At 37.4% G+C, this 72,089-nt stretch overlaps 1 protein-coding gene across 1 annotated transcript; it reads left to right on the forward strand.

Annotated features, from left to right (window-relative positions):
* The first annotated feature begins 13,843 nt into the window (after nucleotides 1-13,843).
* Nucleotides 13,844-42,916, forward strand: LOC113759819 (40S ribosomal protein S4-like). Its single transcript, XM_027302394.1, has 3 exons — nucleotides 13,844-14,060; nucleotides 41,590-41,927; nucleotides 42,725-42,916. Exons 1-3 carry the CDS (start codon nucleotides 13,844-13,846, stop codon nucleotides 42,884-42,886), a joined length of 717 nt encoding a protein of 238 aa, XP_027158195.1. The 3' UTR covers nucleotides 42,887-42,916.
* The last annotated feature ends 29,173 nt before the right edge of the window (nucleotides 42,917-72,089 follow it).

The following is a 72,089-nucleotide window of genomic DNA, read 5'->3' on the forward strand; positions in this document are numbered from 1 at the left end:
GGTCGCAATCTTAGAAAAATTTTTGATAAACCTCCGGTAATACTCTGCTAACCCTAAGAAACTTTAAACTTTAGTAGGGTTTTTCGGTTGTTTCCACTTAGAAATTGCTTCAACTTTGGCCGGATCCACCTTAATTCCTTCCTTGGAGATTATATGACCTAAGAAAGTCACTTTCTTCAACCAAAATTCACATTTACTAAACTTAGCATACAATTGATGTTCTCTCAAGATTTGCAAGATAATCCTCAAATGTTTCTCATGATCCTCCAGAGTTTTAGAATACACTAGTATATCGTCAATGAACACCACCACAAACTGATCCAGATAAGGTTTAAAAATTCGGTGCATTAAATCCATAAAAGCTACAAGAGCATTAGTCAATCCGAAAGGAATCATTGCGAACTTGAAGTGCCCGTACCTCAGATTAAAGGCAGTTTTAGGTATATCTTTTTCCAAAATTCTCAACTGATAATAACCCTGCCTGAGATCCAACTTTGAGAATACTATCGCCCCTTGTAATTGGCTGAACAATTCATCAATGTGGGGTAAATGGTACTTATTCTTAATGGTAACGTCATTCAGGCCTCGGTAATCTATACACAATCTTAAGCTTCCATCCTTCTTTTTAACAAATAATACCGGAGCTCCCCACAGAGAATCACTTTCTTTTATAAAGCCTCGCTCTAGTAAATCTTGCAATTGCAACTTTAATTCTTTCAATTCTGCTAGAGCCATTGTATAGGGTGTCTTAGAGATAGGTGCTACTCTTGGAGTCACATCAATTTTAAAAGCTATCTCTCTTTCCGGCGGCAAAGACTCTAGTTCCTCGAAAAAAATATCTGGATACTCCTTAACTACTAGCATGTCTTCCAATCTCACCTTATCACTAGGAGTATTTATAAGAAAAGCCAAATACCCTTGAGCTCCCTTACTCAACATCTTTCTAACTCGAATTCTTGAAATAAGGGTGGATGAGACTAGTCTACCCCTTATGTCCAATTTTAGGGTTGCCTCTCCCGGAATACACAGGTCTACCATTTTCGTCTTACAATTCAACTGAGTATGGTAGCGTGTTAACCAATCCATACCTAAGATGGCATCATACCCCTTAATAGTTAAGCTTATCAAATCGGCTATTAATTTTCGCTCTCCAACCCATATCTCGCAGTTTCTATACACCAAGTTAGCAATTAAGCTTTGATCCCCAGTAGGCATTCTAACCTGCAAGTCATAAGGTAACTTAATTGGCTTCACATTTATCCCACTCATGAATTTAGGGTTTACAAAAGAATGTGTCGCACTAGAATCAATTAAAACCTTAGCTAAGCGGTGAAAAATAGGAATCGTACCTTCAACCACCTTAGTGGAATCAGGAATCTGTTGATGGTCCAATACGTAAACCCTAGCCGGCACCTTAGGTCGACTCCCTCCAGCACTAGATTGCTTAGAAATCGACTTCTCTGGCGGTTGAGTACTATCTCCCTCTTTCGGCACACTTGGACAACTTGAGATTGGTGCTCGGCACTGCCACAGTACAAGCACTTTCCCGATTTCCTCCAACATTCATTCTCTGTGTGGTTGGGCTTACCACAGTAGCCACAAACAACTTGAGGAGCCACGGCCTGTCTACTAGGAGGTGTTCTTCTAGCTTGGCCTTGCCCATTGCGGTCTCCTCTTGATAAAGCCCCTCTTGGTATTCCAGCAGTCCTTACTCCTCCCGCTCCTCTTCCCATTTTAGGAGGTGGGGTACACTTACTTGCTTGTCTAGGAGAGTGACTAGGAGCGTCTCTTTTCTTGACGTGAAAATCTTTAACTTACAGCCTTGTACTTTCGACTCTCTGCACTTTCTCTAGGGTTTCAGTGAACGTAGAGATTTAGGCTGCTGCCAACCCCTCTTGAATTTCCACATTAAGTCCTTATAAAAATCGCCTTATCCTTCTCCTTTCAGTGGCCACCAATTCTGGAGCGTACTTAGAAATTTTAGTGAATCTCCCCTTATAGTCAGCCACGCTAGAAGCCCCCTGTCTCAATTTTATGAATTCGTCCTCCCGTTTCTCTTGAATCAAGGGCGGGAGAAACTTCTCATTAAACTCTCTTGTAAAGTTTTCCCAGGTCCAAGGGGTCTGCGTACTTTCCCATTTTCCCCTTATCACATCCCACCAAGCATGTGCTGCACCCTCAAATTGAAAGGCAGCAAAGTTCACACGCCTCTCCTCGGTACAATCTAACGCGGTGAATATATTGGTCATTCTCTGCAGCCAGTTTTTCGTTAACTCGGGATCAGGTCTCCCAGTGAATTTAGGCGGAGTAAATTTTAAAAATTGTTCCAAAGCTCTATCCTCCCCTCTCTCCTGAGCCCCGGGTTGGTGAACAAGTCCTGGAGCTTGTCGCTCTGCTAACTGTTCTAAGATATCTGTCATATGGTTAATGGCAGTAGCCACTTGGTTACCTTCTACATTTCCTTGTCCTTGACTTGGCCCAGTTGCCGATCCTTGATCATCCAGCCCCTTCCACTTCTACGGCCGTCCATAGTCTTAGTAGTTCTAAAGGCATAGACGCAAAATAAATATACATAAGTAACGTAAAAATAACACTTTAATCATACAAGATGAAAATAAATAAGGAAGAGACCAAAATGGTCGCATATAACACAATCCATGGCATAGATTAGAAGTCATAGTACAATAAAGTCGGGCACATCAAAAGTAAATTATAGTGTTTCAAAAGATAGGCCACATAGTTAAGCAAAATACAATGGCCTTTGAACTAGCACCACCCCGACTAATCCCAATTACAAAAGTGTCAAAAGCTTCAACAGTCCTAGTCTAGTTCGCAGCAGAATCGCTAGTCTGGACCTCCTCCTTTGGTTCCTCCTCAGAAGCACCCTCATGAGCTGAGCTCTCGACTCCATCCAACACCTCATCTATCAGCATGATGGTGTCAGCTAATATCCCAGCGGCCCGCTCCTTGACCTCCTCGACTACCCTAACTAGTCGAGCCCTAGTCCTTTGAACTTGGTCACGGGCGGCCACAGCTCTAGCCCGTTCATCGATCACTGTCCCCTTAAGCTCCAAGAGCCTAGCACCCTGGGCCTCCACTATAGCCCTTAGCTCCTCAACCTACTCAAGTAGTGATTTATTAGAAATCAATAGCTGTCGATGCTCATCATCAATAAACAGCACCAGATCATTAAGGTAGGCATGCGTCTCCCTACAGGGACACCGAGGGAACCTAGAGGAAGGTGAGTATCGGACACGGGGTCCTCCACCAAGTACTCGATAGCGGATAGGCCTAAGACGTTCCACATGACTGTTATCATCTCCGTTACCATTAGCCGCCTGACCTCCATTACCGTTCTCCATTCCTATAAAACAACCACAAAACTCAAGATTAGAATTTAAAGTCACTACATTACTCAAATATCAACTTAAGGTATAACTAAGTTATCACATTCTTATTCTCAAGAGTAAAGCCTCTAAAACATCTCCCAAATAGATCTCTAAACCTAAACTCTGATACCAACTGTGACGACCACACTTCTTCTTAGGGCAAACCCTATGGTATCAGCGGACCGCCTGCCTAGCTCTCGTCAGGGCTCAATACGAGTCAAATTTAAACTTAACGGTACATAACCAATAATAAAAGCCAATATAAAAAAAAGTTGTTTCCTTATACAATCATTCAAGTCTTACATCACAAAGTTTTCAAAAGGTACCTCAACTTTTTCCAAAAATACAACCATCCAAAAACTGACTAAACTATATACATCCAAATTCTAATCAAAAGGAAGTAAAGTCAGCTTCTCCAAAAAATCTTTCCATCCAAATTCCTGTTAAAGAAAACAAACTACGGGGGTGAGCTAACGCTCAGTGAGGCCAAGAAAAGCATGCAAACAAATAAGTTCAAGTAGCAATAACACTTGTACAAGAAATATAGCTAGCAAGTTCATGTAATTCCCAAATAATAGTAAAACATAATCAATAAGGATACGAGAACTCTCAGGAGCTAAATTCTACATAGCTTGGCCAAGACCTTGATCCAAATATCCCTCGTTGACTCTCAGTCAACCTCGCATGTACCAAATCCATAGACTCCATTTTCACTAAATTCCGTCCACCGTTATACCTACCAACTGTGACGACCCCACTTCTCCTTAGGACGAACCCTATGGTATCAACGGGCCGCCTGCCTAGCTCTCACCAGGGTTCAATACGAGTCAAATTTAAACTTAACGGTACATAACCAAAAATAAAAGCCAATATAAAGAAAAGTCGTTTCCTTATACAATCATTCAAGTCTTACATCACAAAGTTTCCAAAAGGTACCTCAACTTTCTCCAAAAATACAACCATCCAAAAACTGACTAAACTATATACATCCAAATTCTAATCAAAAGGTAGTAAAGTCAGCTTCTCCAAAAAATCTTTCCATCCGAGCTCCTGTTAAGAAAAATAAACTACGGGGGTGAGCTAACACTCAGTGAGGACAAGAAAAGCATGCAAACAAATAAGTTCAAATAGCAATAACACTTGTACAAGAAATATAGCTAGCAAGTTCATGTAATTTACAAATAACAATAAAACGCAATCAATAGGGATACGGAGCTCTCAGGAGCTAAATTCCACAAAACTTGGCCAAGACCTTGATCCAAATATCCCTCGTTGACTCTCCGTCAACCGAGCAAGTACCAAATCCGTAGACTCCACTTTCACCAAATTTCGTCCACCGTTACACCTCCTACCAGGCCCGCACGTCAAATAGAAAAGGCAATACTACTCGAGTATGCCAAGCAAGATCTCAAAATATCAAGCTTTACAAGTTTCTCATGGTTCACCAAGTTTCTCGACCAAGTCTATGCCGGCTCGAGTCACAAGATTGGCCAATGAGTTTGGGCGTCCCCCACGAGTACATATATAATTTGTCGACGAGATTCACTCCAATCGACATTCAAGTTCAAGTTCAAAACAAGTCAAGTTCAAGTAAGTCAAGTAAAAAGTCAAGTAAAGGAGAACGAGTGTGATAAAGTACACACTCGCCTCATCAAGTCATGTTCACGTATGCAAGTAAGATCAATCAAGTAGATATAACAATTCATGCACTTGACACTCACCAAGTCAAAAGTAAGTGAGCAAATAAGGTCTTTCAATTGTCCGTACCGGGATCCCCTTCGAAACTCCATTGAGCACCTAAAGAAATAGTGACCAACCATTATTCACATATTTCTCCCTAGACCACTTAACATTCAAGAAGAAAAATGCATTTTGCTTAAACTTGGGACAACGCCTCAAAAGAACTTCAATCCATCAAAAATCGAGATTCAAAATGAAGATTTAAAGTCACAAGGAAAACTTATATTATCCATGAAATCGAGTTTAAAATGAACTGTCGATCTCAAAAGGAAGTTGGAAGTTCATAAAAGTGCATTTCTCAAGAAATCGGAAATTTTTAGCTTTGCGCGACCGTACTTGGAAAATCGTATCTTGAGTTCGGTGCTCCAAAAATTAGAAACTTTATACTGTTGGAAACTAGATTCAAAGTACTAAGACTTTCAAAAGATACTTTTCCCAGATTCTAACTATAAACCATTCAAATCTCAGCTCAAAGTTGCTATTTCATGAAGACAGGGCAGAACCAGTTCTTGTTTTTCAGCCAAGTTTGGAAATTTGGAAAAATTCACAAAAATTGAATCAGCCTCTGGAATTTATAACACAGCAAGAGTTTCAAGTAAAGTTTTGAACACAACAAGCAAAATGAAATTCAGATTTTTGAACAACAAGATAAAATAGTTTGAAGATGGCTGGATTTCACAGCCTGTTCAACACTTTTCTAGTTTCCAACTTTGATGCAGTTTTGAAATCAAACCATATCTAACTCTACACAAGTTCAAATTGAGAATGGCTTATGGATTTGGAAACTAGATTCAAAATTCTACATTTCATCAGAAGACATCATTTTCAAACTCCTATCACAAGTTAGACGAAATTGAGCCACAAGATACAGCTTCCCAGTTTCTCTAAGATAGACAGATAAAACAGGTCAGTCCATTTTGTCGATTCACTATGGCTCACTCAAAACGAACTATCTGGGGAATTTTATAGCGTTTGAAAGCCCTTGGTGTCTAGTTTTAAATGCCATAAACAGCACTCAATTTTGACTTTTGTACAAAGAGTTATGCTTAGACAAAGTACTAGTGGTCGGCTGGCCTAATAGCAAATTTCCAGATTTCTTCCTTTTCAAAAACCCTAGTTTTATGCAATGAATTGAAATGATTTTTGAAAGGAAATTTTCACACACATAACACAACATATATCACTCAGTTTAGCAGCCAAATAACCAACAAAAGTTCAAACTCCAAGCAAGGCAACCAAACAGAAATTTTGGCCAGCACCTCTCATGGTTTCCTCCAAAATTTCTCTCCACTACCAAGCTAATATCAAGCCATAATTCACATAAACAACAACAATCAAGAAAAATAACCTCAAGTTAGCTACCTCAAGGCCACTTCAAGACCACTAGCTTAGGGTATAAAGCAAGAAATACAAGTTACTCAAGTCCTCTAGCCTAATATCTTGATAATGGTTTCAAACCCATGAAATGTAACCTCTATTCTTGCAAAAATTTGAAAGATTAAGGGAGGATGAAGTGAAATACCTTTCAAGCTCCTAAACCCTAGCTCAATGCAAGACTTTCCACCAATTTTCAACCAAGAAACATCACAAGCTTGAACCTTTCTTCTAGTGAGAGCAAAATCCAAAAGATTTGTGGGTTGGATGAAGTGAATCAAGCAAGTTTGGAGCAAAGAGTGATGCTTTTCCTTTCCCCCTTTTCCTTTCCTTGTTCGGCCGAGAGAATGAGAGAGTGAGGGAGTGTTTGCTGTTTGATTTTATGGAGGTTAAATGACGAAAGGTTAGCCATAAGTTTTGTGCAAAAGTCAACTCATAATAGTGGCTCAATAGTGTTTCGTACTACCATTTTTTTTCTCTTGTTTGATACACTTAACTACTAATCCTCCAAGGTAATTTCTCTAACACTATAATTGCTCATATTTACTAGTCTAATACTAATTCCTCAAATCTCCAATTAGTCGTGTCGGCGCGACTTTCGAGAAACTTTAGACGCGTGCGCGATAAAAGCTTAATTTGAGAAAATTCATGCAAAATAGCAAAATTAAATAACACTAAGGCAAAATAAATATAAAATAGACTATAGTAAGAATAAAATATGGGTCCTCACAATATATATATAATTTTCCTGTTATGGTTTCTTCCCTCCTTTTAATCCAACTGTTTTCTTTTCAGACTAATAACTTACTTGAATCATAGCCCTAGAATGCACTTGGACATTCTTCGTTTGGCTTTCAAGTTTGTCTTTGAGTTTTGTGTTTTGAGAGGCCGAATTTAGAGAGGCGTATGGCTCATGATTATGGTTAAAGTGAGTACCTTATTAACCTAAGTTTTGAATAATCGGACCATGACATCTTATCTTGGTTACTTTTAGGGTTTAACGGTTGGAACGATCACGACTCGGAGTTGAACGTTTAGCATTGCTCTACTTTAAAAGGTGAGTGTTCCTTGCATGTTGGGCTTCCAATGACTACGTGGATTGTTGTGAATATTTGGTTAAATGCTAAAAGCTTTTCAATGGTCGTTAAATATATTTTCAATAGGCGAGTGTGTACTTTATCGCACTCGATCTAAGTGAACGTGAAATTTTTAATGATCAAATGATTAAATGTTACTTGTTCATGAATGTAAGCCTTTGGTTGAACTGGGCTCTTGCCCTTCATTGCCAGTCGACTCGAGCCAGAAGCGGACTCGGTCGGGCGACTGGTGACCCTGAGACAGTGTTTTGGTATACTCGAGTGTTACCACAAAGACTGGTGGAGAACTGGCTAGTGAATAAAATGCAATGAATGAAATGACTGACTGAATGAAATGAACACTGACGAAGTTTTCACTGCTAAATGTTTTCAAATGTCGGAGGAATAAGAGAAATGGTGGGCAATGAATGACTGAATGAATGGCTCCAAGTGAGCACGTATCCTTCCAATGATTGAATGTTTATTTCTTGAATGACTGTTTATTACTGTGCAAAGTGTTCAAACTGTTAAATGCAATACTTCCATGGATTCTCTACCCGATTACTTGTTTAGGAATCTCACTAGGCTTTTAACTCATTTCTTTAGTTTTGTTTTCCTTACAGGAGTGGAGGACAGAGCAAGTAAGCATGAAATAGTGTATATAGTCTTCATGTACTTGTACATTTGTAGATGAAATGTATTTGGAGATTTTTGGCAATGTACTCTTATGTTATGCTTTTGGATTGTAATTAAGTGTGAATTATTGGTTGAATGGAAATTTTATGTCAATCTATAGGCGCGACAGACTATTCCCAAGATTGTTAGTGAGTGAGTCCTGGCAAGAACTGGGCAGGCGGTCCGTCAAACCCTTGGGTACGCCCTAGGGGGAGGTGGGGTTGTCATAGGTGGTATCAGAGCCGCTTTGCATGGTCTCTGCGTGGGGTGAGCTTTGGCCAAGTGGTGTTATGATCCTGATTAAGTGAATGAGTGTAAAGGACTAAGTACTCTTCTTGAGCATAAGCTGTGAATCATGAATGTTATAGGCATAAAACCTTTGTCATGATACTTGGAGAAGATTGATATGTACGCTAGGTAGGAATCTCTAATATATGTGATTTACTCTTGGAATCGGCTGGCTCGAGTTGTGAAATATCTTATTTCGGATTTTTGTACCTAAGTACTCAAGAGTTGAGGTCAATGCTAAGGATGCAAGGTGATACAATTCGAGAACTTAAGACCTCCATTCGTGAGGGACAAGAACGGACTAATGTTTTGCGAGAGCAAATGCAAGAGGTCAATGGACGTCTAGCTCGGGTGGCAAGAGAAGTGAGAGATCGGACGGAGAATATTTTTGACCGAATGTGGGATGCTTGTAGAGGAGGTAGTACAAGTGAATATAGTAGAGGGAAGTTAAGGGAATGCAAGGCCTAATGAATTTGATCTTACGCCTGAGGAAGGGCAACCTGCGCCGAGGGAGAAGTAGAATTATTTGGTTCGATAATGATCTAGGTTAGAAACTCAAGAATGTAGGACGTGGGTGTAGGTAGTTGGGATGACAAGCCATTTCTTGTTCTACCACTGTATGTATGTTGCTAGTGACGTGTCAATGCCGATGTGTATCGTATCTGCTTTTGTCTTATGCAATTGGTTTTGACCAGCTTGATATGTACAATATCTTTGTCACTTGATGTATGAACCTGGTGTGCTATAAATATGTTAAGCATGTTTCCTTATCTTTGGTTTTGTAACTTGAAAATGTCTTTATCTTTAAGCATGTTTCCTTATCTTTGGTTTTGTGACTTGAAAATGTCTTTATCTTGCCGCTTTAGCAAATTTATTTTGTTTATGTACTATATAGCTTATTTTGAAAAAAAAAAAAGAGAGAGAGAGAGAAGGGTATAGAGGGAAGACATAGTCGTGGCCGTGGGGTTAGGCAATCGTAAGAACCAAGGAATGAAAGAGAAACAGCAGCTGCGCAAGATCGTAGACCGAGGGTCGAAGCAGGGGCCCAAGTGGCGACGGCGATACAACAAATGACCAATATCTTAGCGCGATTGGTGGAGCAACAAGGCCAAACTCCAGTGAATGAACCTAGGAACCCTAAGATAGGAGAGGATAGGGCCCTAGAGCTGTTTCAAAAGTTTTCTCCACCAAAGTTCCTTGGAGGGCCTGATCCAGAGACAGCTAAGCAGTGGTTGGAGGCGATGATTAATATTTTTGCGGCTTTGAATTGCACGGAGCAAAAACAGGTGAATTTTGCTGTATTTCAATTCGAAAGATCGGCCCGGACATGGTGGAATGTTATTAGGGAAAAGTGGGAGAGAGAATGTACTGCACGGACTTGGGTAAACTTTATAAGGGAGTTTAATAAGAAATACCTCCCACCTTTGGTCCAAGAGAAAAGAGAAGACGAATTTATTAGATTACGTCAGGGAACCTTGAGTGTGGCCGAATATGAAACGCAATTCACTAAACTATCTAAATTTGCTCCTGAATTGGTGGTTATGGAGCGAAGGAGAGTGAGACAGTTTATACAAGGATTGAATCTGGAGATTCAAGAAACTTTAGTGGCGGTTCAAGTTAATACCTTTACGGAGCAAGTTCAAAGGATTAAGAATGCGAAGGCACAGGTAAAATCTTTCCAAGCACGAAAAAGGAGTGTACCTAGTAGTACACATGAGGAATCTAGAGAAAAGGTAATGCCTCCCAAAGTGTAAAAAGTGAACCATTCACCTTATCCACCATGGACACTAGGAACACTAGAAGAAGGTTCTACAAGAGGAAGTCAAGTGGAAAAGGGCAACGAGAGAAAATTTTTCGAAAAGGCCAAAAAGTGGCTCCTCACTTGGGTTGTGGATACTGTGGGAAGACAAATCACAATGAGGATGATTTTTGAAGGAAATGGCGAAAGTACTTAGTTTATGGGAGTACTGACCATCAAATTAGCAATTGTCCGAAGAAGCAGCAACAAGAGAATAATACCCAACAAGGGGATAAAACTATCCTTAGACAAGCTAATGAAAGACGGGACAGATCAACAGTGCCAGCACAGGTATACGCCATAGACAAGCAATAGGCTCCAGAGTCGTCTGAGGCAATGGAAAGTAAAAATTTCGAGAGCGAAATTTTCTTAAAGGGGAGAGAGTGTGAGAACCTGAAAATTATTTTAAATTTTCTCCTATTTTTGAAAAATTAATTTTTATTTCCTTTTAATTTTACTTTACTTGCTTATTTGCTAGCGTTAATTTGATAGTGGTTTTAAAGGTTAAGTTAAGATTTTTATTATTTCCTTTTTTATATTTTAGTGCATATTAAGTTTTATAGAGTATTAAGGTAGTTTGACTGACTAGTGAGATGTGTGCGTTAAATTTGGTGGTCGAGAACGATTGTGGTATTAGAAGAATTATGTGATTAGAAGTGTTAAGAGTGTATTAAAGAAACCCTATATATTTTGGAGATTAGATATAAATCAAGAGAGAGAAAGAGATAGGCTTGAACCATTGGTCACCATTTGTCACTCATGCCTCAAAGTTTGACTAGGACTTTTGACCAAAGACTAGACCTTGCTCTTATCTTGGAAAATTGAAGAAAAATCCCTTCATCTTCTCCTCCATTTGGCCGACTCCCTTAAGCAAGAAAAGAGAGGAAACTTCTTCAAGTTTCATCTTGATTCCTAGCTAGATTTTGTGGGAAAATCAACCTCAAACACTAAATCCATCCATAGAAGATTGCAACAAGGAAGGAAGGAACTTGGTGTGGTGTGATTTTTGGGCAAGAAAGCTGTGATTTGCTGCTCTTCTTAGGGATTGAAGGCACTCTTGGCAAGGAACCACTATTTCCCTTTAATCTTGCATTTTAGTGGATATATTACTTGAAAATGGAAGATTTATGGAAGAATTCATGGTTTTGCTAGGGTTTGGTGAAGTTGTTGATAGGGTTTGGTTAATTTTTAGCTTTGAGATGAATTTCCAACTTTGATAAGAGATGTTTTTGCTTTGATATGAAATTTTAAACTTTGATATGTGAATTTTGGTCTTGGTGTGCAATTTCCAGCTTTGAGAGGCAAAATTTCTAGCCTTGATGTAGTTACTAGAAATTTTGTATATATGTGGAGTTGTGATGGATTTTCTCGTCAAGAACATATGTTATAAGCCTCATGACATGTTAGTTATAAGATATAGTGCATTTTCCATGGAATTTAAATAAGAAAGTTGGAAGTTTTGTTGGAGATTTTGCTGGAAAATTTCTGTTATGGTTGGCTGAGAGGAAGAGAAGGAATTTCAGCTTTCTTTTCACAAATTTTGTGGTCATTTTGATATATTCTTGTTCAATACATTTGTTAAAACCTTGTTCTTCATATGTATGTTGATTTTGAGCCAAAACAAAGAGGTTTAAGAAGGGAAAAACCTAGTTTTCCAAACTAATAGATTGTTGGAAAATTTTCGCAGGGAGCCCTGCGAAGCTTTGGGAAGTTGGCTATAATTTAGTATAGGAAAGTCAGAATTGAGTTCCGTTTATTGCGTTTGAAACTAGACTCATAGGGCTTTCAACGGTATAAAATTTAGGGCTTGGTTCAACTCCTATAAATACCAGTAAATTTGTAAAGTTTCTTAAAAACCATGACAGTTCTGTTTTTGCACATGAGACAGCAGTGAGTTTGAACTGAAAATTTGACTAACCTGTGAGCTAAATTTCACGAAGATGTCTTCTAAAGCCTGTTAGTTCTTCAAGTATATTTTTTAATGGTGTAAGTTTTGTGATTTTTAAACCTACGGAACTCAAGTTATAATTTTCCAAATAATGTCACCAAAGCTGGAAATTTTATCAAATGGATTGAATAGAACTTGGAAAACTTTGAGAAAAGTTTTCTAGGTCTTAAACTTTAATTGGTGTGATTTTGGATGGTTTTGTGGCTTTAAACAAGTGTACTTTATAGCCTATAACTTGTGGTTGATTGAGTCCACCTTGGTAGTGACTTATGAGCTGGAATTTTGGCAAAAAAATCATGTGTGAAGCAAAGGGAAAAGTAATGGTTTCTTCTATCCTGCTCTCTAGTTTCATTTGCCCAACTTTAGACTTGAGGTTGGTTGTTTTGTTCTAATGGCGATGCATATATCTTACGTATGTCTTGCTAAGTTTCATGAGTTATATATATATATAATTTTCCTCTTATGGTTTCTTGCACTTTTTAATCGAAGTGTTTTCTTTTCATACTAATAACTTACTTGAACCACAACCCTAGAATGCACTTGGACATTCCTCGATTGGCTTTCAAGTTTGTCTTTGAGTTTTGTGTTTTGAGAGGCCGAATTTAGATAGGCGTATGGCTCATAATTAAGGCTAAAGTGAGCACCTTATTAACCTAAGTTTTGAATGATCGGGCCATGACATCTTATCTTGGTTACTTTTAGGGTTTAACGGTGGGAACGAGCATGACCCGGAGTGTGAGGACCCGTAAATTTCCCTTATTGTTATATTATTTTATTTTATTTTCTCGTATGCATTTTCTTTATTATACCTTATTATATTGATTTTTTCAGACATTTTATAAGTGAATAGAGTTTTTAAAACATTTTTCTGATATAAGTTAGTTCATATTAAGTTTGGAGTGTATAGTGGATGTGGGACCCGCTAGTGCGTTAAGTGAGAGAAATTCGGCCAATTAGATTAAGTTTTGTATATAGGGATTAATTTACTAGGTGTTAAGAGATAATTAGAGGTTAGTTAGTGTATAGAAAAAGAATAACAATTTTTGCATTATCAAGTTCCTGTGTTTTTCAATGGAGTGTATAGTTACATCTTTTCATACCATTTTGTTGATTGCTTATTTCCTTCTAAATTCTTTCAGATGGCCAAAAATAAAACTATTTGACCCTTTGGATATCACTGTTCTGGAATCCGATGATGGCAATCTCGATATCACTCACGACTTTGGGACTATGGAATCCGAAATTCAAAACGAGAGTGATAGTAAGGAAGTATCTGATTCTTTTTCAAAAGGTCTCGAGCAATATGAAGAGAAATCCAAATTGAACCTAGAAGAGACAGAGATTATTAACATTGGCACTGAGACTGAGGTCAAAGAAATAAGGATAAGTATACATCTGAATGAAAAGCAGAAAAAGAAATCCCCTTCATTGCGTATTCTAATGGAAGCCAAGTTAGAAGAAGCTGATTGGTTAAAGCAGAGATTTTTAACAATTGGCTCTGATTGATGACAAGCGTCTGAATGCTATATGTCGCGGCCAATGGTACCAAAAACGCATGGCCCGTGCTTACAACAAAAAGGTCCACCGGCGATCCTTCGAAGAAGAAGACAAAGTGCTAAAGCAAATTTTGCCAATGCAAGATGAAGCCAAAGGCAAATTTGCTCCAAACTGGCAAGGCCCATTTGTCATTCAAAAGGTGCTACCGGGCGGAGCACTTGTTTTAGCAGAGATGGATGGACAGACATTCCCTCAACCTATCGACTCAGACATATGTAAGAAGTTCTTTATTTGATTGTACAAATTTCTTTTAGAAGTACGTAAGGGACGAGACAAAAAGTCAGGCCATCTTCCTTTCCAATTAAAACATTTCATCCCTAGTCATCCCATTTGAGCTATCAGAATAATAATTTTCGTTTGGCAGCCCCTGAGAATTGCAAACCCCACACTGGGGCAAATGTATTTTGAAAGAGAGATAAAAGAAAAATGAAATGAAAAAAGAGAGAAAGGAAGAAAAACCCCACACTGGGGCAAATTTATTTTGAAAGAGAGATGATCAAGAAGAAAAACCGCACACTGGGGCAAATTTAGTTTTTAAAGGAAAATGCAAAAGTGAGGAAATGCAATGAAAAATGCAATGAGAGAAAAATCCAATCAAACTGGGGCAAATTTTCCTCGGTTTCGTTCAAAAATTGGAGATAATTTCAGAATGATGCAATCTCAGGTTATTTCACACCTCTCATCAAAAAATTTGCTTTCAAGCCCCAACTTTTCTTGAAAAACACCCCACCTGACCTCATTACAAAAGCCCAAAGTACTGGCTTTCGTCACTTGCTGTATTTCTATTAGGCAGTTCGCTAATCAACTGGCAGGTGATGTCCATAATGCCTTCGCCTAAGCTTATAAGGGAAGCGCATTTTACTGATGCCAGCAATCTTCAACGCACATTCCTGAGTCGATCATGGTCGAGATTTTCCATTGTTCTTTAGGTGAAAACCCGAAAGAGCACCTCAAAAAAAGAAAAGAAAAAAAGGAAAAGAAAAAAAGAAAAGAAAAGAAAAAGAAAGAAAAGCAAAACAAAAACAAAAGGGTGGGGTCAACCTTAGCGAAAACCCGAAAGGGCATTAAGGTAGGATTTTTTCAAGAGCAAGCGAGCACAAGGAGGAATATCTGGTGACTTGGTTCATTTGGATTTCTCTTCGTTTTGTAATACTTCTGCCAATGTTGAATTCCGGAACAAAGATATCTAGAGATTCGAATATGACATCCGTTAGCCAAAAGCTGGGTCACTTTGTAAAAATATTTTTTTTTGCAAATACATTCTTATGAAACTCATTTTTTCTCAATTGCCTGTATTCATGGCATTTTGTAGGATTAAGCACAGTTGGTTGTGCTTGCATTCTTTTGCATATTCGGTTCTACATGACATGTGAAATTACCTTACATTCATCATTTTTAGTCATTGAATTTTGGTGAATAACAACCCCCGTGGTTTATTCGAAGCATACTTGGATTCAGTCATCTGTTGAAAATGGTTAAGATTCAGCAAAGCCGGCTACGCAGGTTTCACAATATGGCAAATGCATATCTAGTCAGTCTGAAAAAATCAGAAAGTGTTGAAGTGACAAATCCAACTAAGTCAGATGTCGCAGCAAAAGTGGACGAAGGCATCAAAAGACTTATGTTTACACGATTCTCGAAGGGAACCGGATCAAATGATGGTGGCAATTTCTTTGTTCTTTCTCTTTTGCAGAAAAATTTCATGCATGGATGAAAACAATCACACCTCGCATTGGAGTCGCTATCGGAAAGAGTGCTCCAGTGAACAAAGGCGGATCGAAATGTTGCAAGCAAGTTTGATCAAAAGGTGCAACAACATGGCAATGCAGAATCAACTATTGGCTCAGATGCAAAAACTTAACCTCTACTGGGGCAAAATTTTGGGCTATTTTCGGGTAAGTATACTGGAAAGTCCCGTTTTAAATTTCTTGTTCGGGTCAGTCCCGTTTTAAATTTCTTGTTCGGGTCAGTCCCGTTTTAAATTCTTGTTCGGGCCAGTCCTGTTTTAAATTCCTTGTTCGGGTCAGTCTCGATTTAAATTTCTTGTTCGGGTCAGTCCCGTTTAAATTTCTCGTTCGGCCAGTCCCGTTTTAAATTCCTCGTTCGGGTCAGTCCCATTTTCAATTTCTTGTTCGGGTCAGTCCCGTTTTAAATTTCTTGTTCGGGTCAGTCCACTTTAAATTTCTCGTTCGGGTCAGTCCCGTTTTAAATTTCTCGTCTGGGTCAGTCCCATTTTAAAATTTTTTGTTAAAGGGGTCAGTCCTCATTTCAAAAACATCAGTCGTTTGCAGCCGAATAACACAGGTAAGTATTTTGGTGTCCACTTCTTTGTCTCAAGTTTTTCCAAAACTCAGACAAAGAGAAGCAAACTGTAGACACCAAAATTTTAACATTTTTATTTTATGTATTTATTTATCTTATTAAGTTGATTTGGTTTTATTTTTATTTATTTTTATTTTTGCTCATCTTATTTTTATTTCTATTAAGAAAATTGTTTTATTATTATTAATTAAAAAAAAGGAAAAAAAGAAAATAGTCCATCAAACACAAAAATTTTAGCTTTTATTCCTATTCGATCTTTCTTAAAATGTTATTTTGTTTATGTTATTTTCATTTTTATTAAAAAAAAAGGGTGCAAGTCTGTACAGAAGCAAAATTTGCAGCTGGCCATTTTTCTTCCATTTTTACTCATTTCCGTTGCATTTTTCCTTTTTCCTCCAAGTACTCTCGGTACAAGTCCAGCTCATCACTTAAAGATTACATTGATAAAAATCTAAAGGCTCAAAAGATCCCCAAGAAACTGATCTTTCATCAGCACCATTGATGTGAGGGTTTAGGGATTTGAGTTTGCATATAAAAGAAAAAGGGCAGTCAAGGTAAAGGGGGAGAGGGGCTGATGGAAAAATGAGGTGACGGCTGAGAGAGGGTTTTGAAAGGGAATTGAGTTGGCGGCTAGGGTTGGGATAGAGAGCTACGGGAGAAGGGAAATTGAGAGGCTGGGGGCTGAGTGAAAAAGGGACAACAAGAAGAGACCTAGGACAGCTGAGTAGAGAAAGGGTAAGAGCTGGAGAGAATAGAAGAGAGGCGAGAACGAAAAAGGGAAGAAACGGGTTCTAGGCAGAAAGTGAGAAGAAGAAGAAAAGAAAAAGAAAAGAAAAAAGGAGAACCGAGGGGAGCTATCTGAAGCAAGAAAGAGAGAAACTGAAGGAGAAAGGGAGGAGCTTCGGAAGAGTTGAAAGGACAAGCTTTTGGGCTGAGAAGGAAGAGATCTGGACAGAGAACTGAAGGAAAAAGCTGGTGAGAGCTTCAGGAACGAAGGAGGAAGAAAACGGTTTCGGGTAAGAGTGAAGCAAGCAAGGGAAATCTTGGACAGTGAGGAAAACAAGGGTTTCGCAGGGATCCGTTGCGCAAGGATCTGGATTTGGTTTTGACTCCTAAAAGGCTAAGGTAATTCTTCCATCCCTTATGTTCATGAGTTATGGGGTTTACATCATAAGCTTCAAAATCTCTGCTGCTATGGCTGTTGCCGTGTTCATTTTCTTCCTTCCTTGTACTTGCTATTTGTGCATCCGGTAAAAGGGGGAGAGGCTTTGATTCATGTTTTTGCGTTAAGTAACGTTTCTTTTGCTGCAAAGAGGGAGTAAGAACGTGTAAAATACATCAATCCGAGTCTTTCCTGTCACGACCCCACCTCCCCCTAAGGCGAACCAGAGGGTTCGGCGGGCCGCCTGCCCAGCTCTCGCCGGGACTCAGTCGATCACTACAGTCCTCAAACAAATACAAGATAAAATCTCAAATGAATGTCAAGATATATATATCAAATATACATCAAAGGTTCCCAACATTTACATATCAAAAGCGAAGCGTCCACGCTTCCACTGCCACTCTGAACCTTGATCACAATTATTATACAGGAGGAAGTCCAAATCTTAGCTATTACACATCCAATCAATTCTAAACGTTCAATACAATCCCGATATGAATGATTACACAAAAGGAATCCAAATTCAATCCATACATGAGATAATCCATGAATAAACACTACAAGCCACTCCTTCGCCACGAGCCCTGTGGAGGGGAATAAAATAGTTTTTGGGGTGAGCTAGAAGCTCAGCGAGTAACCAGAAAATCAGTAATCAAATCGGTTTAACAATATTTCTTTTCAATGATGTCATAAATCAAATGATAAGTCCAGAAACAATTACAACATTTACAAAACATTAAATATGGAGTATCAATAATTCAAGAAACATGTACAATGGAAAGCGATAGTAACATTCATGAAAAGATACGTTCGTTCTCCTGTCATTTCCTTTTTTTTTTTCATTTGAAATTGCATCATTTTCCACCAACCTCCACCAACCTACAAAGGTAATACTCGAGTATACCAAACGTTCACCCAGGTCCCTAATCGCCCGACCGAGTCCGTTTCTGGCTCGAGACGACCGGTAACAAGGGGCAATGGCCAGTTCAGCCCAAAAAGCTTACATTCATGCGCAAGTAGCATTTAATCATTTATCATGAAAATTTCACATTGATTTAGGTCGAGTGCGATAAAATACACACTCGCCTAGAAAGCTCGTTTTGGAAATCATTCAAAGCACGTAACACGTTATCAATCAAAAATACAAGTCATGAAGTCAAGGAAATATATCAAACAAGGAACACTTTCATATAAGCACGCATGATATGCAAGAAAACAGTTCAAAAGTAGCTTTGGAAACAGTTCAAAAGTAAATAATGTAAGAAACATTTCACAAGTACTTTGGAAATAGTTTAGGGTCACTCACCTCCATGGCTCAGAAACCATCCATCATATATCATTGCCTTGCTCAAATCCGAGTCTTAGATCACAAACTCAATGCAAACAAATCCCTTCAAAGTTCGGACAGCACTTCCCCTAAATTCTTTACTTTTCCAGCCATCAAGGCTTCATTATTTCCTCAGCCAGTCCCAAAGGTACACACACAACAACAAGTTCATCTAATAGTCATTCAGCAAGTTCCAAGTAGTACTAGTACAAGTCAAACTAGGGAAAAGTCCGGAAATGAAAGTTAAGCTCAAAACCAGAAAAACAGTTTTGACGTCCTTTTGCGGTAATGGCACCAAAGGTACTACGAGTATCGGATGGAGGTCCAAGACCCACCGTTTCGAAGATAAGAACCAGGGCTACAACAATGTAGAAGGTCACTCAGTCCAAATCCCAGCACAACTAAGTCAAATATGCCAAATAACAAACCAGAACCGTACTTGCAGGTTTACAAATTACACTATGCTGTAATCAGTACAACTCAGTCTAAACAGGTCCAAATGCAGAAATTCCAAAGGCATATGGTAGCTAGGACATCAAGATACATTTCATCAGAAGACCTCAACACCCAAATCCAAAACAATTCCAGTCAAAACAACCCATTTCAGACACAGTTCTAACATCCTGATGAACCCAGAACAGCAATAGTAATTTCGGATTATCTCATTCTACACTACTCCAATTGACCTGAAATTTTGTAGGAACCTTTAAAATGTCATTACCTACAACTTTCATGTTTTGAGCTAAGGCCAATTCGGCCTCTATCTAGGACCAAAAATTTCGGACAGAATGAAGAACCAAGAACCCTAATTTTCCAGATTTCTTCCAAAACAGAATTTACTTGCAATCTTCCACTTTTTCCACCTTCTAGAATCATTAAACATCATTTCCAATCATCATACATAACCACATAATCATACTCATATTAAAACAGAAAAATCCCCAAAAATAATAAAAGTTCATCCATCCAACCACAACTCAAAATATAATCCATCAAACCATCTCTTTAGCCATCACAAGTCACTAATTTAGCATAATCAAGAACAAAGAAAGGATGGCTAGACATGATACCTTCAAATATCAAGAAATGTGATGACTTAGGAATTTTTCTTCCAAAACAACTCCACCAAGAGCTTCAATCTTCCTTAGCTAGCAAGTTTTATGGAGTGATTTGCAATTTAATCGGTTGGAACTCAAGATTTGGACAAGAAATTGAAGTGCAAGATGATGGATTCTCTCTCTCTTTTTCTCTCAAAATTTCGTCCAAGACAAGCTAAAATGGAGAGAAATTGGGTCCAAATTGGTTTTAGTAAAGTTAGAAAAGTCTTGGTCAAAAGTCAAGGTCCAATGGTTTTGTGACAAATGGTCCTTTAGGGTTTTAATCTTATCTTTTTGTCTCTCCAATACAAATATCTTAACACATTGTAAAATAATATCACTTAATACAAAATTCCAACAAGTTGTCAAAAATATAATGCATTTACCGCACTAGCGGGTCCCACGTTCAAAATACACTCTTAATTTCTCAAAAACTAACCGATACTAGAAAAATCATTTTAAAACTATTTTTGCTCATAAACTTTATCTGGGGAATTTTTTTCTAATCAAGAAAATGTAGAAAAGGCGGGCGTTTAAAAATAAACCCTAGAAAATTAGAAAATTTCCGGGTTCTCAAACTCATTTTTCATTTTTTTTTTCGGGGCGTCACATTTCCCTCCGTGACAGTTTGTCTCTTCTTTTTCTGTTTCGTTTCCCGCACAAGACTAGAGTTTTGTATTTAGTTGCTGAAGTTTTGTGTTAAGAATGGAATTTGTAATCCTCTTTTGGCCAAAACTTGATGATTATTAGTAGATTGATGCTTGTTCGTATTTTGACATAAGACCTCATGACTGTTTCTTTCATTTCCTTTTATGCATGATCTGGAGCGAAAAAAATTCTTGGGAATGCACAGAATGAGGTTGGGTTTTGATGATAAGATCCATAAAATGTTGTTTCGGTTTGAAAGTTTGTTGTGTGTTCGGATTCTGTTAGCCGCGTATGTACTGGATGTCATTAGTTGCAGAAAATTGCAGAAGAAATGCTTGTTGCAGCAGCTTCCTTCGTAACATGCATGAAATAGTTTCTGAAAATTGCATTTTAGCCTCCCAAATTTCCCATAATGCTACTTTGGCCCAGAAAATTGGAAAAACTAATCGATTGTGTCCCTCTAACATGTCATTCTTCTTTGATATGATTTAATGTGAGTTTTGGTTAGAATATGCTTGCGTTTTAGGATGAATTTGAAGGGTTCAATAACTTTTTCTAAATTTATAGTTTTGATTTGAATTTTAAGTGAAATTTTGGATAATTTTGTTGTCTAATCATAGCAAATTGGTTTTCATTTATTTTTGTGAATTTTATCATTTGAATGGTAGGTTTCACCTTAAGCCCTTAATTTTAATTTATTTGTGAGGACTCACAAATTTCTTATATTTTTCTCAAAAATACCCTTTTATTTGGAAATTATTCATTTATTATAGCCCTACTACCCAATCATTCCATAATAAGTGCAAATGAACCTAGAAAGCAAGGTTTCACTTTTCGTTTTCAAGATTGGAGCAAGTTAGGGTTTTCACGTTTTTCCGTAGTGTAATTATCCGGTACGGAGCGAGGATCAAATTTGGTGCTTAAGAGTGACTTTTAGGTGAGAAATAATATGTGATTAGAAGCAATGATAAAAATTTTGTTATTCTTGGTTTTGATGATCACAAAAGTTCTTTGAAATGTCTATCTAACCTTCTTCAAATATAAGTGTTTTTGCCTATCAAAGAATCAGGTACTAAAATGTCATGATTTGCAAATCAACCAAAAGAAGAAGCAAAAACAGGACACTCATGTCGGACGTCCGAAAGGAAACTGTCGGACGTCCGAAGGGATGAAGAACATCAGGAAGGAGTCTCTGTCGGACACACATCGATCATGTCGGACGTCCTAAAAATTCCACAAAGTTTTGATGACTCTCTGCCAAGACTCTGTCGGACGCTCGCAAGGAATCATCGGACGTCCTAAAGGATCGGACGCATGCTTCGGACGAACATCGATATCATCGGACGTCCTAAAAATTCTTCGAAGATTTGATAACTCTCTGGACGACGTTCGGACACTGAAGCTCGGACGATAAAATTCCATCGGACGTCCGAACAACAACTTGACTGTTTTTCGGACGATGGGTTCGGACGATGAATACGCCATCGGACGTCCGACAGCCCCAACGGCTAGCTGACTCTTCATATGCCTTCTATCCGTTGGAAGTATTAATGAAGCCCATTTTTGGTTCCCTTCAAATACAAACGACTCTAAGTCAGAGGAAGACTTTTGCACACTTGGTCTACAAGATCTCAAGAGATATTTTAACTAGAAAATAGTCTCCAAAGTTAGATTTGTTTTCAAAGTGGTGTGAACTTCTGGTGAGCTTTTCTCTTGTGGTTGAAAGTTTCTTTAGTGTAGCTTTGTTGAGGGTTATCTGAGTGTTTGTAAAACTTCTTAGCTTGACTAAGTGAGGCTTAGGGCAAGGAGGAAGTGCTCCCTCCATTGTACATCTAGTTGATCATCTTTCATCAAAGAGAAGTTGCTCAACCTTGTGATTGGTCTTCAAGTTTGAGGAAAGCTTGGTAGACAATTGGTTTGATTTCCTATTTTACTTTTTGTTTAATAAAATTCTCATTGCTTATCTATACTTGTTTTTCTGATCAATATTGCTATTGTCTTCTAATCTACTTGGTTGATCTTTACTAGAAAAGAAGGTAAATTTTTATTAAAGAAAAAGTGCATAAATTTGGTTAAGATTTTAATCAACCCAATTCACCCCCCCTCTTGGTTGTGTTTGGGACTTACAATTGGTATCAGAGCTTGGTCTCCTTGAGATTAAGCTCTAACGGCTTGGAGTAAAGATGACAACATGTCATGCTATGTTTGTTGAGGGGCAATCTGTTACGAGGCCTCCCATGTTCAGTGGCTCCAACTATGTTAGCTGGAAAGAACGGATGATTATCTTTTTCCAATCTATTGATATTGAACTATGGTTTATTGTGAGTGAAGGACCGCATGAAGCTAACTTTCTTGATGCAGATACAGGGTTGCTTCGGCCAAAAATGAGAGCTGAAATGAATGCTCAAGATAGGACTAACCTCACATTGAATGCCAAGGCCATGAATGTTCTTTATAGTGCCCTAGATTCAAATGAATCAATTAGAGTAAAAGGCTGCAAATCGGCCAAAGAAATGTGGGATAAACTAAGAGAAATCCATGAGGGTGGTGACAACGTTAAAGAACAGAAAAAGGCTATCTTGGTCACAAAATATGAATCATTTAGAATTGAACCTCTTGAGGATATTGACAAAATGTATTGCAGGTTCACTGACTTGATCAAAGATCTTGAGGTGTTGGGCAAAGAGTACACCTTGGGAGAGAAGAACAGGAAAATTCTCAATGCGTTGGGCAAAGAATGGGAAAATAAAGTGACTGCAATAGAGGAGGCTAAGGATTTAAGTTCTGTGCCTATTGAATCTATCATTAACTCACTAACCTCTTATGAGTTGAAACTGAAATCTAAAGTGCAGGAGGAAGAGGAAGCTAGAGCAAAGAGAAACATTGCTCTAAAGACTACTCAAGGTGAAGATGATACAGCTCACTTGGATGATGAAGACTCGGATGGTGATGATAATGATCTTGCTCTCATCACCAGAGGCTTCAAGAGAATCTTGAATAAAAGAAAGTTTAGAAGGGGAGGACCTAGCAATCATTTCCAGAATCAGCCATCTATCGCAAAGTCGCAAAGTACAAAGAAAACAGGATTTCAACAAGAAACAGTTGGACAAATGCTTCGAATGTGGACAGCTTGGACACTATGCAAACGAATGCCCCATGAAGAAGATGAAAGATGGAAAAGCTGATCGGAAGCCAAGATTCAACAACTTTCAGATTACTTGGAATGAATGCAACTCCGAAGGGGAAGTAGAAGAAGAAGAAGAATCAGCTCAAATGGCCTTCATGGCTATTGGAAATAATGAGGTAACTTCCACACACTCTCAATCTGAAAGTGATGATGATGAAGATGATGATCTTGAATCCTTTGTTGAAAAACTGCATAATGCCTTGAAGGAATCTTATGATAAAAACAAGCAGTTAAAACAGAAAATGGCTTTTCTCATTCAAGAAAATGCAAGTCTTTTTCAACAAAATAAACAACTAAAGACTGACAATGAAAGTCTTGTAAGAGCCGGATGTAATGTTCAAAATGAGCTTGATAGAAAGACAAATATTTGTGAAATGCTGAAGGAAAGACATGGTGATTTGAAAAAAAGAATGGACAACTTGGATGAGACTTTGAAAGCAAGAAAGAAGGAGTTTATCAAATGGAACATGTCATCTACACATCCTACTACTTTTCAAAGAACATTTGCACATAACAAAAATGCACATGGTTTCACAACATATAGAAGAGGTGGATTGAGATATGTCAAACCAGTACATGTTAAGGACTCTTCCATTATGTGTGGTTTTTGTTGTCAAAGAGGGCATTTGAAAGGTGATTGCTATGTGAAAAGAAATCTGAACAAAGGGATGAAATGCATGTGGTTAGTTAGATACAATGCTAACTATTGCGGACCCAAAAATTAAAATGGGTACCAAACACTTTCTCTTTTCAGGAAAAATGCTCAAACAAGTCCAAATGGTTTATTGATAGCGGTTGCTCAAGGCATATGACCGGTGATCCCTCTTTGTTCATAAAGCTGAAATCAAAGTCAAGTGGAAAAGTGACATTTGGTGATGATGTGAAAGCTAAGACAATTGGAATAGGTGATGTTGGTAAGGATGGTGATACTTTTGTCCATAATGTGCTCTTAGTTGATAACTTAAGTTATAACTTGCTTAGTGTTAGTCAATTGTGTGATAAAGACTTGAATGTGTTGTTTAAAAAACATGAATGCATTGTGCTTGATTCCAAATATAATATTGTGTTCAAAGGTAAGAGGTTCAACGACATATATATTGTGGTTCTTGATAAAATTGATTCTTCTAGCTTAAAATGTCTTAAAGCTTCAAATGAAGATCCTTGGTTGTGGCATAGAAGACTTTGTCATTTTAACATGGATTTACTAAAGGAAATTTCGAAAAAGGAGTTGGTTAGAGGCTTGCCAAAAATCAGTTTTGATAAGGACAAAATATGTGATGCATGTCAATTTGGGAAGCAAACAAAAAATTCCTTTAAACCTAAGATGTGTGTATCTACTTCTAAACCTTTGGAACTCTTGCATCTTGATTTATTTGGTCCCACTCAAATTACTAGCTTGGGAGGTAAAAGATATTGTTTTGTAATTGTTGATGATTATTCTAGATACACTTGGGTGATATTTCTTGCTCATAAAGATGATGCCTTCAAGAATTTTACTTCATTGTTTGCTAAAGTGCAAAATCTGCTTGGGTTAAAAATTGTTAGGATTAGAAGTGATAATGGGACGGAATTCAAGTATTGTGGTTTTCCAGAATTTTGTGATCATAATGGTATAACACATGAGTTCTCTATTGCAAGGACTCCACAGCAAAATGGTGTTGTAGAAAGGAAAAACAGGACTCTTCAAGAGGCTGCTAGAACTATGTTGAATGAATGTAGGTTGCCTAAATATCTTTGGGCTGAAGCGGTAAACACTGCATGTTATGTGATGAATAGAATACTCTTGAGACCTATTTTAAAGAAAACTCCTTATGAGCTGATTTTTGATAAGAAACCTACGGTTGGTTATTTCAAAGTATTTGGTTGTAAATGCTTTATTTTGAATCTAAAGGAACATCTTGGTAAGTTTGATAAAAAATCTGATGTAGGAATATTTTTGGGGTATTGTGAGAATAAAAGAGGATATAGAGTTTTTAATAGAAGGACTCTTGTGATTGAAGAAGCTATACATATAACATTTGATGAAACCAATGATGATAATTCCAAAAGTTCGTGTGAGGATGATGATGTAGGTGTTCAAGAAGGAATGGAAAAGCTATCAATTGGAAATGAAGGAAGCTCTAAACCAGCAGCAACTGAAATGGAAAATGAAGTTCATAATGATCAAGAAGAGGAAGATGAAGACAAAAATGATGATTCACTCAAAGATCTTCCCAAGGCTTGGAAATTCAGCCAAAATCATCCAAAAGAGCTTATAATTGGTGATCCATCCGAGAAGGTAAACACTCGTTCCTCATCTAGAAAATTGATTGACAATTTTGCTTTAGTTTCTCTTTTTGAACCTAAAAATATCAATGATGCTTTAAAGGATGAAAACTGGATTTTGGCAATGCAAGAGGAACTTAATCAATTTGAGAGAAATGAAGTTTGGACACTTGTTAATAGACCTCAAAATCAACCTATCATTGGCACAAAGTGGATTTTTAGAAATAAGTTGGATGATAAAGGTGTTGTTGTAAGAAATAAAGCCAGATTAGTTGCTAAAGGATATGCACAAGAAGAAGGAATTGATTTTGATGAAACATTTGCTCCCGTAGCTAGATTAGAATCTATTAGAATGCTTCTTGCTTTTGCATGCTTTAAAGGCTTCAAATTGTTTCAAATGGATGTTAAAAGTGCTTTTTTAAATGGTTTTATTGATCAAGAAGTATATGTGGATCAACCCCCCGGTTTTGAAAATACAAAATTTCCAAGTCATGTGTTTAAACTATCTAAAGCTTTATATGGTCTAAAACAGGCTCCAAGAGCTTGGTATGAAAGACTAAGTGGTTTTTTGATTGAAAATGGTTTCAAAAGGGGTGTTGTGGACACCACACTTTTTACTAAGCAAGTGTTGAATGACCTTCTTATTGTGCAAATATATGTTGATGATATTATTTTTGGTGCTACTAATGAGTATCTATGTAAGGAGTTTTCCACCACTATGCAAAGTGAATTTGAAATGAGTATGATGGGAGAATTAAATTTCTTCCTTGGACTTCAAATACATCAAGCTCTTGAGGGAATTTTTATAAATCAAGCAAAATATACCAAGGAATTGCTGAAAAGGTTTGGTATGGAGGACTCAAAGCAAGTTGGAACTCCAATGTGCACCTCTACAAAGCTTGACAAAGATGAAGAAGGTAATCATGTGGATGAAAAGCATTATAGAGGTATGATCGGAAGCCTTCTCTATTTAACCGCAAGTAGACCTGATATTATGTTTGCTGTTTGCTTGTGTGCTAGATTTCAGTCTTGTCCAAAAGAATCACATTTGAATGCTGTAAAAAGGATTTTTAGATATTTGAAAGGTACATTAAACTATGGTCTTTGGTATGCTAGATCTAATGAGTTTGCACTATATGGTTATTCGGATGCTGATTTTGGAGGTTGTCGTGTGGATAGAAAGAGTACTAGTGGAACTTGTCATTTTCTTGGAAATTGTTTAGTCTCTTGGTTTAGTAAGAAACAAAATGCAATCTCTTTGTCTACAACCGAAGCGGAATATATTGCCGCTAGTGCATGTTGTGCTCAACTTTTATGGATGAAGCATACCTTGAATGATTTTGGATTGTTGTATGATTGCATGCCTGTATTCTGTGATAATACTAGTGCCATAAATCTGACCAAAAATCCCATTCAACATTCTAGGACTAAGCATATAGATATAAAGCACCACTTTATTCGTGATCTTGTTCAAAAAGGTGAAATTTGTGTAAATTATGTTTGTTCTAAAGATCAATTTGCTGATATTTTTACAAAAGCTTTGCCATTAGATCAGTTCATGCATCTAAGATCAAAATTAGGAATAATCGAAAAATCATCTTAAATTGTTCATAGACTTCGGACGTCCGAAAGAAGATAAACGGACGTCCGATGATGTTCTTCAGCCATTTTCCAGAATTGCGCCTGTTCGGACGCAACTGTCGGACGCACAACTTCGTTCGGCCGTCCGACAGTGCAACGGCTCATTTTTTAAATCAACTTTCTTCCTCATTTGCTTCAGACTCTTCCTATTCTATTTCCTCTCGGACGAAAACTCTCTCCTCTCTCACTCTCAAATTCATACTTCTCTGAAACCCTCAATCCCAAATTGACCCAACCAAAACTTTTCCTGACTGATTGCGATTCATTTCTCCTGATCATTTCATCGAATCGCATAACATTTCGCAAATTCCCAAATTTCCCTCCAAACCCTACTCTTTCATAACTGCTCTGACAACTCTTGATCAAGGCCTTTTTGTCCCAAAATTTCTGTGCGATTCACTTCCATACAACTGTGTGCATCATTTGCATTCCTCATTCCACACATTTCACACAATGGTGAATCTAAGGGGAGGAAAGGTTACTGCCGGACGCAAGCATTCACTCAGGGATGAGGATGAGGATCTTCCTACTGTCAAACGGACATCCAAACGCTTCAAAAGAGGAGCCATCAAGAGTCAAGTGTCACGGCCTACACCACAACCATCCTCTCAGCCTGAATCTGGACAGGGAACATCTTCTCAACCGCCTCCAAAATCAGCCCCACTCCCTGCATTCTTTGATGATGCTGCAAAAGACAAACACTCCTGGATATCCCAGAAAGGTGTCATCCCTCAACGCACTGTCAATTCTTCTGAATTTCGCCAAATAGGTTTAGAATCCCTTCTGAATCTGTTTTCTTTTCAGAAATGGTCACATATCATTTCTATGCCCAATGTTTATTACCCTGAAATGCTGTATCAATTCTTTGCTAATCTTAGGAAAGGCACTGACCAAACTGAGATTATGTCCAGGGTTAATGGGGTAGACTTAATCTTTGATTCTGAAATTGTGAATGAGATTTTAAAAACTTCTATTGAACCTGGATGCAAGAGTAAAATTGCAAATTTCTTTTCCTATGAAGAGCATCCAAATGCTGATAATCATTTTGATGGGGCTAAGATGATGACTTATTTTAAAAGAAGCTTTTCTTCTCCTGCTGATGCTAAACTAAATGATCTTGCCCCTGTGAATCTAATTGCCTTTTCAATCATTTCAAACCTGCTTGTGCCTACTGATGGCCATAGAACTGATGCAAACAAAATGGAGTTGTATCTCTTTTACTGTTTTCAAGAAAAAATTCGTATTGATTTTGGTTTTGTCATGTGCAAGTTTTTGCTTCGCTATGCCACTGATTCTCGCAGAAAATTATCTTATGGAAAGTTTCTTCAAAAGATTTTTGAGTATTACAAAGTTCCAATTCTAGGTGTTTGTCCCAAAGAAGCATCTTCTTATGCCTTTTCCAAAGGATATTTTGAAAGGAAAAATCTTGTTTTTAAAGATAATATATGGGCTTATAAGGGGGCATCGTCCAGTGAACATAGGTCTAAGGCTGCACATGATCCTTCATCTATTCCACTCACTCCCATTCATCCTAGGAAATCTGCCACTAAGGCATCTTCCTCCTCCAATGATGAAGTGATTGAGCTTCTTCATGAACTCAAACAGCATGTTCTTCTTCTAGAACATGGACTAATGCTCACCATGTCCTCTGAGCAACAAACTGCCTTTCTAGACAAAAAGAACCTTCTTTTTCCCCCACCTGTGGTTGAGGAAGTCTCACATGACAAAGAACCTCGAACCACTGATCCAGTTTCATCAGTTCCAGATCCGAATTCATCAACTCCTGTGACTCCTCATGGCCCTTCCACATCAGACAAAGGCAAGGCACCAATTGAAGAAGCTGCTGTAGATGATGAAGAAACTGATGAGGAAGACCTCTCTCAATATCAGCTCTCTCGAAGAACACCTGGATCCACATAGTTCACTACTTAGGACATTTGCATTCTGTTTGTCTATTTTATGTGTTTGTAATGTTCAACAGTTGTAATGTTTTTCTTTGTTGGTACTGTATGTTTATGTTAAGTACTTTGAATGATGACTGTGTTTATGGATGTTAAGTATTTTATGTGTTTATGGATGTTTATGGATGTTTAAGTATTTCATTGATGAATGTGTTTGTGGATGAGTTATGTGATTGGTTGCCCTTTTGTGATGACAAAAAGGGGGAGAGGACTGGATTGATTTGATGATTGGTGTTGATTAATGATTAGTGTTGATTGATGATTGATGATATTGGATTGATTGCCTGTTGGCTGCTTAAATTGTCACATTTTGGATAATTGTTTAATTCGGTTGGGCAGCCAAGTGAGGGGGAGCCTTTCAAATTTTTTTTATGATTCATTAAGTAAGGGGGAGTTCTTGTCTATTGAGAAAGGGGGAGTTTTTATTGTAATCATCAGATCTCATTTCAAACTTTTGTTTTGTCATCATCAAAAAGGGGGAGAATGTTATTCTTGGTTTTGATGATCACAAAAGTTCTTTGAAATGTCTATCTAACCTTCTTCAAATATAAGTGTTTTTGCCTATCAAAGAATCAGGTACTAAAATGTCATGAATTGCAAATCAACCAAAAAGAAGAAGCAAAAACAGGACACTCATGTCGGACGTCCGAAAGGAAACTGTCGGACGTCCGAAGGGATGAAGAACATCAGGAAGGAGTCTCTGTCGGACGCACATCGATCATGTCGGACGTCCTAAAAATTCCACAAAGTTTTGATGACTCTCTGCCAAGACTCTGTCGGACGCTCGCAAGGAATCATCGGACGTCCTAAAGGATCGGACGCATGCTTCGGACGAACATCGATATCATCGGACGTCCTAAAAATTCTTCGAAGATTTGATAACTCTCTGGACGACGTTCGGACACTGAAGCTCGGACGATAAAATTCCATCGGACGTCCGAACAACAACTTGACTGTTTTTCGGACGATGTGTTCGGACGATGAATACTCCATCGGACGTCCGACAGCCCCAACGGCTAGCTGACTCTTCATATGCCTTCTAGCCGTTGGAAGTATTAATGAAGCTCATTTTTGGTTCCCTTCAAATACAAACGACTCTAAGTCAGATAGGGACTTTTGCACACTTGGTCTACAAGATCTCAAGAGATATTTTAGCTAGAAAATAGTCTCCAAAGTAAGATTTGTTTTCTAAGGAGTGAAAACTTCTGGTGAGCTTTTCTCTTGTGGTTGAAAGTTTCTTTAGTGTAGCTTTGTTGAGGGTTATCTGAGTGTTTGTAAAACTTCTTAGCTTGACTAAGTGTGGCTTAGGGCAAGGAGGAAGTGCTCCCTCCATTGTACATCTAGTTGATCATCTTTCATCAAAGAGAAGTTGCTCAACCTTGTGATTGGTCTTCAAGTTTGAGGAAAGCTTGGTAGACAATTGGTTTGATTTCCTATTTTACTTTTTGTTTAATAAAATTCTCATTGCTTATCTATACTTGTTTTTCTGATCAATATTGCTATTGTCTTCTAATCTACTTGGTTGATCTTTACTAGAAAAGAAGGTAAATTTTTATTAAAGAAAAAGTGCATAAATTTGGTTAAGATTTTAATCAACCCAATTCACCCCCCCTCTTGGTTGTGTTTGGGACTTACAAATTTGTCTTCTTGTTTCTAAACTCAAAGGTATGATCCGATTGTGTTTCTTCTTCCTTTTTGGTTTTTTGTTTTTGATCACATTCTTTTTCTTTCTTTTCTTTTCACTTCGAATCACCAACTTTCAAGAAACAAGAACAACTGCTATACAATATTCAAGAAGATGAATTTAGGGTTTTCGAAAGATCAAGATTTAGAAACTTTGATCCAAGATTCTCAAGAACCATACTTTGCAACCCAAGAACTCCAAGATTCTAAGAAAAAGGTTCAAGAAAGTTTAAGAAATTTAAGATTTTTGGTCCAGAAATTCAAGATCTTCAAACGCTTTCCAAGAAATAAAAGAAAACAGCCATGGATTCACTTCAAATCACAAGAACAGCCCACGAATTCTCAATATAACCCTAAGACAGCCACATACTATACACCAACTACAAGGGATAGAATTTTTTTTTCTTGACTGAAAGTGACGCAAGACTTGAAGAAACAAGACAATCAAACACAAAACAAGACAAAAACATGATTTGGACAAAGAAACAAGTCACGAACAACAAGTTAGACATGCGAACAGCCACGAACTTTAAAAACACTAGCGACTCAATCACAAGAGGTAACAAGACAAGATAAACGAAAGGAAAAAACACAAGATAAGGTACAAATTTGGACTACACAAATTTGGACAATAAGATAAACAAACAAAACTCTAGAACTAAACAAAACAAAAGGGATATAACGTTGATACCTCCAACTAGCTCTGGTACCAACTGATGCGATTCTTGTTATGCCAAGACAAATCAAGAACGTGAACAAGCTCTGGACCGAGATTAGGATCAACGTTTTTAGAGATGGATGTTTTTAATCTATTTTAGACTGCTCAAGAAAGATAAAAAAAATGAGTAGAACGATGCCGCAATCAAGATGAATACTTGATTGATGAGTCGATGAAGCTCCTTAAGCCAACTCAAAGTTGTTCAAGAACGGCTTTCATAAGCCAAGGGAGCTCTTTCTCACAAGAAAGAAATCTGGAAATTTCTCAAATTTTATTCACTTGTGTAAAGTGTTACTAACTAAGGCATATATATAGCCTTTTACATGACCCAACTCCTAATCAAACTAGAACTCAATTAACTAAATATTAACTGCTAAGAATAGACTCTCAAAACTCGACCAACATGGCTCTAATATGGCTCACTATGGTCAACATGATCTAGCCATTTATTCCATTAACTAATGACTCACTAATTCACTAATTAATCTGGAAATTTGCCAACAAAACATGACACCAACAATTGTAAAGCTAAATCAAACTAACAACTAAAGGAAACGACACTTGACTTGATGATCAACAACCTGATGATCAAAAACTTGGTCCAAACAACTTAAACTACTTCATTGCTAGCTAGATTCCATATCAGTTCATATTCAATAGCGACGACATTGTCCAAGTATATACCCAAGCTCTTGCTCACAAATCTCTTTGCTTGTAGTAAGTGGGTAGTTATTAGTCTAACCAATGTCTCCTTTGCTTGATCATTAACCAAGCCTCCCTTCTTCTTGGAACTTTGGCTCAGCTCAAACACCTTTTTTGGCTCAGCTCAGCTCAATCTCTAAAAGCTAAATACCTTCTTTTCTTTTTTGTTATAAATTTCAATTGATTACCGAAAACAACACAAACACCATGTAGTACGAATCAGATTACCTTTTCCTCGATAACTCTTGCAAGTGATTTGGTTCCAACAGTAGTGTGAGGTCATTTTGTTCTCAATTTTTTTATTTTGGTCACTAACTTTCTGCAATAAAGGAAATATATGAGATACTATTGAAATACTAGCTAATCAATATAATCTAGAAATGGATTCAAACTCAAAATTTTCAGTCATGAGGTAATCGCACAGCCATATCCACTGTTCCATTGAAACCTCTTCAGGTACATGCCTCAATGCCTCTTCCTTGGTCTTGAAAATCAAGAAATACACATGCAATTTGTATTGATGATTCGTATATTGGCTGTTCATCTGCCTTTGAAACTGTTCACAATGACCTTTGAAACTGTTTGCTTCTCAAATATAAAGTCATCCTATGGGATAAAGAAAAGTCAAGATAAAAGATCAGCCTAGCGTATACTCAAATTGGACTCAAAAAAAAAAAGAAAGTACACAACTATACTATACAAATCATTTCGTTCCTTGGTAGAATTGTGGGACCATTTTGGAACATCTAGCTTTGCAACCTTTTGCACAACACAACTAGTCTCTGTTATGAAGTACTAGGAGTTCTTTCCCAGAATTTGTCGAATGACATCATTGGGTCCAAATGTTAAGTCTCTTCTACCTCCCTTTTCTGGGACAAAGTTGGATTTCTAGTATGTCCTCTTTTCCTTGGTATGTGAATATCTGCCATGAATTGTTATTGCTCAAGATTAATTTCATGACACAAAACTACAACTTCAAATATAACTGTTAAAACTAGACATGTGAGAATTATCGCTTCTAAAATTTAGAAGAGCAACTTGAGACTAAGATGCATGAGACTAAGATGTTTAGAGCTACCATTGATTCTCAGTAGTCGCAATCTCCAAAGGCTATGATAGTTGTCGTGCCCCATTTTTAAATGAGAAAATAATAAAGTGTTTATGAATTTGTTTGATTGATTTTGAGAAAAAATGAATTTTTGATTAGAAAATGAATAAAGAAATATGTGAGAACCCAGATTTACCCTAATTTTTTTTTTCTAGGGTTTTTTTTTCCCTTAAATTTCATGTTTTTTGCATTTTCTGGCCTAGGAATATTTTCTTGGTGGATTTTATGAGCAATTATAGTTTTAAGATGATTTTTCTAGTATTGGTGAATTTTTAGAAAATTAAGAATATATATTGGACGTGGGACCCACGAGTGCGATAAGTTCGGGAAAATTCGGCCAATAAGGTTAAGTTTCGGATACTGTGAAAAATTTATCGGGTGTTAAGAGATAAGTAGTGTGTGTGAAGTGATTGATGTGAGAGAGAAAAGAATGATAAGAATGCATTTAATGAGGTGACAAGTGTCATCTTCTCATTGGTTGGACTTTAAGAAACACTATTCACATTTTTGACTTTTGACCCAAATTAGTTAATATCTCCAAAAATTTCACAAAATTCACCATTTTTCTTCTCATTGTGGCCGAACCTCTCTCTTGCAAGGAGGAAGAAAGTTCTTCAACATTTCAAGCTTCCAACTTGTCCAATCCACCAAATCAAGTGTTTAACTTAGTTTTTACTCCATACAATCTTTCCTTCTAGTGATAGTAAGTGTATTAGTGAAGTTTGTTTGAAGCTCTAAGGTGGCCAACACCTCTCTACATCTCTTGATACTTGGTAAGTGATGCTTGAACCTCTACTACACCTAATGATGGTTATATTATGCTTAGAAGTGGCTTGAGTGTTGGAATATATGATTTATTTCTTGGTTTGGCTTGATTTGGTGAAGTTTTCCATTTTATGAGGAATTTTCTGGTTTCATATGATTTTTATGTTGTGGACTAGTATGATGGTTGGTAATAAGGGGCTTTGGCTCTAGTAGGTGTGAATTGTTGTGAAATGCAATCAATTTTGGATTTGGAATGAAATGTGAGAAGTTAGGGTTCATGAACCCCTAAACTGTCCGAAATTTTAGGTCATAGATAGAGGCCGAATTGGACTTTGCTTAAAACATGAAAGTTGTAGGTATTGATGAGTTTGATATGGCTGCAAAATTTCAGGGAATTTGGAGTAGTATAGAGAGAGTTATGCCGTTTTTACTGTTGCTGTTTTTGGTGAACAGAATGTCCGAACTGCGATAGTAATTGCCTGTTTTGACTGGATTTGGTTTGGATTTTGAGGTTGGTGTCTTCTGATAAAATGTAGCTGGATATCTTAGATAACTTATGCCTTTGGAATTTCGGCATTTGGACATGTATAGCCTGAGTTGTGTTCATTACAGTTTTGTGTGTTTTGCAAACCTGTTTTGGTAATGCTGGTTTAGTATTTGGCGTATTTGACCTAGTTGTACTAGGATCTGGACTGAGTGGCCTTCTACATTGTTGTAGCCCTGTTTCATAGCTTCGAAACGGTGGGTTTTACACCCCCAACTGATAATTGTAGTGAGAGTTGTGCCATTACCGCATTATGACGTCAAAACCGGTTTTCTTATCAAGGCTTACATTAAAGCCTTTCTTAATTTCTGGTTTGCTATCATGCTTGTATATGGTTGTAAAACCCTATTAGGGTTATGATTGGCATTGCTATATGGCTCGGAATCGAGTCTCATTGAATGTGTTACATGTGTTAGTTAGTGACGGTAGCTCACGACGTCTTGGTGACCACGGTGTATGAAACACCACTTTCTTGCTTGGTGAGTATACTACTCACTTACTTGTTATAATGTGGCTTTGTGCTATGTGTAGTGATGCCTTGAAGGCTTACTTGGATATTGAAATTGATTAAGGTGAGGGTGTACTTGACCGCCCTCACCTCTTTTGATATTGTCACTGATTGGCTACCGTTTTACTGCATTACTGAACTTGATATATTGGTTGGTGAATTCCATTTTATGGAAACTGATTTGGTGTTGTTTGGACGATGTCCAACGACCTTACTGTATTACTGAGCTCAACCCCGTTTGGTAGTCAATTGGATCGAGCCGGCGAGGGCTTGGTCGTGAAGATTGAATTGCCACGGGGACTGTACTGGGGAACCTTGTGGTAATGAGACCCTTGGTTCCGGTAAACTCGAGTATTACCAAAAACTACTGAATTGGAGTGCGGGCCCGGTTGGGGTATGTTGGGTGGAAGGAATGGAAGTATAGTGAGGTCTACGGTTTGGTACTCTTAACATTGACGGAGGGTCAATGAGATTGGATCAAGATGGCAAGCGTGGAATTGGGCTCTTGAGAGCCGACCGTATCCTTTTACCGTTTTGCTTTACTGCTTATTTGTATAAAAGTTCATCCTTATGTGACTTTGGTTGCTTATGTAGTCGTGTACCACTGGGCTTTAGCTCATTCCGTGTTATTTGTTTTCCTTACAGGAATTGGAAACGGTTATGACAAGTTGAGCTCATGTATATGTATTTTGCTTAGCTCCTTGAGGGTGAAAACCCTAAGTGTTTTGATTCACCAATGTTTGGTGTGTAAATGGCTACTTGTTTATGTATGAACTAAATAGCTATTTTGGTATGCCATTTTGGCTTGACAATGTTGGATTTAAATGTGTATATGTTAAATTGATGTTTGGATGAACTTCGGAACGATTCGGCTTTCAAACGGCAAAAGAAAAATTTTGAACGAAAAGGCACTGGACTGAATCCGGCCAGGAATCCGGCCAGAAACTGGCCGGATTGTCGGCCGGATTGTGAAGGGTTTGAAAAAAATTTCGGATTGCTCTCTGCCTTGTATCCGGCCGAGAATCCGGCCAAAAATCCGGCCAGATTCTGGCCGGATTCTGACGTGGCCTGCACTATTCATCTTCGGCGCAAATTTTCGTTTTTTTATTTTGACTCTTTTGACTTGTTTGCGTGCTATGGTATGTTCCGAAACGTTATAGATCGACGTAAACTGTGCCGTAGTCCTGGCGAGAGCTGGGCAGGCAGTCCGCTAACCCCTTTGGTTCGCCTTAGGGGAAGGTGGGGCTGTCACAAAATATGGGCCTAAAATGGGGTTTAATAAGTGCGGCGATTTTGGCCCAAATTATAGTTTAAAAAGGGTTTTTGAATAAAAATCGGAGTCGCCACTTGGTATCGAGTTAAGGTGTACCAAGTTACCTAAAATGAATTTTTTAAAGAAAAAGTAGAAAAACCCCTTTTAAACAACTCCAAGTCTTCGAAAATTAGAGAAAAGTGTTCGGGAGTCACATTTGAAGAAAGGGAAGGCAAAGATAAAATCCAAGGCACCCTTTCAACCTAGCCAAGGTGTGACAGCCCCACCTTCCCCTAAGGCGTACCAGAGAGGTTAGCAGACTGCCTGCCCAACTCTCGCCAGGACTACTAAGCCGGTTATATACAATTGCAAACGTTCCGGAAGTTATTAGCGCGCTCAAACGAATCAAAAAAAAAAATCACGAAACGAAAACGAAAAATCGGAGCCGCACATGAACAGTGCCGGCCACGTCACAATCCAGTCGGATTTCCGGCCGGATTCTTGGCCGGATTGGAGACGGTAGCCAACTGCCCGGATTCAAAATTTCCCAAGACAATCCGGCCAAGATCTGGCCGGATTCTCGGCCGGATTCCCCTGTGCTTTTCCCGCCAAAAACTTTTCTTTTGTCGTTCGAAGTCCGAACCTGTCCGAAACCCAATCAATCACCAACAAATCATATAAACCTTGGAATTTGACATTTACAAACCAAAATAACACATGAACATTGTCAACCACGTTTATACACATACGGTTTCAAATTTACAACTCAAAAGGAAAGGTTGAGTCAAAATACATTTAAGGTTTTCCCACCATCGAGGAGCTATACAAAAGAATATTAAACTAGCTCAACTCGGCTTCAAAATCACAGTTCCCCAAAAGTTATTCATATCCCTGTAAGGCAAACAAGGCAATAGAGTGAGCTTTCGCCCAATGAGGTACCATCACTCAAGTAACGAAGTTCAGATAAGCACCAAGCTACTCAATCCAAATACATTCAATAAGTAAGTCAACAAGCACTACATTTCAATAAAGATATTTAAAAGGATACGGTTGGCTCTCAAGAGCCCTTTTCCTCGCTTGCCATGCTTGATCTCGCTCCATTGACCCTCCGTCAACGCTTAAGGAGTAATCAATACCGTAGACCCCACTTTCTCCAATTCCTTCCACCTCACATACCCCTACCGGGCCCGAACTCCAACCAATTCACAATGGTAATACTCGAGTATACCGGAATCAAGAGTCTCATACCCAATGATTCCATAGAAACAGTCCCTATGACTTGTCAATCTCCTCGACCAAGCCCTTGCTGGCTCGAGTCAATCGACCGCCGATAGGGTTGAGCTCAGAGTCAGCAGTAAGAGTCGTTGGATACACGTCCAAACGACACTAGTTCAAGTATATTCAAGAGACATTCAATTGATGCAGTAAACAATCACATAAGCCATAGAGTGCGAGAGTGATAAAGTACACCCTCGACTCAATCAATCTCAGTAGTATACACAAGCATTCAAATCATAGATTTCAAGTATATCACAGCCATGAAGTAACAATCATGTGAGTAGTACACTCACCAATCAAACACAGAGAGCTTTCACAAATTTCCACCCAACGAGCACCTTGAGTCACCGTCACGCCCTAAAACATTCAAGAAAACACAATGAGACTCGAATATGAGTCGTAAACCCAAACCACATATCACTAATGTAAGGCCAATAGAACTTAAAAGTAATATAAGGAACACTTGGGGCTAAGGGTTTAGGCAACCCCAAAGTCACTAATTAACACTCTAAGCAACCCAATTTCAAGAAATCATATGAACCTAACATTTGGACAGCATTTCCCCTTAAAATTTCAGATTTCCATCCTACAACTCAACATTCATTTTCAACCAATACAACCACAACTACAAGTACAAGTCCTATGCCATTCAATACACCTTATTAGGGTTGCAATACCCTTTAAACAAAGCCAATTCAAGAGTTCCACAACAACCCTAGAAAAGCCCCAATTCAAAACCCTAAATCTGAAATTTTCCGTACAAAGCGAAAATTTTCCGCAAATAACTACAATTAACACACCAAAGTACCATTTTAGACCATACCAAGCCATCATCCATGGCCAACCAACTCCAATTATATAAAATCAGAAAAATCATGAATAAAAATAAAAATTCATCAATCTCTACCAAAAGTCATGAAATCTTTCACAAAATCACTTCTTTAACTAGCACAAATCACTAATTTAACATTATCAAGAACAAAGAAAGAATTCCTTAGCTACTCACCTTGCAACCTCAAGAAAAGAAGCCACTTAGCACCTCCTCTTTCCAACCCACTCCACCAACTTCTTCAATACTACTTAACAAGGGATTTTTACGGAGAAATTTGAAGTTTTACTGGTTGGATTGCAAAATTGAGGCAAGAATTGAAGACACAAGGTGAAGTCTCTCTATCTTTTCTCTCCTTAGATGGTTCGGCCAAGAGGATGAAGAAAGTGATGATTTTTGGGTCAATTTTTGGTTAATTGGTAAAGGTAAGTAATATGGTCAAAGTCCAACCTTCACTACAAGAATTTTGGTCATCAGTGATAACTACTTTTCGTCACAAATAATCAAAAAGTCGTCACTGATGACCATTATTGACAACATTTCAGTTGTCGCAAGGTCGTCACTGAATCTCCGTCGGTAAAAGTATACAGTGACGACTTTAAAGTCGTCAGTAAATAGAACCTTTTTTATGACAATCTATGTTGTCAGTAAAAAATGAAAGTATACAGTGACGACTTTAAGGTCGTCACTGAATGAAAATTTTAATGACAACATATGTCATCAGTAAAAGCTATAAATCTAGTGACAACACCTTCTCTTGTCAGTGATGCAAGTGATGCATGAACGCATGATAGTGAAGGCATAGGGGAATTAGTGACAACTTTGTTGTCAATAAACCCCTGATCAACTGTGGCAACAATCCCTTATCAATAGACAGTTTTGATTGAGTGACAATAACAATTGTCAATAAAGACATCCTGCCTAGAAAAATACTACTCATTTACAACACCTTACACATGACTTTCCTACTACAATAATATCTAAAAAATGAAAATATCAGCAATGTTTAATAAATAACAAATGTAGGCACCCGTTACAATAGAATATGCCAAAATAATATATTAAATATTCAAATGTCATAAATAAGTGCAACATCATAGTACAAATAGTTTCATAAGTTTGAGTAGAACAAATACTACTCATATAAGTCAAGGCTGCACTAAAAAACATATTCCAAGTCCCAAAACATATCCTGCACTTCTAAAACATTTTCTAAACTTAAGACAGCACTATAACCACAGTTTTTGAGCAGCCGTACTGCTAATCTTCTTCGAAACCTCCAAAATGAGCAATGTATCTGCAATAAAGTAGTAAAGTTATTAGTAAAGTTATCAGGTGACAAAAGCAAAACAGTCTCTAATTGCTAAATAAACAACAAAAGTTGAATATCATGAATATATGATAAATACATCAATGTAAGAGATAAATATGCAGTAGCATTCCATTTTTCATTTTCTTGGGATAGTGGCATTCCGTGATGTATGACACTTAAAGTTGATGGGACATATTCACTTTCCTAGCACTTCAGCCTCAAAGCAATAACTTTGTTATCAATCAACTTCAGTCATGTAATATAACAAATATGCACAGATTCAAGGCTAAATAAGACTTGGCAAAATCCAAAAAAGTATTTTCCAAGTTTTGAGAGGAAGGAAGGGAGTTAGCTGATTTCATCCACTACAATCCTGAAACCAAGAAAACAAAGTCCTTAGTCAGAGAAATGCACCTGTCCTTCTAAATCCATCACCTAGTTCTTTAAATAAGTCAACTAAGTAATTTCTCCTGCATTAACTGTAGGCACTCAGCAAGTTCACAGAGAACTCAATATTAATTGGCCCCAGGAACAACTACGAACCTTGCAAAACTATAATGTTCTATAACTGCCAAGACCACAGACCAAACACACTCTGCCCTGTGCAGGACAGAGGAGATCCTATATTTATCATATTTATCTACTGCAAAACAGTCTCTATTCTTTAGCCCTTCTGTGCTCCTCAAATTAATATCATGAAACAGAAACACTATTGAAGCTTTTTTTTGTGTAATGTTATTGTTTCATGATAACAAAGCTATGATAAAGCCACAAATGTACTCCCAAGATCAAAACACCATCTGATTAGAACCTTGTGTTGACAGAAGTAATTCTTAAATGTCCCTCCTCAGTCTTGATATTACAAGTTAATATTGTCACCTACCAATAACTAAATTGCAATAACTTATGTTAACTTTAAACCATAGCAGCCATTATATCTATTTAGACAAGTATATATAGTTGAAAATTGCTTACCAATCAGTTCGTTCAGATGTGCCTTCATCGTCTTACTTGTTACCTTGCAGCTGTGCTTTCAAAGATTTAAGGAGATCTTGCATTTCACTTTGTTGGTTCTGCATTTCACTTTGCTGGTTCACAAGCTTCTCCATAAGTTGTTGTTGAGATTGGACTGTTATTTCCAACTCAGCCATAAAAATATGCAACCATGATATTACAACAACACATATAATAAATATAGGAAATTAATCTTCCCATACAACAATAATAAAAATTAAACAAAATACAACACAGCTATTACTAAATTCAAACATGTCACAATGTAAGCATGTGAGGAGGCTGTGTGCAATGCAAAACACAATGTAAGGCAGATAGGAATTAATTCTGGAGTCTTGTGAGATTTTCTTGGCAAGCACTACTGTATCCCGGGCCACACAGACAATGATCACCATATCAGCTTAGTTAACAACATAGCCAGGGCCAGCTAATCAAACCAGAAGTTTCAGGGATGAGGAGGCAAAGTTTATGCTGTGTAAGGTTCGATCAGTACAGTTTGGACAGAAAGGCAAGCCATACCTGAATACCTATGATGGTCATACCATTCGTTACCCAGACCCACTCATCAAGGCCAATGACACCATCAAACTTGACCTGGAGACTTTTTTGATTACTGAATTCATCAAGTTTGATGTTGGGAATGTTGTCATGGTGACTGGGGGAAGGAACAGAGGTTGGGTTGGAGTAATCAAGAATAGAGAGAAACATAAGGGAAGCTTTGAGACCATCCATGTCCAAGATGCCACAGGTCACGAGTTTGCAGCATGAGAACAAGGAATTGCAGACTCCATAGGTCCTTAGCCACTCTATTATGGAGGGATAACAAGAACATTTCTGATATTGAAGTTTAGTCACTTTTGACAATTAAACTACTTGAGGTAGTTGCTGTCCCATTACTTTCATTAGAAAGTGACCCAAAAAGTTCCATCAGATGCCTCAACATGTACAGGCATCACAGCAACAGATCTCATATGAACATAAATGCTGCTACATTTGGACAAATTTCCAACTCAGCGTTTTGAAAGGGAAGGGGAGGGGGAGAGCATGAGTCCACACACAGCACTTTAGACACCGCTAGACATCAAAAATCACTAAAACCACTAACAAGGAGACAAAAAATATTAAGAAAGATGTGTGTGAAACAGTCCTTACAGAATTAAGCAGAAGTTCTGGGCTAGTCCTGAAAATAAATTAAAAAATGTAAAGTTATACAAATCTCATGAATCTAATAAGCATAGCGATTGAAACTAACTAATGTGACAACAGTAAAGAGCAACATACTTCAGTTCAACTTCAGGTTTGTTATGTCTTTCAACTTCTTGACAAGGGAAGTTCTGCAGTCAGTTTTTGCCAAGGCAAAGGAAATCATCAAAAGGCACCACTTCTCATCAAAGAAAACATGGCAATGTTATAGTGGATAAGATATCATCTTTATGTAAAGTAACAATGCCAAGATTCAGATTCTATCTGTTTCCGATCATATTCTGTGATTTCAATCAGAAAAGTATATTAAATAAAAAATATGAAGTTGTTTCTGAATTGTTAGAGACTCAGAGGCAAAAGTTCAGCCAAACTTGTATCTGACAAAAGTTAGAAGACACAACATTGGAAAAGGTGCAAAGCCCTGGGTGTCTCCCCCAAAGGGCAAAGGTATCAAGTTGTCAGTTATAGAGGAACAAAGGAAAAGGATTGCTGCCCAGGCGGCTACTACTGCCTAATTTTTCTACTATTAGCGTCTTTGGGAGGGTAACATTTTACTTGTAAAACTAGTATTAAGATGTTGCAATTTTTGAGTTGGGTTTAATGTTTTATTTGTCTTGTTTAGTTACAGTTTTGGACATTAAATATTTGTGTTGGCAAAATACAGTTACAGGTTTAAAAAAAAATACATATAGATATATCACTAGTTTCTGATAATGTGCCGCCATTGATGTTCTTTTGTATGCATATTGTTTGTATGTATGTTCTTTTGTCACCTTATCTATTCCTTTTGTGCTCTGCAGGGCTGTCAAATCTACTTAAGAGAGCAGAAGATGGCAAGAAAATCACTGGAATGACGATCAGCAGAAGAGGACCATCAATCTCTCATTTATTTTTTGCTGATGATTCTCTAATATTTTGTAAAGCTGAGCCCAGTCAGGCTAAGGAGCTAATGTACTTGCTGAAGAGATACGAGGAAGGCTCAGGTCAAATTATCATTTTGGAGAAGTCATCTGTATTTTTTAGCAAAAATATGTCCAGTGTTAAGCAAGATGATATATGTAAGGAGCTGGGGAAAATACAAAAAGTCAGTCAAGGGAAGTACCTGGGTCTACCAATGGTGGTCACCAGAACTAAGGAACAGGTGTTTGGTTTTGTGAAGGATAATTGCCAGAAAAGAATAAACTCCTAGAAAAACAAATTTTTGAGTGCTGCTGGGAAGGAGGTGCTACTTAAGGCAGTGACTATGGCGATGACCACCTATGCTATGTCATGTTTTAAATTGTCATCTAAGCTGTGTAAATACATTAGTTCCAGGATGGCTAGATTCTGGTGGGGTGAGAAAGATGGAAAAAGCAAACTGCATTGGTGTTCCTGGAAGAAGTTGGCTCAAGAAAAGGAGAATGGAGGGTTGGGTTTCAAAGACCTGCTGAGATTTAACAGAGCATTGCTGGGGAAACAGGTGTGGAGACTCTTAACCAATTCTTTCTCTTTTAGTGAGTAAGGTTCTCAAAGCTAAGTATTACCCCAACGAGTCACTACTCAGAAGCAAAGTACCTAAAACAGCCTCCTGGATCTGGCAGAGTATTATGGGAGCAAGAGAGGAGGTGGAGGAAGGTATAAGGAGGAAGATAGGAAATGGGAGGAGCACAATGGTATGGGACGACAAAGGTGGTGGAAAAGGAGAAAGCAGAAGCATTAGGTGAATTCTTGAAGCTGACAGGATTAGGAAAGAAGGCATGACCTTTCTCTTGCCTGGTGGCATTGGTTAGCTTCAAGAGGCCATTTGGTGTGATTTCAGCTATGCCATCCAGGCTCAAGTTTGACGACCGGAATCCGTTGTAGGTGATACTAAGGTCCTGGGAAGATCCAAAGCCAGATAGAGTGGAAACCACAAGCAGTATAAGCTTGATTAGAATCAACATGGCTAGCTAATGGCTGATACTAGCTTCAAGTTCTCTCCAAAATCTGACAATGGTTTTAAGTATATCCTTTGCTTGTCAGTAAGATATCAGCAGTATTAATTGACTCTCGCAAGAGACCCGGACAAGAGATTCTGATTGCCGGGCCTGGCGGACATTGAAAATATCGGATGATTGTGCCAATGGCTGATAAAAAACTTATCAATTTTTCCGGTCACTATCATTAGTCCATCCAGGAACAGTCATTGTCACGTGCATACTGATATGTAAATCCCTTATCCGCACCAAAGAATTAACTCATGGCATATTAATCTTATTCCATAATAGTACCTATTCAATCTAGGTCCCTGCCTCCTTCGACTCGACAACATTTAACAAGTACTTCGCAAGCCTCTAAACAAGAATAGACTGAGAAGAATGACAAAGTGAAATGCACTAGAATACCAAGAAATTAGCCAAAACAAGGGGAACACACACACACACACAAGGCGAGATGCAAATATATAGCAGTTGGAGAAGCTAAAGTTGACCTTTCTATTTTAAACCCCATAAATAATCTGTTTATCATACTACAAAAACATATAGCAGATCGAAATCTTGTAAAGTTTTCAATGAATAACCAATCAAACAACTAAGTTTTTTTAGCAGCGGAAGGTTTTATTTTGTCAGTCTCTAGATCAAAAAGCAGAAAATTTTGCCAAATGTACGTGTCAAATTAAAGCTAATTGATCAGCTATAGTTGACGACGAGCGTTTCCTAACTCAGATTTCAGTTCTATCGAAGTTTTTGGATAAAATATCAAACTTGTCATTCTCGAGTCTGGATGGAATTTAAATCTAAACGGGGAAATTAATTAGGGGCAAACCATTTGGGGGAAAATTAGGGAGGCAAAAGAGAATCAGCATACCTTTTTTTGTAGACAGTTGCTGCTAAATGTGGTCTTCTATTTCATCATTTCCCAGCCAAGATCGATTAGCAGATGGCGAGGAGATGTTTCTTGGTTCTCGGCGAGGAGATGTTTCCGGCAGAGATGAGCAGTGTGTTTTTTGGTTCTCGGCAGAGATGAGGAGCAGAGTGTGTTTTTTGGTTCTAAGTGTTGCTTGTTGGCTGTTGGCTCATGGCTAGTAGCGTTTTGTTCGGTGAATGACTAAACATGACCGCGAGTTGTTGGTTTCACTAAGTGTTCAAGTCAATTCCGCGCTTCTCCTCAAACTATTGACTTTGAATGAAAATTCAATTCCTTACATTTCCCCCCCTACTCGTACCAAAATTTCAACCCAAGTTTTTTAGTTTTGAATTAACATTTTACTAATATATTATTACTTGCAACTTTTAAATATTTTTGTAAAAATATTCATAATAGGTAATTTTTTTATGACATCAAACAGTTGATCCCATATTAATATTGATATCACTTTCTCAAAATTGTGAACTAAATTACAACTTACTTATCTTTCTTTTCATTATTTTTGCCCAAAACTCCAGAATTTTTTTTATTTTATAATAAGGAGAGATGATTTGTTTCAAATGGTTAATTTCACTTCAAATTATTGCACTAATATTAATTTACATGACAAAATTTGAGTTCCTAATAGTTAAAAAAATCATTAGAGAGCAAAAACAGAATAACAATTGGTTGCACTAATGACCAAATTTCTTGTAATACATTTGCAAGATATAGATTTATGGGTAATTTCTTTTTTTTTTTTGCTTTCACATATTTAATTTATGTTAAATACAAAACCTACCAGTTTCCCTTTCATAAAAATATTAGTACAACACTTTTTGAAATTTACTTACAAACATTTATGTATTTAACATAAATTAAATGATTCAGAGTGAAATGCCCATAAAGAGCAAAATATTTGTTCATGTAAAGGAAACCCACAAAGAGTTGGTACTTTATGGGCCATTTCTTTTTTTAAAAAAATTTAATTTATGTTGAAGAGATAACCTGCCAGTTTTCGTTTTGTAAGAAATCAGTGTAACACTTTTTGAATTTTACTTACAAACATTTATAAATTTATCATAAATTATATGTTTGAGAGTAAAATGCCTATAAAAAGTTGGTACTTTGAATAGATAATGCTCATTTGCCCATAAACTACACTCCCTGAAGGCTATCTTGTTAATTACTTTGTAGTACTTTGTTATTCCTTTGCTAATACTACTTGGCATGTAGTACAAAGGATAAATCTGACATAAATTTCTTATTCCATTGATAAAAAGACCTGCCTGCCTTATAACTATTGTAATGAAAGATATATCTTTAGAGTTTATAACAAATTATTACTTAAGTTTGAGAAAATTATAAAATATTTATGCATAGTTTATCAAGATACCATTCGCAATTGCCTAATAAAAAAATAGGGGCTAAATTGTAAAAGTTAGGGTGCCATAATAGAAATAATAAAATTGGTGTATTACATATGGGGGTTAAATTGCAAAAGTTAGAGTGTCATAGTAGAATTAATGAAATTGGTGAATTACATATGGGGCTAAATTACAAAAGTTAGGGAGTAATAATAGAATTAAAGAAATCGGTGTACTACATATGGGGCTAAATTGTAAAACTTAAGGTATCATAATGGAATTAATGGAATTTTTTACAACATTTGGGCTAAATCGCAAAAGTTAGGGTGGCACAGTAGAATTAATGAAAGTGACTTAGAAATAAGTACTTTAAATAGTGATGATTAATTCTTGTCACTAAATCCGAATCAGTAGAGTGACAGTGACGATATTAGAAGTTGTCACTGAATAAATCATTTTAGTGACAACATTTTTCAAGGTCGTCACTGAAGACTCTGTTGCTTTGAGCAATTATGACAACTCTCCTTGTCGTCAATAAACATTTAGTTGCTTTGATGGAATTGTGACAACTTTAGGTGTCGCGACTAAAGAATCCCCTTTTGTGACGAAATATTGTCATCACTAAAAAATGTTGTCACTAATAACTTTTTTTTAGTGATCAGTGACGACAACAAAAAGTCGTCCGTAAATAGGCCAAGCAATAGTGATGATGTTCTTAATGTCGTCACTATTGTGTGTTCTAAACACTCCCGCCGTCTTGCCAAATCTTGGCGGGAATTTACTAGTGACGACTTAGAAAAGTCGTCACAAATGAGTTGGCTCCCATTAGAGGTTTGTGACGAGTTAGAAAGTCGTCAATAAAGGATAGACTTTTGTGACAACTTTTTTTCGTCACAGAGAAAAGTTGTCACTGATGACCAATTTTCTTGTAGTGCTTTAATCACAAAGTGACACTTGTCACCTTTTTAGTTCAAAGCTATCCTTTTGTCTCTCCAACACCAATCCATTTAGGTAACCTCTAATTATCTCTTAACACCTAGTAAATTAATCCCGGTATACAAAACTTAACCTAATTGGCCGAATTTTATCGAACTTACCGCACTAGCGGGTCCCACGTCCGGTATACACTCTTAATTTCTCATGAACTAACTTATACTAGAAAAATGATCTTAAAAAAACTATATTTACTCATAAAAATTATCTAGAAAATTTTCCTAATAAAGAAAATATAGAAAAGGCGTGCAATTAAATAAAATAAAGCCTAGAAAATAAGAAAATTTTCAGGTTCTCACACAAGGCTAGTTGCGTGATTTAGTCAAAGATTTTCTTATTTTTAACCTAAGAATTTATCACGTTTGGACGTACTATATGAATGCAAACCCTAGACCTAATGTAGCGGGGTCAACATGTCTCTTCGAATTTTAGTTGGGGCAAATCGCATTAATTACGATGCCCAAAAGTAATTATTTGAAGACGTCACAAATGTGCAAAATATGAGACTCGAAGAAAAAGGAAAGAAAATAATAATTGAACAAATATACATGACCTAGAGGAATGCATCATAACGGGTGCGGGAACTAATACTCGTGATTTCAATGTTCCCTTTAATAGAGAGAATACGAGTGTGCTAAGGCTAGAAAGCCAAACTCGTCCATATCCCACAATCGAGGGTATTTCCTAATCTAATCAAGCAAATGTACTAACCTATCTGCAAGTCTAACGTCATGTATCACACATAGGGTTATATAGAGGGAAATATGGGATAAGGGATATGTATAGGAAATATGGGATAAGGGATAAGGGATGTGTATACAAGGGAAATGTCATGCAAAATGATAAAAAACCCTAAAAAGTAGAAAATATGCATGAGAGTGTAGTGATTGTCACACAAGTATGATCTAACGCGTGGATGGTCCCTGGGGGTCTAGCGTTAGACTAGCCCATATCTATGAGTCCTCACTAGCATTGAACTAGTGGGAAATCAGAAAAAGAGGTCACAACAAGCGTTGGTCACACATAAGATCACATAGGAGCACATAGGGTCAAATAAAATCACAATAAAGGAGTAGAGTGTACCTCCCTTGAATTGGTGACCTAGTGAAACGAAATTACTTATTTACCCTTCAAAACAATAAAATGGTCAAGGCATCACTTTAATTAACAAATAATCACAAGAAATGGAAATAAACACAAAATTGAATCAATTCAAATGAAGGTAAACAACCCATGGTCAACAAATTAAAACAAGTAAGGGCCCAATTGAAAGTATTGAAGAAGTTTGAGGGGTCAAATCATTATTATTACAAATATTGAGGGACTAAAATGAAATAAATTAAAATTAAGAGCTTAAGATGAAACCTACCAAAACAAAATGATAAATTCACAAAAATGAATGAAAACCCATTTGCTATAATTAAACAACAAAATTTACCGAAAATTTTATTAAAATCCAAATCAAATCTAAAGTCTATCAAAAATTATTAAATTTTCAAATTTCATCCCAAAAACTCATGAATAATCTGCTAAAAAATCCTATTAAACATGCCAAAGAACAATCCTGATTTGAAAAGGCAAAATTGATTTGATTTTCCCAAATTTCGGGCCATGGTAAAATTATTTGAAAAAACCGGGGGTAAAATGTAATTTTCGGAAGTTTTCATGCAGAGCTTCGAAAGCCTTCTTCTTCTTCTGCAATTTTCTGGTGTTTGCCGCTATGAACGATCAGCAATGATTGTTTGACCAACCCAACATCAATCCATCATTTCATTTTGTATTAAAGGGAGAGATGTGATCTTTTCTCACAAAATATCGATCCAACACAAAAGTATGCAACTAAGATTCAAGTAAAAAAAGGTCAGTGAAATGATGATAGCAAAAAATGGAGACTTCGACTCCTTGTTGCAGAACCAGTTTCATGATTTTTATTCCCCATTTCGAACCCATCAAAGGATCATCAATACCGCATCAGGTGACCGAAGAGAAACATCAAGCATATAACTAATCACAACCACCAAAATCAGTGAAACAGAAAGATGAACGTGGGTATTAAATGTTGGCAACAGCAAAAACAACCCAAAACCCACATCTAAGTAGCTTGAATCTTTAAGAAAGCTATGAAGGAGAGACCAAAGTTACCTGAGGATGATTTCGTGGCCTGTTTAACGTGAAATGTTGTTCAAGAAATGCACGGTAATTACAGAAATAGGGTTGAGAGCTTCATCGCAAGATACTTCAGCCACGACGAACGCGATACTTTGGGGTCTCGATTTGGGAAGGTTATGGATGTTTTTCCTAAAAACTTTCTATAAGAAAGTTGTTCTAATATGTCTAGGGAAAGTACAGAAACAACGAAATCCTCCCAAAATCTCAACAATTGATCTGAAAATTGCGATGAATTGGGCTGTTCGTCTAGCCTGGAACCAGATTTTCCAGCAGACCAACTTTCTTTGATTTTTCCGTTTGTCTTTCTTTTCCTCTGTCATTTTTTCTCTTTTCTCAGCCGAAACCTCCTTCCTCCCTTCAGCCGAACCTCCTCTCAGTTCCTCTTGCTTTCCCTTCCTACTCTTCCTTGCTTAGCCGAAAACCTTTCTTTCCTTCACAGCCTCAAGCTTCCCCTCCTTTCTTTTCTTTTCTGTTTCCCAGTTTTTTCCTCTCCAGCCCGAAACTCTTCCCCCTGCTCTCTTCCTTTTCAGCCTCAAACCTCCTTTCACTACCCGTAGCCTCCCCTTCTGGTTTTTTCCTCTCTGGTTTCCTTTTTTCCTCCTTTTGCCCGTGGCTTCTTCTCTTAGTTTTCCCGTAGCTTCTCTCTTCTCTGTTTCCAAATTCTTCTTACCTTCCACCTCCACCCTCTCTCGATCTCTTGTTGCCCGCAACCTTTCTTGCTCTTCACCACAATCTATCCTCCCTTTCTCTCCTCAGCCGCCACCCGAAGCTCTTTCCTTGCTTTTCTCACCAGAATCTCTCTTTTCCTCTTTTGTTTTTTCCTCTCAGCCGCCTCTCTTGCTTAGTCTCTAGCCGTCCTTCCTTTTCTCTCTAGTTTTTCTCTACTCAGCCGCCACTCCCTTTTCTCTCTAGCCGTCCTCTCTCTCTACTTCTGTCCTCTCTCCCTTCAGTGTTTTCCTTTCTCAGCTTTTTATATGGGATGCTAGCTCCCGAAACCCTCATCTAGATGGTGGATAAAACTGATTTCTTTTTGCATTTTTTAGAGCCCTTGATCCTCATGTCTTTCCGAAATCTTCTTGATAAATCTTGGAGAGGTGAGGTGGCCTTGTACTGAGCTTGGAGGAAAGAAAATAAAATGCCAAAAATAAATGAGAAAATGGGACAAAACGCCGTTGTGAATATGGCCTTGTTCCTGGTTTCTGTACGAAACCAGGAAGATGATGCGCGCGTGAAGCGTCCCTTTTTTTTTCTACTTTTCTTTTCTTTCCAATGAATGAACAAAAGAAATGATTTTCTTTAACAAAAATAGAAATAGGAAAAAACTTAAACAAAATCAACTAAAATGAAATAAAAATGCTAAAATTTTTGTGTTTGGTTGATGATTTTTCTTTTTTTTTTCCAATGAATTAATTAATGATAAAATGATTTTCTTAACAAAAATGAAAATAAAATAAACAAAAATTAAAACAAAATCAACTAACTGAAATAAAAAAAAAAGACTAAAATTTTGGTGTCTACAACTTATCCTTCTTTGTCTGAATTTCGAAAAAATTTGAAACAAAGTCGTAGACACCAAATACTTACCTGTAGCTATTCTGCCTTAAATTGAAACATGAAACGGTCAGCGGGATAAAACTCGGTCCTGCTGAACTTGGTGGGATAAAATCCGATTCCAACAAGACACAAGCGGTCAGCGGGATTAAATCCGGTCCTGCCGAGGTTGGTGGGATAAAACCCGTACCCAACAAAATAAAAACGGTCAGTGGGATACAACCCAAGCCTGCCGAGGTTGGTAGGATACATCCCAAGCCCAACGCGATATAAATGGTCAGCGGGATTAAACCCGGTCCTGCCGAGGTTGGTAGGATAAAATTCGATCCCAACATTCCATTGGTCAGTGGGATAATACCCGAACCTACCGTACCATTGATCAGTGGAATAATACCCGAGCCTGGCATAGCATCGGCCAGTGGATAATATCTGAACCTGCCATTCCATTGGTCAGTGGGATAATATCCGAACCTGCCATATCATTGATCAGTGGGATATTACCCGAGCCTGTCATAGCATCGGCCAGTGGATAATACCCGAATCTGTCATTCCATTGGTCAGTAGGATAATACCCGATCCTGCTATTCAATTGGTCAGTGGGATAATACCCGAACCTGCCGTACCATTGATCAGTGGGATATTACCCGAGTCTGTCATAGCATTGGTCAGTGGGATAATACCCGATCCTGCCATGATGATTTTTCAATAAGAAATTAAATTTGTTTTGTCAAGAAGGGGGGTAGAAGGGTGCGCGGTGGACGCTGAGACTCACCGACAAGAAGTTAAATTTGATTTTTCAAAAAGGGGGGGTAGAAGAGTGCGCGGCGGACGCTGAGACTTCACCGACAAGAAATTAAATTTGATTTTTCAAGAATGGGGGTAGATGGGTGCGCGGCGGATGCTGAGACTTCACCAATAAGAAATTAAATTTGATTTTTGTCAAGAAAAAAGCGTTAGTGCATGGAAATGTTTTTGAATACTCCTCTGGAGAATTTTTTTTCAAAATTTTCTGCCCCAGTTTCAATCAATTATTGTGCAATCTATCAGTTATTTTGTATTATGGCATTGTTGCTCCTCCTTATCACTTTGATTCATACTTCTTCCACGGTCTGAATTATGAATATCCAATTTTTGGACAACATTCCACCATTATATAAAAAATTTGCCCCAGTTTTGTTATTCGAAACACGTATGTACCTGTAAGAGAAAAAATAAATAATGCCACCACTATTCGACACGTCTAACTTTCGAGAAACGTGTAAACATGAGTATTTGGGCATTCTTCCCCGATATAGTGAGAACTTAATCTTTATTCTGAGAAATGTGTCAAGTTTCCTCAACTTCCAATGCTAACAAGACACTTGGTATGGAGGCAATTTCAATAGATCACGGGGATTGCCATTTGATAAATCCTCGATGTAGCGAAACTCAACTTTGTTCTATGAACCACTTCAAATCTTCTTAACTTCGAATGCTCATCAAATATGACATTTGGTATCCAGACAACTTCAATAAATCACAGGGATTGCCATTTGATAAATCCAATGAGATAAATGAGACCATAAAACTCTTGAAAGAATATTTTATTTACACAAAATGATGAAAATCCTAGTAATCATGAAAGCAATGATCTACCTTTATTGATAAAAAAATTGATTTTAGAGAAATGAACTTGTACACTTAAAAGTTTATGTTTGATGAGCCAAAACACTTTGATTCGCGAATAAAATGCCACGTTTGACCCTTTGGATATCTTTCCTCCGGCGTTCAATGCTTGCAAAAAAATCACAATGTGAGGAGGGATCCCAAACGAACTGAATCACCAGCCTTTCAAATCCAAGCTCACTTTTCCTCATGAAACCCTACCTTAACGCCCTTTCGGGCTTTCGCTAAGACTACCTCCCACCTTTTATTTTCTTTTTCTCATTTTTTATTTTTCTTTTCTTTTATTCTCTTCGTTTTTTTCCTTCTAAGGTGCCCTTTCGGGTTTTCACCTGATGAACAGATCCCGCCGATAGTCTTTATCAACTCAAAAATGTATTTTAAGAAATGATGGCATCAGTGCGACAAATCTTCCCTTGCAAAATTGGTGAAAGTGCATTGACATCATTTGCCATGTGACTTAGAAAATTTCCTTAAAAGAGGTGACGCAAAGAACGGAAGTCAGGACTTTCAGTTTTTGTAATGTGGTCAGGTGAGGTGCTAAAAAAAAGGTTAAGGTTTGAAGACGGATTTCAAAAGTGGTTTAACTGATCTGAGATCGCATTGTTGCGTCAGCCCTATTTTAGGGTTAAATCAAAACTTGCCCCAGTTTATTCTCAACTGAGATTCTCTTTTTTTCATTCTCTTTTCTCCTTTTTTTCACTCATCTTTTGAAATTTTTAAAATTTGCCCCAATTTATTTTTAATTGCGGTTTTTTTTTGTTCATTTCTTTTCCTTTTGTTCCTCTATCACTTTTCACCTCTTGAGGCTTCTTCTTTTTCTTTTTTCTTTTTCAACTCAAACTTGCCCCAGTGTGGGGTTTGTGATTCTCAGGGGTTGCCAAAGGAAATAATTTACTCTGAAGGTTCAAAAGGGATAACTAGAGATAGAATGTTTAATTGGAAAGGAAGAAGGCGTGACTTTCATTCCATTCTTCGCATTAACTCTGAAAGGAAATTTCATTTATCATATGAAGGATTTCTTACACATATCCGATCTGATCGGCTGAGGAAAAATTTGTCAGTCCATTTCTGCGAGAACAAGTACTCTACCAGGCAATATCTTTTTGACAATAAAAGAACCTTGCCAATTTGAGACAAAGTCTTCTTTTGGCCTTATCTTGCACCGACAAAAACTACCTCAATGCTTTGTCTCCTCGTTTGAATATTCATGATTTGACCTTTTTATGGTAAGCACGGGCCAACACTTTTGATAACATTGACCATGACAGACTGCATTTAGCTGCTTCTTATCAAGTGACCACTGATTTCTATTCCTTAATTTTGATCCAATTCGACTTGAGTTTCTCCTTATACCATTCGGGCCTCTTTGAAACATTTTCGGATGTCTCTTCACTACTCCTCTCATTTTGGAATCCAAATTCACATTCATGAGATATCGAGATTGTTATCATCAAATTTCGGAACAGTGATATCCAAAGGGTCAAAGGATTCTATTCTTAGCCATTTGAAAACAATGCGTAAGTAATATGGTATATAGAAAATTGTACATTTTATTGAATTTCAAGATAAAGATCAAACTGTACATTTTGTTACTTGTTAAACAAGACATGTCTTCAAAAATCACTTGATTCAAAACTATTTATAAAAAATATAGTTAAACAAGAGACACACGCACGAATGATTTTTCATTGGCTTTAACCAAAACAATTTCCCAAATTTATCGAAACTCCCTTCAAGAGGGAAGGATCTCACTAATTCAGCCCCTTCCAGGGTTTTCAAATGTCGTGATGGTGTCCTTGTGTTCAGGAAAAGGACTCGTCCTTGTGCTCGGTCCTTGTTCTTCCCTTTTCCTGAACACTATATCTCCTGTTTTGATCATGTCCTGAATTTTATGTTTCAATGCCCTGCAATTATTGGTGGAATGCCCGAGAGTTCCAGAATGATAAGCGCAGACGGCTTGAGATTCATAATCACGGGGAAACCCTTTAAGATAGATTTTGGGAGGCATAACACCAATTTTTCCGGCAGTTTTGAGTTGTTCGTACAATTGATCGATGGGTCAGCCCAGGTTGGTGAAGGTTCGATATGGGGTGCGGTTTCAGATTTTATGGTTTGGAGGATAAGTTCAGTTGTTTGGTTGAGCAGGTCTTGGATTATAAGGAGAGCGAGGTAGAGTTTGAAGATTGGGTTGAAAGATTGGGACAGGTAGTATAGGTGGGTTTGCATAATTTGGCCGAGGTCGAGGGTGATTGATAGTAGTTTGGTAAATAGGACGTGGGTTTGGGAATATGAGTAGGGGTATGAGTAGGTAGGTTGACTAGAGTAGGGGTATGAGTAGGTAGGTTGACTAGCAGGTAAGGGATTATGCTGAACACCGCTATTGCTATCAGTGACCAATTGATCAATCATGCGCCGTTGTGTAGCCATCTCCCTGCTTAATTCATTAAATTTGTTTACTACTTCGCTCAGTTGAGCCCCCAGATTTGCAAGATCGGCTGATGACGTTGTTGCAGACCTATTGGATAATTCAGGATGTGTACTCATGTTTACACTATTTCTCAAAACTTGACCACATGATCATGTATCGATGGGGCTTCTTCGTGTAGCTATATTTACAATTACTTGAAAATTTAGGAAAAACCCTATTCAAATTCTTCTCTTGACTAGCTGTTGACAAAATAAGAAAAGAAAGAAAAAGAAAAAGACACGAGTTAGTATATATTGATGTAATTCGGATGCATGTCCTATTGGGGGACCCTTTTATGCCAAGGGTCGGTCTAGAATGAGAATGCAATCCTCTAGGGTAGGCACCATACAATACCTGATGAATCCGATTCGAGTGAAAAATAATTTGAAAAAATTTGATCAATTGGGAGTGAGAAGAGACATTTGCCCAAACAAAATGAGGACAACGTACAAATGGATTGACTACTTTGATCAACATATAAAATGATATGTGAAAGAGCCTACTCTTGAAAGGATTGCCATGCCTCAACTAGTTTATTCAGTTATCTTTGGATCGAAACCCTAAAAGAGAATAAACGGGTCAAATGGATCGGATGAAATTGATGATTTATTCAAAATTGACTGGACCACCCTAAAAAATGGGTAAACTGGTCAAAGGAATTGAATGAAATTGATGATTTATTCAAAATTGAATTGATCACCCTAAAAATGAATAAACTCATAAAAATGGAATTGATGGTTTATTTGTAAATTGTCTAGGTTGCTCTAAAAATGAATGAATGGATTGAGTTAACGATTTATTCAAGAATGGCTAAATTGTTCTAAAAGTGAATGAATAGTTGAAATGGAGTTAACGATTTATTCAAAAATGACTAGATTACCGTAAAAAATGAATGAATTGATAAAATGGATTGGATGAAATTGGCCAAATGGATTGAATAGAATTGATGGTTTATTCAAAAATTGATTGAATTATCTACCCATTGGCAGTTTCAAAAAGTTCATTGTGATGCATTAGTCTATGAGCCTTCTAAAATCAAGATTTGGCCTTGATTCATTCATTGTCTCAATAATGAGGAGTCATTCATGAATTTATTCAATTTAAAGTCCTTTATGCAAAGGATTTTACCTACTATGTTAAAATGGCCAAAAGATGATTGTTAGATGCTCATATTCTATTGTGCAAAAGTTGCTCTATTATCATGAAAAAGATCGAATCCTACCTTACCTTGCGCACTACCCCTTTGGATGGTTCAAGAAATATAAACGTGCAAGTCTCCTTGGATTAAGTATCCGAGACACAAGGTGGCTTATTTCTAATATAGGATCTCCTAAATGGCATTCCCTCTAAGGCTTAAGCATGATACCAATTTATTAAAGCAATTAAATATGCAATTTGGAATGAAATCATGACCTAAAGTGATCCTTTGTATGTTAGGGTGGGGCTAAAATGATATGCAATTATTAATCTACAAATGCAATACATCGGAATCTTAAACGTGCAATAGTCTATCTACGAGGGTAGGTTCTACAAAAAGGATCATGCCAGATCTCTTACTCCTAACGTTTGTGAATGCAAAAGATAAGAAAACAAGGAAATGTTAGTTCAACACGTAACACGTTGTGGCAATCAATTGATATAAAAGGCAATAAAGAAAAATAAGGAAAGAAGGGTGGAATCCCTCCTCTCTTGCCTAGTGTTCCTAGTTGGGTAAGGTTTGACTCTATTTTAGGGTATTTCTAATATGGATGCATGAGATTTGGCTCACTAATGCATCTAAACTCGATAAAGCTTCAGGCTCCCAAGCCTTCAGATCAAAAGGCGAAGGGTCATCAATCCCAGGGCCTTTGGTCGGTGGCTTGAGTGATCCCTTAAGCATCGCTATGGGTGCAGAGCACACCATCCGCCTACCTAAGGAAATCGATCCTAATCCTACAAGGAAGTGTGGGAAACGCCCACGAAAAAGAAAAAATAGGGTAAAAAATAATGCATGCACGTATGAGGTGCTTTCTTTTGAGGGGAGGGATTATAATACCAACAAATGCGATTGAAGGTTCTACGGTAGGTACCACCCCCAATATGCAAGCGCGATACAAGTAAAAGCAAATAAATAAACAATCCATTTATCGCATACGCGGTGTGCGAGGAGTGATTACGCGCGTGGTAGATGGAAAAACCCTAAAAAGGAAAAATACAACCTAAAACCTCCAAATGTGATATATAAGAAGGCTAAAAAGAGAAAAGGATTGATGAAATCAAATGCTCGGACTCTCTAAGTCCCTAGTGGAGTCGCCAAGCTGTCGCGCCCCATTTTTAAACGAGAAAAATAAAATGTTTATGAATTTGTTTGATTGATTTTGAGAAAAAATGAATTTTTGATTAGAAAATGAATAAAGAAATATGGGCCCAAAATGGGGTTTAATAAGTGCGACGATTTTGGCCCAAATTATAGTTTAAAAAAGGGTTTTTGAATAAAAATCGGAGTCGCCACTTGGTATCCAGTTAAAGTGTACCAAGTCATCTAAAATGAATTTTTTTAAAGAAAAAGTAGAAAAACCCCTTTTAAACGACTCCAAGTCTTCGAAAATCAGAGAAAAGTGTTCGGGAGTCGTATTTGAAGAAAGGGAAGGCAAGGATAAAATCCAAGGCACCCTTTCAACCTAGTCAAGGCTAGTTGCGTGATTTAGTCAAAGATTTTCTTATTTTTAACTTAAGAATTTATCACGTTTGGACGTACTATATGAATGCAAACCCTAGACTTAATGTAGCGGGGTCAACATGTCTCTTCGAATTTTAGTTGGGGCAAATCGCATTAATTACGATGTCCAAAAGTAATTATTTGAAGAGGTCACGAATGTGTAAAATATGAGACTCGAAGGAAAAGAAAAGGAAATAATAATTGTACAAATATACATGACTTAGAGGAATGCATCATAACGGGTACGGGGGCTAATACTCGTGATTTCAATGTTCCCTTTAATAGAGAGAATACGAGCGTGCTAAGGTTAGAAAGTCAAACTCGTCCATATCCCATATTCGAGGGTATTTCCTAATCTAATCAAGCAAATGTACTAACCTATCTGCAAGTCTAATGTCATGTATCACACATAGGGTTATATAGAGGGAAATATGGGATAAGGGATATGTATGGGAAATATGGGATAAGGGATGTGTATACAAGGGAAATGTCATGCAAAATGATAAAAAACCCTAAAAAGTAGAAAATATTTATGAGAGTGTAGTGATTGTCACACAAGCATGATCTAACGCGTGGATGGTCCCTGAGGGTCTAGCGTTAGACTAGCCCATATCTATGAGTTCTCACTAGCATTGGATTAGTGGAAAATCGGAAAAAGAGATCACAACTAGCGTTGGACTACTGTGGAGTCGAGAAGGGGTCACAACTAACTTTGGACTAGTGTGGTGATGTCACACATGGATTATAACTAAACTAATCATATAAAACATAATAAAGCAAGTAAACACATAAGATCACATAAACACATAACACATAATTATGATATTTTGATGCAAGGCCCTAAAAAAGCGAGTAATACATAACACACAAGCATAAAAAACACACCAAGCAAATAAAGTAAATAAAGCCCTTACTATTACACTTGGGGCCCTAACTACAATCTAAAGGGGGGAGGAATAAATAAAATAATAAAATAAATACCTAACTATTACATCTTAGCATTTAAATGCCCCTTAAATAATCAAAGATTAAATGAAAATAAATATACTAAATAAAAACAAATAATGTGACTAAATAAATAAATAAATAAAATAAAAATATTCAAAAAGCATGCAATATCACACATAAGATCACATAGGAGCACACATGGTCAAATAAAATCAAAATAAAGGAGTAGAGTGTACCTCCCTTGAATTAGTGACCTAGTGAAACGAAATTACTTATTTACCCTCCAAAACAATAAAATTGTCAAGGCATCACTTTAATTAACAAATAATCACAAGAAATGGAAATAAACACAAAATTGAATCAAATCAAGGTATTCAAATGAACGTAAACAACCCATGGTCAACAAATCAAAACAAGTAAGGGCCCAATTGAAAGTATTGAAGAAGTTTGAGGGGTCAAATCATTATTATTACAAATATTGGGGGTCTAAAATGAAATAAATTAAAATTAAGAGCTTAAGATGAAACCTACCAAAACCAAATGATAACTTCACAAAAATGAATGAAAACCCATTTGCTATAATTAAACAACAAAATTTACCGAAAATTTTATTAAAATCCAAATCAAATCTAAAGTCTATCAAAAATTATTAAATTTTCAAATTTCCTCCCAAAAACTCATGAATAATCTGCTAAAAAATCCTATTAAACATGCCAAAGAACAATCCTGATTTGAAAGGGCAAAATTGATTTGATTTTCCCAAATTTCGGGCCATGGTAAAATTATTTGAAAAAACCGGGGGCAAAATGTAATTTTCGGATGTTTTCATGCAGAGCTTCGAAAGCCTTCTTCTTCTTCTGCAATTTTCTGGTTTTTGCCGCTATGAACGAACAGCAATGATTGTTTGACCAACCCAACATCAATCCATCATTTCATTTTGTATTAAAGGGAGAGATGTGATCTTTTCTCACAAAAATATCGATCCAACATAAAAGTATGCAACTAAGATTCAAGTAAAAAAAGGTCAGTGAAATGATGACAACAAAAAATGGAGACTTCGACTCCTTGTTGCAGAACCATTTTCATGATTTCTATTCCCCATTTCGAACCCATCAAAGGATCATCAGTACCGCATCAGGTGACCGAAGAGAAACATCAAGCATATAACTAATCGTAACCCCCAAAATCAGTGCAACAGAAAGATGAACGTGGGTATTAAATGTTGGCAACAACAAAAACAACCCAAAACCCACATCTAAGTAGCTTGAATCTTTAAGAAAGCTGTGAAGGAGAGACCAAAGTTACCTGAGGATGATTTCGTGGGCAGTTGAACGTGAAATGTTGCTCAAGAAATGCACGCTAATTCCAGAATGGGGTTGAGAGCTTCGTCGCAAGATACTTCAGCCACGACGAACGCGATACTTTGGGGTCTCGATTTGGGAAGGTTATGGATGTTTTTCCTAAAAACTTTCCATAAGAAAGTTGTTCTAATATGTCTAGAGAAAGTGCAGAAACAATGAAATCCTCCCAAAATCTCAACAGTTGATCTGAAAATTGCGATGAATTGGGCTGTTGGTCCAGCCTGGAACCAGATTTTCCAGCAGACCAACTTTCTTTGATTTTTCCGTTTGTCTTTCTTTTCCTCTCTCGTTTTTTCTCTTTTCTCAGCCGAAACCTCCTTCCTCCCTTCAGCCGAACGTCCTCTCTGTTCCTCTTGCTTTCCCTTCCTACTCTTCCTTGCGCAGCCGAAAACTTTTCTTTCCTTCACAGCCGCAAGCTTCCCCTCCTTTCTTTTCTTTTCTTTTTCCCAGTTTTTTCCTCTCCAGCCCGAAACTCTTCCCCCTTCTCTCTTCCTTTTCAGCCACAAATCTCCTTTCACTACCCGTAGTCTCCCCTTCTAGTTATTTCCTCTATGGTTTCCTTTTTTCTCTCTTGCCCGCGGCTTTTTCTCTTAGTTTTCCCGTAGCTTCTCTCTTTTCTGTTTCCAGATTCTTCTCACCTTCCACCTCCACCCTCTCTCAATCTCTTGTTGCCCGCAACCTTTCTTGCTCTTCACCATAATCTATCCTCCCTTTCTCTCCTCAGCCGCCACCCGAAGCTCTTTCCTTGCTTTTCTCACCAGAATCTCTCGTTTCCTCTCTTTTTTTTTCCTCTCAGTTGCCTCTCTTGCTTACTCTCTAGCCATCCTTCCTTTTCTCTCTAGTTGTTCTCTACTCAGCCGCCACCCCCTTTTCTCTCTAGCCGTCCTCTTTCTCTACTTCCGTCCTCTCTCCCTTCACTGTTTTCCTTTCTCAGCTTTTTATATGGAAGCTAGCTCCCGAAACCCTCATCTGGATGGTGGATAAAACTGATTTCTTTTTGCTTTTTTTAGAGCCCTTGATCCTCATGCCTTTCTGGAATCTTCTTGATAAATCTTGGAGAGGTGAGGTGGCCTTATACTGAGCTTGGAGGAAAGAAAAGAAAATGCCCAAAATAAACGAGAAAATGGGACAAAACGCCGCTGTGAATATGGCCTCGTTCCTGGTTTCTGTACGAAACCATGAAGATGATGCGCGCGTGCCTAGCGTTCCTTTTTTTTCTACTTTTCTTTTCTTTCCAATGAATGAATAAAAGAAATGATTTTCTTTAACAAAAATAGAAATAGAAAAAAACTTAAACAAAATCAACTAAAATGAAATAAAAATGCTAAAATTTTTGTGTTTGGTTGACAATTTTTCTTTTTTTTTCCAATGAATTAATTAATAATAAAATGATTTTCTTAACAAAAATGAAAATAAAATAAACAAAAATTAAAATAAAATCAACTAAATGAAATAAAAAAAGAAAGACTAAAATTTTGGTGTCTACAACAGTGGAGTAACAAAAGTGTTTTCCCCTGAGTTTGCTACTTTCACCAACTACAACTATATTGGTAGGTTGTAATGGACCTTTTCCATTATTTTCTTTTGCTAGACTTTCTTTCCCACTTGGAGTGAAGTTGTTTGTTGCCTTCCTCCTGCCGCAGTTGGAGTTATTGGTTGTGATGGACTATTTTGTTAGCTTCCTAATGCAAATTAAGATATGCTATCACACAAGCTTCAAGTTAATTTGATTGAAGATTTATGGAGCATGTGAGACCCGGTCAGTTCTTAAGTTTGATATTAGGGTTATATTCATTATTTGTGCGGTAACATTTGGTTTTGGGACTACTTCGAAAACCCTAAGTTGGGGTTAGGATTGAAACCCTAGTTTTTTTTTTTGTATTAATTATAAGTTCGAGTGGTGATTAAGTTAGTTATGCTAGTGTGTGTTTTAGTGCGGGTAAGGATAGGATTTGATCCATTTTATATAGGTTAAGTGAGTTTAAAAGTTAGAAAACCCTAAACTAAAAAAGTTTCTAGTGTTATGATTTGTTAGAATTTTAAGTTGGGTTTAAAACCCTTAATACTACCCATGACAAAAGGTTGTTGTTTAATTGCTTTTATGTGGGATTAAGTATGATTAAGTATAGGTGATTAAGATAGGAAGGTGATTAGTGAAGTAATTAAGTGTGATTATATGTTGTGGACTAGATTAAGTTATAACCTATGGAGTTAATTGAAAGAGTCCAAAATGTTTGAGGGCAAGAGTAGAACTAAAGCTAAGTTGAAGTGTAAGGGTTAAAAAGTAAATAAGGTACTTTTATGTGATTGGTGGAGAGAGAAAATATCTTCTTACACTTTGACCATCTTATATATATCATAGGATTGCAAGATTGTCATAAGAAAACAAAACAAAATAAGAAAGAAAAGAGAGGGAGAGAGAGCCGAGAGAGAGAGCAAGAAAGGAGAGGAAATTTCCTTCAAAATTCTTCAATTTCTAGCTTCCATCTTGTAGTTGGAGCTTAAGGGAAACAACTTGGGGCCTTGTTGTGGTAGCTTTCTTCATTTACAAAGTTCTCTTGAAGGTAAAACATCTTTCTTTGAAGTTAAAGTTTGGTGATTAAGTTTTGAAGTCATGTAAGTGAAGTATTGTTGTGATTATGTATTTTTATGGGTTGTATGATGACTTTTGAGTAGTTTAATGGTTAATTGTAGTGAGTTATTGCTGCTGGAATTTCGGTCAAGAGATGAAAGAATTAGGGTTTCCTGTTAAACATTTTAGTTAGCTCTAATCTTGTGTTATTGAACTTGTAGTGGTTGTGTTTGATGATTGGTTTCATTGGTTTGGTGAGTGAGTGGTAAAAACTGATTTGGGTTAAGAAACCCTAGGCTTCCTTAGGTTGGTTTAGCTTGGCTAATGTTTAGTTAGTTAGGGTTTGGTTAGTAAGTTGTTAGATTAAGTTTGGTAATGCAAATAAAGTTAGTTTAAGGATCATGGTTAGTTTTGGCAATTTTGTAGTGGCTTAGAGGGAAAACTTCGGACCATTTGTAGGTCATTTAGAAGTTAGTATATGTGTGCTTAGTTGGTATGAATTTGGTTGGAAACCTTGCTTAAGAACCATAGAAATGAACCATGCGTTTGCGACATTGGAAACCGACAAAATGGGTAACCAGGGCAGTTCAGCATCTGAACTTCGGTTCCATTTTTCTTGATGTTACGTACGGATTCAGGGTTTTCTCATAACATGAAAGTTGTATCCCATTAAGTCCTTGTTGTGTCTGCAAAATTTCAACCTAATCCGATCAGCAGATCCTGAGTTATGACTAAAACACTTATAGTCATGCAATGTGGTTTTGGTTATTTCTGGATTCAGCCTATGACCGTGTTTTTTTTTTTTTTAACGTACGAACTGGGTGTTGATCCCTTCATAATAAATGTAGATCTTGGTCTCAGCTTCGAAACGGTATAAAGTGCATCCAAATCCGAGTCCCGTAGCTTCAGTTATGACCAAAACAAGATCGATTGTCAGAACTGCCTGCGCATTGGACAGTTCTGACAAGAATGTTTGGACCCGTTTTCCTCCATGCTCTGTATTGATTCAGCTTTTGGTCCAAACATGAAAGTTATAGCCTTATGTCTTAGCTTTCAAACGCCTCTGGAATTTCTTGATTTCGATCTCTGAGCCGTGAGTTACGGTCTTTCAAACAGGGCCTGTTTGGTAACCCGAAATGAAATAGCTGGAACTATTTTGTGCATTTTTGACCAATACCTATTGAAACCTGGGTTGAGATGTCTAAATAAAAGTTGTAGCCCTTCCTCATAGCTTCGAAACGGTGTCTCACCCACCTTGATCCGATATTCCTAGCCTAACTTTTGATCAAAACGGCTTGAGATGGCGGATTTGGCCGTTTCCGCACTTGCGTGTGTCCATTTTGCCGTTTCCGCACTTGCATGTGCCGATTTTGCCGTTTTGCTTGTTTTGGGCATGTTAGTGGCCGTTTGTGATGTAATGTGATGCAATCTTCGATTTCAGACCGTGGTGAGCTAGGCGGAGCTGGTGGGGCCTACTCCTAGCTAACACGCACGAAGTGATTTCTGCTCTTGTACTACTCTTGTGTTTTGGGTAAGTATTCGGGCCATTTTGTATATAACTTGCTTATGTGTTTAAGGTGAATGAAAGGGTACCTAGGCGAGGGTGTACTTCATCGCACTCGACCTAAACCCTAGTTTGTACCTATGTTTCTTATGAGATGTGTATATATGAATTGTTTTGGGTTTGAACCCCTTGAGCTTGGAGCTCAGGGTGACTTTCGTGAGTTCGTGAAATATGTTGAAGTTGTGGACCCGATCTCAAGACCTAGATGGACTATTCGAGCCGGCCGGGGCTTGGTCGAATCCAGTCCAACCTAGTCTGAGGTCACCAAGTTCGTAGGTTCAAGTTATGAACCAAGTTTGTGACCCGAGCTTGTGATTCAAGCTCAAGTTTGTGATTTCGTTCGCTCGAGCAAGTTCGTGAGGTGACTGGCCAGTGAGGGTGATAAGGTGTTAGGTGGGTGTACAAGTGGAGTTCTACGGACCTTATTCGTGGTCGACGGAGTGTCGACAGGGGGTCACGCATGGCAAACGACTTTGCTTTGGAGCCAACCTGTATCCTCCCTTTGTATTGTTATTTTTGCACTTGACTTGGCATTTTGTGAAATAGTTGTTTATTTTCATATGAAATTTACGTGTTTACCCCCGTGTACTTACTAAGCATATAGCTTACCCCGTTTCCTTTGTTTTCCTTAGCAGGGGGTGACGCGGGGAAACTTTTGGACACTGCCACTAGTATAGTTAGGGTTAGTTGTAATAGTTGGTCGGTTAAGATGTTCATTTTGTTTTGGTGGTTTGTATAAGGACCCACCTTAGGGTCCACCTTCTGCTGATTGTTATTATAATGTAATATGGTGGTCTGAATAGATACTTTTGAAGATGTACATAGAACTCTTTTGGCGTTAAATATATTGTGAATAGTACTCTTTTGGTTTAATATAGTTTTATTAGCTTTGTGTTTCGAGTCCTGGCGCGAGCTAGGCAGGCGTCCCGCCGATACCCTAGGGTTCGCCCTTGGGAGAAGCGGGGGTGTCACAGAGCAAGCTAGCTTAGTTTAGTTACAAGTTGAATTCATTTTATTAGTCTTGTTAAGTGAGGGTTTAAATGTCAATTTTCTTGCTAATTTTAGTCATTTTATTAGGAGTTTTATTTTGGCCAGATTATGTCCTTTAATGAGCCGAAATTATGGTCAATTTAATTAAAGTTTTAGTCATTTAAGTAAGACCAAGTTAGATTCGGTTTTGGAGTCATTGTAAGGCTATAAATAGCGTAGCTATTTCTGACGTTGGAGACTAATAAAAATATTATAGAATTTTGTGAGTCTATTCACTTTCTCTTGTCCAAGAGAGCTTCTTTTGAATACTTGAGAGTTTTCTTGAGTTATTCAAATCGAACTTATCAATCAAGTATCCACCTTGGTTGTGGCGTTCTTCTACCGACAACATTGGTTCACTAAATCATTTGATTGGGGGTTGAGATTCAATTCAAGGTTCATAATCTTAAGGTTTAGGCGGGTCAAGTGTTAATCTGCATCCCAACTTGATTTCTTCGTCTAAGTCCAGGGCTTGGTAGGATACGAGTTCATACCTTCAGGCGAGTTCATATCACTTCCTCTTGCTCAAACTAGATTTGCACCCCTTGGGTCAAGCTTTATTATTCACATAAATCTTTAATGTTCCCATTTTCCTATTATTCATGCAAAAAAAGGAATGTCAGTTTAGTAAAATAGGAAACAATGTGCTATGTTAATTGATTTATACGGGAGATAAGATTTCAGATTTTACCTCTCAAATGGAAAAATCCAATGGTATTGAGCTAGACCGGCAATCTTATGGTATGCAATGTCCTTGATGCGAACGTCGCCAACCTTGTGACGAAACCCGTAAGAGATTAGACTCAGGATCGACAAGACGGTACCAAGCTTGGAAGCGGAAGACCTCAACCCGTTAATCACATGGTTAACGAACTTTGGTATGAAGATAGTAGACGCCACAATCTAGTGTGATTCTAGATTGATAAGTCACGAACACTTAAAGAAAACTCTAAGTTGTTCAATAAGCCTTGGAGGAACCAAGAAAACTCTCAAATCTGATTGTATTATTGAATGAATAAAACATGACCTTTGGTAGGCTATTTATAGCCATACAAGTAGAAAATCTAATGTGCAATGGAAAGTTAAAACAAGACAAGCTCCCTACATTTTAGGAACCAAGAAAACTCTCAAATCTGATTGTATTATTGAATGAATAAAACTTGACCTTTGGTAGGCTATTTATAGCCATACAAGTAGAAAATCTAATGTGCAATGGAAAGTTAAAACAAGACAAGCTCCCTACATTTTAGGAAACCTATAGTCGGCTCTCAAGCTTGCAATGCTGGCTGAATTATTCCTCAACTTGAAATGACTAAACATGACTCCAAATTAACTAAACAAATGCTCGAACTAGGAAGGGGTTAGTCGTGATCCTCTTTGACTTGAACAACATGGACAAGCTTCAATTCTTCATGCTCAAGTCCTTCAATGACTTTTGGGACAATTTCTTGGCTTTGCACCTCGCGAACAAGTCCTTGGAGTTCCTCTCGCATCCTCTTTGCTTGTGCTCGCGTCACGGGTCCAAATGTAACTCGAACCTTAGCCAATGGTCCCTCTTGGTTCGTATCATCCCCCTACTCTTGAAAAGGATTTGTCCTCAAATCAGCTTCATCGTCTGTAAGAAAGGGAGACAGGTCAGAGACATTGAATTTAGCGCTCACATTGTACTCACCAGGGAGATCTAGCTTGTAAGCATTGTCATTGATGCGCTTGATGACTTGAAACGGTCCATCTCCTTGTGGAAGTAGTTTGTTACGCCTTTGGACAGGAAATCTATCCTTCCACAGATGCAACCACACCCATTACCAGGTTTAAACACCACTCGTTGGAGTCCTGATATGACCCGGACCTCCCCTAGTCCATGAAGATGTCATAGGCGCAAGTTATTCAAGCATCAAGTTGTGTCATTTATTTAGTCGTGTTAAGCAAGGGTTTTATTGTCATTTTTCATGCTAAATAAAGTTCCTTAGCTAGGGTTAACTTTCGGCCAGCACCTTGTCTTGCTCTAGCCGAGTTACTTAGGTCATTAGGGTTTCTAGTTTAAGTGAATCCAATTCACTTTAGGTTTTCAAGTTGTATGGCTATATATAGCCAAAGTAAGGAACATTCATGGTCAGATTTCATTCAATAAAATTTGTAGTTTCACTTTCTCTTTTTACAAGAGAGCTCCTTTGAATACTTGAGAATCTATTTTAAGTTATTTGTCCCGAACTTATCAATCAAGTACCTCCTTGATTGTGGTGTTCTTCTACCTACAAATTTGGTTCCTTAATTCTAGTAGTTGTGGGTTGAGATAGTATCAACATTGTTCGTGACTCCTAGGATTAAACTGGGTCAAGTTTCTCCGCTGGCAAACCTTTGGTTTGCACTACAAGAAATTTGGTTATTAGTGACAACATTTCCTAGTGACGAAAATTAGTTGTCACAAAATGGGGCCCATTAGCCACAATATGAAAAGTTGTCACAATTGATTGAAAGGAGCAAACACACCAGTGATGACCTTAGATTGTCGTCACAGTTGGACTCCCACCAAAGCATGCCAAACTACATCTATGGCGATTTTGTAAATGTTGTCAGTAATAATTCCCCCTTCTTTGACAACTTGGCCATTGTTGTCACTGATAATGATGGAAGTAGTTAGTGACAACTCGCTCTTGTCACTATCTGATTTAAAATTTTTATACACTATAGCAACTGTTCTTTTGTATTTGCTCTCTAATGAATTTTTTAACTGTTAGGAACTCAAGTTTTGTCTTGCAAATCAATACTAGTGCAATAATGTAAAGTGAAATTAACCATTGAAACAAATGTCTCCTTAGTATAAAATGACTAAAAAAATACTGGAGTATTGGGGGAAAATAATGGAAAGAAAGATAAATAAGTTGTAGTAATTTAGTTTCATAATTTGGAGAAAGTGATATCAATATTAATATCGAATCTGCTATTTGATGTCATTAAAAAAAATTAACTATTTGAAGCAGAACCAAGGTGCTTTTACCACTTGCAGTATTGCAACAAAATTTTCTCACCCATTATGAATATTTTCACAAAAATATTAAAAAGTAGCAAGTAATAATGTATTAGTAAAATTATACTTCAACTAAAAAGTTGGAAACTAAAAAAGTTTGTTTGGAATTTTGCTACCAAACAAGTAAGGGGGGAAATATAAGGAATTGAAATTTTATTCAAAGTCAATAAACAAAGAACAGGCGTGGAATCGGTATTAAACACTTAGTGAAAAATAGCCATCAGTCAGGTTTACTCTTTCACTCTACAAGACACTACCAACACTTAGAACCAAATAGAACTTCTCATCCTCATCTATACCGAACATCTCCTCCTCATCTCATACTAATTGATCATGGCTGTGCAATGCTAAACGGAGGACCACGTTCACCACTAACTCTCTGTAACAAAAGGTATGTCCATTCTCTTTTTCCTCCTCAATTTTCCCCCAAATCGTTTGACCTAATTATTTTTTTTGCCAAAAACTTCTGTCCATTTTTTTTGGGTTTTATTTGATTTATGGATGGAGTCATCTCCTTCTTTTGGCATTTGTTTACTTGTGGGTTTTTACCCTTACTAATTTTTGGCCAACTTTTTCTTGTACAAGATAACAACTAATTTTTACCCTCACAAAATCTTTTGCCCTAATTGTTTTTTGCAAAAATTTTTTGGTGAAGGAATTCAAGGTGGGGGATGAAGTATTCGGAGACATTCACGAGCATGCTTTGTACCCAAAGGGATGTGGGTCACTGGCCAAGTACACTACAGTAGAGGAGAAGGTACTAGCTTCGAAGCCCAAGAATTTGAGTTTTGCCGAGGCAGCTAGCCTTCCTGTTGCCGTTGAAATAGCATACGGGGGACTTGAAAGTGCTGGGCCTTCAGCTGGTAAATCATTTCTTGTTCTGGGTGGTGCTGGTGAAGTTGGATCTTTTATCATTCAGGTAAAAATTTTGGCCTTTCTTTTTTCTTCATTTAGCTTTATCAGTTTCCTTAAATAATTTTGGGTTTCTTCATTGTCTAGGTCTATGCAGCTACTACGGTCTTTCTTGTACCTTTTTTGGAGAGGAAGGGAAATTTCCTGAGGTGAACTTCAATTTCATTATTTTTGGGTTATTTTCTTGCGTTGCTTAGATAATTTCTTTTAACCACGTAATGCATCAAAATTCATAAAAACACAATAATTTTACAGAAATTTAAGGAAAGTTTCATGGTTTTAAGTATCTTTTACCTTGTTTCGTTTCCAATCTATATGTATGGTAAATCACCCTTGTTGGAAGTCGTAAAAGATTTCCTGTTTTGCATTAAAATATTTGGCTATGGGTTCAACATCAATTTTGTGAGGAATCATATTTTTATTCTTAAAATAATTATTTTTATAATTATTTACCCTAGTATTAGTTAATTATACTAGCGTTATATGAATTTCTTTTAAATTTCATTTTATTGCGTGCGAATCGGAAGTTTGCGTATTTCGCGTCGAATTGACTAAGTGGAGATTTAAAAATTTTATATTAGACTACTAAGAGTGAATAATTATAGTGTTAAAGGAATTACCTTTGAGGTTTAGTGCACTAGTGCAACAAACAAGAGAGAAAAGTGGTAGTGCACCTCACTATTCGCGCACTATTGCGAGTTTACTTTTGCACGATTAACCTAGCTTCCTTAACACACTTCATCCACCAACCATCAACACACAAAACACTCTCTCTTCTCTCTCTTGGAGTCGGCCGAACAGCAAAGGGAAAAGAAGAGAAGAAAGTTCTCTTCATCTTGCACCATTCTTGCTTCCATTTCACGTCTAAGCTTGCACCCAACTTCAAAACTACTTGGAGATTAACTTTAACTTGGAGGAAGACATCATCTAGTGGAGTTCTTGGATGTTTTGTGGTGAGAAATTTCTGATTTCTTCAAGGGTTCAAGAGGTAACCCTCATCCTCCTTAGATCTTTCCATTTAATCAAAGTTTAGCAGTTAGATTGCATGGGTTTACAACCCTAAGCAAGAAATAGGTAGAGGACTTGAGGAAATCTATTTTTCTTGCTTTAATCTCTAAGATAGTGGCCTTGAGGTGGATTGTAGGTAGCTGCCTTGAGGATTAAATGCTTGATTAATGGTTTTTATGTGTTAAATGGGATGAATACAGTTAGAAAGTGAAGGAAAAATCGAAGGAAAGTGGTGCACTAGAGCTGGCCGAAAATCTGTCCTTGTTGATCAGTGATTATTTTGAATTTTTGGTACTTTTTTTGCTGTGAAATTGATGGTTATGTGTTGTATGTTGAGTGTATAAAGTGTCATCCAAAAATCATTTGATTTGATTGAGCAAAACTTGAGTTTTCAAAATTGAAAGAAATCTGGAAATGGGTTCAGGGCAGCCAAACAGTGCTCCTTTGATTCAACATAACTATTTGTTCAAAAGTCAGAATCGAATGCCATTTGTGGCATTTGAAAATAGACATCCATAGCTTTCTAATGGTATAAAAATCACCCGCTAGTTCATTTTGAGTCCTCCGTAGTGAGTTGGCAAAGTTTGCTGCCCTGTTATGCATATCTGTCCGAGAGGAAATGAGAAGCTGCAACTTGTGGCTTGAATTTGAACTACTTGTGAACTGATTTTGGAAATGTTTTCTTTTGATGAATTGAATCATTTTGAACCTAGTGTCCAACACCATCAACCATTTTTAATTTGAACATGTATGGCGTGAGATGTGGTTTGATTTCCAAAGTGCAATAAAGCTGGGAAAACTGGAAAGCTTTTCCTTCTTGCTGGCCGACTGGTCTAGTTTGTTGTGGGATGTTTTAATTCAAAAATTTTGATGTCAATCAACCATCAAGTGTTTATTAAAGGTTTCTAGGACCTGGGTTTCAAAAATGGAGCAAATTTGGACTGATTTCATTGTGCAAATGTTTGGAAAAGAAATAAAAGCAAGAAGGCAGATTAGCCTTGAAACATTTTACGAACTTTAGTCATTTTGTTAACTGCCTTCCCACGTAAGTTTTTCCGTAAAATTTGATACAGGGGTAGTCCATATATAGAGGTTTAAGTGTACCAAATTTTGTGGAAATTCAATACCATTTTGATACCCAAATAACGCCCCAAAGTTGGCTCTTCAAATCTGGAAAATTTCTGTACAGTGTACAAATTCAGCTGATCTTAAACTATTATATCTCGATGCTCAAAACTCCAAATTTAGTTCTGTTTTTTATGTTTGAAACCTTGGTTAGAGCTCTTATTTTTTTACGAATTTCAAGGGCTGATTCATTTTCTGTGAATTACACCGAATTTCCAAAGATGACTGGAAAACCAAGACTGGTTTAAACCTGTCCTATTGGAACTGACACTTTGAGTTGAAAAATGAATGCTTTTCGTTTAGAATCTTGGAAAAGTTTCTTCTAGGAACTTTTAGTACTTTGGATCTAGTTTCTAACGGTATAAAGTTTTCCATTTTTGGACCTACCAAGTGCAA

The sequence above is a fragment of the Coffea eugenioides genome, chromosome 2 (genome assembly GCF_003713205.1).
Source record: "Coffea eugenioides isolate CCC68of chromosome 2, Ceug_1.0, whole genome shotgun sequence".
Classification (NCBI taxonomy): domain Eukaryota; kingdom Viridiplantae; phylum Streptophyta; class Magnoliopsida; order Gentianales; family Rubiaceae; genus Coffea; species Coffea eugenioides.

Coding starts and splice junctions, on each gene's coding strand:
- LOC113759819 (XM_027302394.1), top strand. CDS start 13,844: ATGGCCCGTGCTTACAACAAAAAGGTCCACCGGCGATCCTTCGAAGAA. Junction 14,061..41,589: donor ACCTATCGACTCAGACATAT/GTAAGAAGTTCT, acceptor CAACATAGCCAG/GGCCAGCTAATCAAACCAGA. Junction 41,928..42,724: donor ATGCCACAGGTCACGAGTTT/GCAGCATGAGAA, acceptor AGAGACTCAGAG/GCAAAAGTTCAGCCAAACTT.